A 72,089-nucleotide genomic window follows, 5' to 3' on the forward strand; every position below is an offset into this window, starting at 1 on the left:
TGTCCTGAAGATGATGTGATTTATTTGTGGGCAACTACAATTATGCAACACGATGACTTGCAAGATTGTGATTATTTCTGTCTTGAATGTAGGGGCGGTTGACACAAAAGCTTCCCTTTGCACCCCGCTCCTAGGTGCTAGAAAAGAGGAAATGCAATTTCATTGAAATTTGGGACCAAGGTTTGTGTTTCTGGGATTGATTGAACATCAGTTGAGTTGATCAAGCAGAAAGTTGAGCTGAGGGGAGGAAAAACCAGACACATACCTGTTTCTAAGAGGACCTGTCTTCTGTAACTACAGGTATTTGACATTTTGAGATTATTTTCTTTTCTTTTGAAATTTCTATGCAAATAACATTGTCCAGCAATTTAAGTTCTAAAATCTGCCCATGCTGATATTCACAATTTACCTCTCCTTTCCACAGCAAACATCCTGTTTTAACAGGAAGTTTCTTAGTGTCAGAGTCTGATGATTTTGGACAAAAATATATTTTTGGCTCAAAATTATGTACTGGTTTCATGGATTTGTTTTGTAGATTTAAAAAAAATATTTATGCAGTTAAGAGCATCACACATTAGATTTTTAAGATCCTAATATTACGGAATATTACTGTAATAATCTGCCCAAGTCTGTTGGTTCAAATTATGTTTAGATTTAAAAAAGGACACTGCCATTCTTTGAGTGTCTACTTTTAGACATAATAGGCTTGATGTTTTAAATTATTGTTTACATTTGTTTCATACAATTTCTCAAAATTTCCCTCAATGTCTATTGAATTCACTTACATGCAAAAATGGTCAGACGTTTTGCTCCTCTCCATGTTGGTTTGATTAGTTGAATCTGCCTTTGTAAAACATTAACATGCCACATTAGCTGTTACGGTTCCCTCATGTCACTCTTCTTGTCTTAGGTTGTGTGTTTGAGCACAGCTTTGAGACATCAGAATGACACAGCAGTAAAATCTTTAAAGTTCCTCGTGGGCTACTTCTGCATTTTTTGTCGCCTGATATTATTTACGATTTGTGAAGAAAAACCCTGTGAACTTCTCCAATCTTACATCACGGGAATGTTGTTTTCAGAGCTGTGCGTGTGCAAATTTGGGGCTGTGCATGGGGAAAACCATGTGGAGAATAAGCTATAGGGCAAAGAAGGTGGGAGTCTGCAATGATCTCATGGGACAATGAGTCACAACCAAGACGAGTAGTTTTTTTTTTTTTTTTTAATTCACAGTCTTTTAAATTGAGTATTTGTCAAATAAAAAGGCGTTGAGATGAGGGTCTAGCATCTCTGAAGGTGGTGTGCAGTGCTGACGTATGTATAGTCATTTAGTTTACAAACTCAGTGTGACGTAGAGCATGGTGGAAGTGTGCAACATAATTTTGCCCTTTTAGGTTTTTAAGAAATCATTCTTGTCTGAGTCATGGCTTGATGGGAATGTCATCTACAAATAGCTGATGACACTTACTTTCCTCAATCATTTCAGGGCTTTTTTTCTATTGTTTTGTGGAGGTTAAGTTACAGTTTCAAGAGGGAAATAAGGAAAGTCTTTTTTAAGATGCAGAATGGTGCACACAATGCCACCTTGTGGTTAATCTGGGAATGGCAATCTGTGTTTGATTCATTTCCAAAGAGGTGAATTAATGCATTTATTAAAATCCATAAATATAAATTAACTGAGCCTGTGATATTACAGATATTACTGCTACTACTACTAATAAAACATATTTTTTTAAGAGCTTGCCCTTTCTGATAGAGATAGAGAGATAGAGAGGTGTGTGTGTGTCTGTGTGGACAAGAGGTCATTGGCAGGATGGTGTAATGTGCTGGATGAATGTAAACATTGTCTGCTCGGAGGACTGACATCAAAGTCAGACTGCAGTAACCTCCACTCAGCGGCAGTGCACACACCCTTGACCAATGAAAAGTGAAAGTGAATGCTCATCCACGGTCTACAGCCTCTTCCTGAAGCCAGTCTTTGAAGTCACAGAACAGATCTGATTGACTTATGAAGTAGAAACAAAGAAGAATCTGTCAGTAGAATTCCTGTTTTCCTCCCTGTCAGTGTGCGAGGACAACACCTGGGTTTTCCTCCACATCTCAATCATGACAAAAGTCCCATGCGACTGTTTTCCAACAATGTGATTTGTGCAAGTGCTTGACAGTTTGTAACGCAAGGCTATCCATCAATCTTCTACCACTTTTCCGTTTCCAGGTCACAGACATAAATATATGTGTGGGTAAATTTGTTTTGTACAGTCCAGGCGGGGACACTCGCATTCCAACGTGAAAGTATTATTGCAAGCAAGTACTTTACTTCCTGCAACCTATATTAGATATTTCTAATACACATCCTGCATGGCTAAAGTTGAATTTTAGAGAGCGGAATCAGAAAAGTTGAATTGAGCAGGTTTTAAAACGCAGTTCTAAACGGTGACCTCAGCGTCTCACACAATGTTAATAGTCCGGAATAATGACCTTGTCTGAGGGGTGTATGTTAAGAAGACTTTACCGGTATGATCATTGATAGAGACTGGATCTCCTGCTTGCCTGAGCTCTTCATCATTATCTTGGCTCACTGACTCATGTCTTCAGCATAAGGAGCAGAATTCTTGCGGCGGCCTTGCTCTCAACACGATGGGACACTGGGAGGAACAAAAAGAGAGAATTAGCGGTGAAAAAAGCAAATAAATAGGTGCTTCAATACATGACAGCCCAGCAACAAAGTCCACAGTGGATGAGAGGGAGAGCGAGGGACATGGTGAGAGGGGAGAGAGAGAGAAAGGCCTTGATGAAAATAAATAGTGGAGCTCAAAGGAAGGAAAGGTTGAGCGGATTGGAGGTGATGATGAGTGGAGAGCTGTACAAAGTAGCACATCTATGGGAAAGGTTTTAATGAGGCAAATGTCTCTCTCTCTGTGTGTGTGTGTGTGTGTGTGTGTGTGTGTTCTCATCTGTGACAAAGACATTCAGAAAATCCTCAGCAATGATACCAAACTTCCTGTCTCCACATGGGTGGGTGAGGATTTGCTCAAGTCTATAAGGGGTTGGTAACATTGCTGCATGACCCGGCTGTGAAAAAAGGGGCAGGAGACTGAAGTCGGGCCTGAAGCATCAGCAGTGCTGCTCTGTTGCCTGTTGTCTTTCAACAACAACAACAAGGCTTTGTATACCTGTGGATCCTATCTGTGGAGCAGCAGGAGTCCTTTAGATTACTGTCAGCCCCAGTTGGAATAAAAGGACGTCAAACAGGGGGAACACTTGTTCAACAACCAGGTGATCATAAGGTGCTGGTCTCATGAGTTCAGGACATCACAGTCACACAGTTGATAGCATTACACGGCAATTCAGCATAAAATCAACGGTCAGCCACGTTGGTTAAGATAAGGTAATTAGGCAGGAGAAGAAAACACCAGAGACTCCCTGAACCAGCAGCCTAGTGAGACCCACAATAAATTATGTGGAGATTATCTGGATTATGTTTTAAAAGGTGTCTTCTGATATTTTTGGTTATTGGCTTCTTGACTTTGGAGTATAAGTATCTCAAATGAGATTAACCACATCAACCAATGTTAGTTTATGTTAGTTAGTATGTTAATGTTAGTTCGTCAGAGACTCTGCTAACGTAGCCTGAGGGCGCTCATGAGAGAAACGCATTCTGTAGGTCAGCGGAAATGGAAAAGTAAAGATAAAGACAGATAAAACTAAGGCAAGAGAAACAGATACAAGCATGAATTTCACATTCTAGTTGGCAGTTGGCAGCTGCCAACAGCAGATTAACATTCCTCTCTTATTACACTTTCACACACAAACCCTGTGAAGTACCTGAGATAATGAATTCAGGTTCTCTTTGCATTCTGCATGAACTATTCAGACCACACTAATGTTTTTGGGTAGAAGTAATTCAAATAAAACTGGTAAAAACTAATGATAAATGAAGCTGTGTGGTTGAACCTCGAATTATTATTTTTTTAAAAACTGCGTTCATTGCTCAGGTTGAGAAATATTTTACAGTTTCCAGTGAGTTTAGCTTCAATCAATCTATTAAAGGTACCTTATGATTTCCAAAAATGGGAAAATGTTATTTTCAAATAATTCAATAACAGTTACAGCTAACATTTTACATCTAACTAGTACAATTGGAAAATCAATTTCTGAATTGATGCACTTAATAAAAAAGTTATTTTAATATCAATGGTTATGTATGGGCAGTAAAATTTAAATGTAGGATATTTAAATTTAGTGCCTGAAGGTGTGCCTTTTTTCTAATATGTCATTTGACTTAACTACCCACATTAAGTGTTAGTAATGGTGGCTGACAAAGCCCTGGTTGAGTGACATTCCCAGAACCATAAAACACTCTCCATGAGTTAAGCTAATTGTTTAAGGAAGATGCCTTGCCCATGGGTGAACAGAGAAGCTCACATGTCATAGAGACTCACACAAACAAAGCAGTTGTTCCAAATGTAGGAATGCAGCTAGATGGACAAAAGACAAAACAAAACATAAACTCAACATTTACAAAAACCTGTTCTCATTCCCAATCCGGGTCATCTACTTATTTTTCCTCAGTGGCCAGAGCTGCCTGGTAAATTCTACTGCACACTTATGCTACTATGTTGGCGACAGAATAAAAGCAATTAAACACTGTTTGCACCATGCTTGGACAGCCAGACAGCCATATGCCTTGCCAATTAACCTCCCACTTGAGGAGATAGAAGAAATTGAGGCAGAAACTGCACACAAAAATTCTAATCACCCATATTCTTCTTCTTAACATAACTTCTCTTTGTGTTCAATCAGTTCTGCATTGTAGCAAATGTATGAATCTCCCTTTTTTGCATGTATTCTCCATTAATACTCCAGTGGCACTGACAGCTAATTTGCACTCAAATATTGTAATTTAAATATGAACTACTTACTTACTTTCATACTTGTGCCCTTGGCTCCCCTTGGGACCATTGGCTGTTGATGACCTCTCCCCATCTATTGCAGTTCTGGCCAAGTTTCCTTTGTAAAGTGGATAATTTTCTCCAATCTGACAACAGTCAGTGAGGCACTGAGGAAGACAGCTAAAAAAGGGGTGATGTAAAAGTCAACATTCAGTAGATGCTGCACTGCTTCAAGAGATTTCGACAGTAAAAATAGGCCTGCGTCAGTTAGAGGCAGAAGAAAAAGGATTCTGCTGAGAACATTCATGCAATGTGGACATGACAAATCTACACCCATCACCCTGTCACTAATATGTGCTGATGTGTGATGCAAATTGTTCCTTTAATGTCTTATTAGGAAACTGGACTACTTCCAAGATTAGTAAGCAGCAAACTATGGTATCCACTGGAGCACACCGTGGAACAGTTTCTACTTAAGACCATAACTATGACATAGCTTTGCACATGCACAAATGCAGACGCAGCCGCAACCACCAATGCATCTCCCTTCTGTCCTCTCACAACCTTATCTCTAACCCTTCCTAAACAAGTTATCCACAGAGAAATGTAAGAATAAATCATGATGTAATAAGGATAATATAACAATTTCATTAAATAATTGGTTATCGTACTGACTAATTGTTATTTCCTTTTGTTGTTGTTGTTGTTGCTTAGATACAGTTTCGGGATGTCAGAAATGTTCCAGTTGAGCTCCTGTCCAACCAATCAGTGGGGGATTAGTCAGAGGGATGGTCTGGATTTATATAATTCTGAACGGCATCCACACAGCTGGCCTGAATTCTACCCCCCTCGTCCTAGCAGCACCATTCATTACTCTCACTCACAGTATCCCTCTGTTGGAGCCAACACCAGAGCTCAGCTGCCTGATTGGTACCAGTACCAAAACCCATTGAAGGTAAGTCGACACAGCACAACATCACAGTCCTAATCAACCTTAAATGTCAATAAAGTAAATCAGACACTAAGCCATTAAATAGGCATCAAGGTATTCTGCTAAAAATTCAAAAATGGTCTTAGAAACATAAGAAAGCTCACTAAAATCAAGAAAGAAAAAAAAAAAACATCTGTAAAATAACAAGAAAATCCACCAAACGTATGTTGAGATATTTTGTCATCGAAGTGCTGAACTGACTAGCACCGTTCCCCAGATCCTTTCCCGACAGCTTAAATGAACAAATGGCTGATTTTCCCCTAGATTCAATTTTAGTCAGTCACTAATATTATTGACATAAAATTATTATTGAATAAAAGAGGCATTTCAGACACTTCTGTCAATATAGTTACACACAGACTTTTCCAGGGTTTTCGACTGATGGGTTACCAAGGCAATAATAATAACCAAGAGCTCTGCGTTTTTGGCACTTTAAATTCCTTGTTTTCCTCTCAATCTTTTCACATCACATTTATATGGCTAAAAGACAAAGAACTGCGATCACAATGTAAACAATTAACACCTTCAGTTAAATAGATCCACTATCAGTGTGGCTATTCTCTTGGCCCCCCTCTAACTCTTCCCCAAACTTTATATTACCACAAGTTATTAGCTGAACTGTCAGGATGAGGGGGAAAAAAAAAAAGTCACATGTTTAATTACAGAGCTCCGTCAAACACATTAGCTGTCATAAATATGAAACCCAGCCGGGTCGTAAAAAACAGCAGGCCGCCTGTGAACCCCCTCCTGCCTGAAAACAACACATCAATGCCCGTGTAGTCTATTCACCCACAGCTGTTCAGAGGCCTTTGACAAAAAAAGAAGAAGGTTAACAAAATGGGTACGAGATTACTGCAGTAGGCAATTACTTATTTTGGTGATATTAGTCTTTTCAAATGGTGCTTAGAGTGGCAACATGTGTCTTGTTTCTGTTTGTCTTAAACTACAACATGCTCGACTGATTGTGGCTATCGTGCTGCTGTTCACACCGTTCATGAACCGTTTGAATGAACTCTGCGGTTTAGGGGTCATTTCTCTGGCATTCTGTATCTGGGGATTGCAGCAGCGTTGTCCAGGCAAATAAAACACCCCACACAAAATGAATGTGCTGACAGATCACTCAGCCATAACTGAACACTGCAATTACTGTATACCACCCAATGTATGCCCGGTGTTGTGCGCTTGTGTGTATGTGATCTTTGTTTTTATTCTTCAGTTTCAAAAAGATTGCAGGCCTCATCTGGGATTTATGAAAATTTTGATCTATTTTCCTGCATTGCTTTGATGCAAAAGTGAGACTGAATTTTGTATGTTTGGGATACATCTGGCCTATCGTGAAAAGAGTCAAGTTACTCAGAGATTGGATGTCTCTTAGGCTTTAGGGAGGGGATTTCTGGAAGGGAGATATGAATCAGACTTTTAGAGGAGGAGGAACACAAAACATCCCCACATTAGTTGGATGACTGATACACTTCAAAGCATTGTTGCAGTATGTTTTTCACTTCTGTAGGAGGCCTTTCATGTGCTAAAGCTGGCCTTCTGTGTGATGTGTCTGTTTGTGTGCATGTGCTAATGCACGAATGTTTGTGAGTTGATATATGCCCCAAGGTACACGCTGCCCCTGTCAACACGAGAGGAAGAGTGGTTAGGTAGATCCAGGTGGAGGTGTGGCAAACTCCACATTTCACTGACTGATTTCCTCTCTTCTCAAACTAAGAATGGTGTATATTTCTATCGTTATAAGAAAACATATTTATTTCATAAATGACCTAATGTAATGTAATGTAATATAAAAATCATGGTGTTTCAAAACTGCGATAAAGTCACTGAAATGCAGTTCTATGCTCAAAAGTTTCCTTCCAACAGAGCTCGTTTGAAATGAATAATATCCTCAGTCCACTGTCCTAAATCGCACAGACACAGTGCCATGTTAGGCCTTTAGCACGTTCCAAATCCAATTCTCTGTGTGTTCTGAAACTGCTGACAAATACACCATTACAACTAAATGGCTCTTTACACACTACAACGCAACGTTTGTTTGTCTAATATCCATGGTAGAGCCTCTGAGTCATGCTGGAAGCGGACACACAGACACATAATTTGACTGTGTTGTGAAAATTTCCACATGCTCAGCTGGCCAGCTTGTACACACTGTGGCAATCACTGGCTTGACAAACGCACTTTGCCTGTTCTTTTCTCAATCTCGTTCCAGCAAAACATGATTTAAAAGCATGAACTGCAAAGACCCCACAGTTCTGTATTTCTGATTGTAGATTTCAGTGTGGGTTCTAATGACTAATTCACATTGGGAAAGTCTTTCTCTGGCCATCCCCATCGTCTACAACTCAGGGACAAATAGGGAGAGAAGTGTGTTGGTATGGAACCAGGAAAATGGTCAAAAGCCATTTAGGAAGAGGAGGTATTGCTATTGGTGGCAAAGGAAGAAGAGAACCTAGGATTTAAGGGGAATATTTTAGAGACAGAAGGAGTAAACTAGCATTTGAAAATAAATTGCAGTAGAAAATATGGCAGAGAAAATAGTAAGAAAGTAAAATGGAAAGAATCACAATTTGGCCAAGACTGATTGTGAAGAAAAAGAGGGACCTAAGATGAATGCATGAAACTGGGAGATGACAATAAAACAAGAGGAGGGTGTCAGGGCAGTGAGGGCCCTGGCAGGCCTAAACATGGGAGAGCAGTGGTGAATGGTTTGGACCACCCATCTGGACTGGCTGAACGCCCAGGCTGGCTGGACGGCTCTTTGCATGCTGGACTGGATACATGCATGAATGAAAGAATAGAGAGAGACAGAAGTCCTATGTAATAATTCAGATAGAGAGAACAATGTGCTGGAAAAATTCAATCCAAAAAGTGAACTGTACATATGGAATGTACTGCTGTTAGGAAGTAAATGATTATTTTATTTTAGTGTGCTTAAAATGTGATATTCCAATTATCTTTATTTAAGAACCAGAAATTCGTTTAAAGAGGTTAGGTGTAAATTAGGTTAACAATAAAATTATCTTCACAAATCACTAAGAAAAATGAACAATTAGGCAAATATTCAAGAACCTTAACAAATCATATACAAGAAAAAAAAAACAACAACAACAAAAGAATATATCAGGAGTCAAATTTGGATTTAGGGAAAAGTGGAAATGACATTGTCATTGTTATTATCCAGTTTATGGGTTTTTATGGAGCAAGTCCTTATCTTACTTAGATCCCATTTTTACATCTTTGTTGCTACCTTTTGATTTTAGAAAGATAAAAGTGTTATTTCATTTGACTGTGTGATGGATTTGCTCATTTCAGGGAGATTTTTCACATAGGTCTTTCCCCTGACCTCTTCTAAAATTAACAGGTTATCTAGTAGACTAATAGGATTAGACAGCATAGTCCTCTTAAAGCTTCGTGTTCAATTCTTGAGTGTCTCACACTGGACAAAACTCCATCCTCACAACACACACACATATACATACATCACCACCCCACCAAGTCACTCTTAACCTCCCCCTATGCTGATTTGCCTCACAACATCAGAGATCAAGCCATTAGACTGTCCCCATAATTGACAGAACAAAAACACAGACTACTTCTGGATAAAACATATCATAATCCCTCGAGGTGGGGGTGCTGGGTGTTTCAAGGCCACCAAGATAGCTATTCACAGCATCCAGAGACATGGAGCGACCTCCGGGAAAGAAGTGAAGTGTTGGTATGAGACTTGGTATGACACCCCTGGGAAGAATGGTAATTAGCAACGAAGAGGACCGGCTACACTCTACATTGACTAATGCAGTCTTGATGCTGCTCGTGGTAGAGTTGATCCATATTTGTACCTGGAGGTGGGTTTGAAACTGACATGTTCAGGCCATACCCCAGATCTGCACAATTACAGAGGAAAAGAGCCATGTGAACATCTGAACATGGCACCTGTGCAGACGTGACATCACAGGGGCATCGTGTGCATGGGCCTTCCTTTGGTATGGTGTAAAGCCTAGTTAACCTAAAAAAACAAAGTGATTGGTTTGCGATACACCAACATCCCTTAGCCTATTAAATAATCAGCCATATCTATGTTTGGAAAATAGTTTGGCCATCTGTTCTTTGCTTCTAGAAAGTTAATAGTTGGAAATGGTGTATATTGATCACACAAAATATCACCAGTGGATTGCTTAGCATCAAGTGCTGAAGGAAATATGATCCTGATCCTATATTTTCTATTTACATAATGAGCAAATGAGCCAGTCTGGTCGTATTTTTATATTACAAACTAAATCACCAGGAATGCATGCTGGCACGTATTGGATTAAGACGCCACTTTTCTGGCTGCTAGATAAACATTCAGTGGAAACCACTGAGTGCGACCTGAATCAGCTGATGGGAAATAAAGTCTCCCAAACTATTTTTGACTGATCAGCCTGTCTGAACCTCATATTTGTCCCTAATTGAATTCATACTGAAAATCTGATTGCTTTTATGGCTTTTAGATTTTGTAATTACTTCTGGATTCTAGCAACTCAGTTCTTTCATCGTACATCAACTTGTTATGCAGTCTATATAAATGATCACATTCAGTTACGTACCTGCTTTGCAAAAAGAGAAAACCCAAAAATCACATTCAAAAATGTTTCCATAAGTGGAAAGGATAAGCCTTCAAGTGATTAGGTCAAGCTCAAGCAGTAAAGCAATCAGTGGTATGGTAAAAGACCATTTGTCTCTGTGTATTAAGAGACAATGACTGCTGGTAATTATCTTAACAACATAGGCCTCATCAAACTCTTCACTCTCTACCCCCCTCTTATCTGTTCCCATCTCTTTACATTTATGCCTTTCCTCCCTTTGACCACCATCCCAAACATCTTCAGAAAGGGTTCGTGTCCTGTTGCAGTATTTTAGACTGCAGTCCTTCAGGCATTTCCGACAGTTTTCATAGAGGTTTATTGGATTTGGGCTGTAAGATTCTGGATGTGGTTGTGTAGAAACACTGATTAAGCTACAAATCACTGACAGGAATTAAAGCCAATGTTGCAGTCATGACATTTCATTGGAAGAATTGCAAAATCACCAGTATTTCCACCTTGGGACTGTTCCCTCTCTGTCCTGAAATGTTTATTACCGTGACAGGTTTTGTAGCTTGCCACGGCAGATCAGTGGAGAGGAGATTCAGAATGAAAAATAATCTGCCGCTGCACACTGCAGAACTTTGTGGATTTGGCTTTACACTCTGTACTGCGTACTTTAAGAAAAAATGAAGTTTTTGAGCTATCTCAAACAAGAGCAAAAGCTGGGCTGGTTATTTGAAGGAAATCACAATAAAGACAATAATGTTATGAAAATCATATGTACAATTATCAAATCCTTATCGCGCTCATCACTTGGCCGCACTTCCTATTGTACTAATACCAAACCAATGCATCAAGTACAGATATTCCCCCAATAATTCAACTCGGGGCATCACCGGGGCCCTTGCATACACCATCGCCTTTACACAATTAATGCAATGGATGGAGCAGGTGTCTGCTAAAAATTCCATTCCTATTTAAACCTTCAGGCCCATACCAGCAACCTAATCCTATTAAGCCTAATTGAGTGAAGTCGACAGTCTTTTTCAGTTAAACTAAGTTCACGCACTAATAGGATTGAAAAGGAGGCAAAAAAAAAAAAGGTACAATGTGTAAAGTGTAGTAGTGTGTGTCTGGGGGAGTGCACACGGTGCATCTGGCAGCAGGTAAACAGCGGCTGTGTGCTGGGACCAGGAGAGGCTTCCCACTGAGTTTGGGGATCTGCATTTAAAGTAAGAAGGAGGGAGTGGGTTGGAGGTCTCCCTGGAGGCTAGATAAGCTAAGGTGGTTGGAGGGTGGGGGGGGGGGGGGGACACAACATAATTGGTATTCAGGAACCCCTAGTGTGTGTTCATGATCCATGCGGACTAAACCAGAGTTTCCCTTGTGTATATACATCAAATTATTATTGCTACATTTTAGCAGCAAAATGTTGCTGCTACACAACTCTGCAGCAGAAATGGAGAAACGTGGTCACACCCAATTTAACTTGTGATATGAAATCAGAGTTTTATGACATGTTGCCATATTCACATACTAAATTATAAAAACATGCTGTGATTTAAATGGATTAGTTAAACAGATCTCTCCGTCAATGCAGCACATGCAGTGGATTTGGTACTGTCTAATAGGAGGGACATATTATATTCATTATGCATAAAGGGGCAATGTGTTTTTAATAATGACAGTCATTGTAAAATAAGGAACTGGGGAAAGGGCTTGAACAATTTTTAACTGGCTTGAATATGAAAGTTTATACAGCTGATATAAAACACAGACAACAGCACTTTCAATCGCAATTACTTCCCTGATACAGTATCTACATTTCCATCAAAAACTTCCTGGTAATGAAGCAAGCACAAGATATCATCAACAGAGAAATGTTCTCGAGCCAAAAGACAGAAGGGAAATGCAAGGCGAGGCTCTTAAAAGAAATCCAAAAGCTTGTCATGTCATTGAATCCTTCTTGTTTTTTGGCTCATAGCTAATGCATGATCTTATCAAGGCCCTTTGTTAATGTCTCCCCCCTCCTTTGGTTCCCTGCTGAAAGACAAGATGAGCAGTTGTGATAGGCAAAGCTTCACACAGTCTCACACACACTCGCACATCAATTTGAGGAGGTCAGAGTGGGACCCAGTTTTTAGCCAGTGGCGTCAGTGACACAGACATGGCCTGAGGATCTAACCTTTCATGGCTGCCCACAGCCAGAGGTGCTACATAGGACTCCCTTTGAAGAAAACACATCCAAAGGGTTTGGGAAACAAAAGGTTAGCATAGGCTTTCAGTGATCTTACATGCCCCTATTTCTTGAAAGACAAATAGGCGACAAGGGACTGAAAGGACAAGTGAAGCCTAACTGGAAGTGACAACGCATTTCCAATCTAGGTTTTTAACGTAGGAGCACAGAGTTAACAGATTAATAATAATTTTATAATCATGTGTAAAAGTAGTTATAGTGCATTATTTATGTTTGTTCATTAAATTTGCTTTAGCTTATAGTCTAGTTCACTGAATTACAGAGCGTGTTTTATTTATTTTAATTATTTTAAAATCTCATCTCTGTCAGTGGATAGAAGGCTAGCACCAATAAACAAATCTACAGATCAGACAATAGATAAAGAAATTACTTTTTTTTTTTTTTTTTAACCAATTCCTCTGCTCGCAATTAAGACTGATACTTTACTTTCAATCAGGAAAGTAACCCCAGAAACACAGAAAGATGCTTTTTTTTTTTTTTTTTTAACTTTCATACCTTTTACAGTGTGTCATATTATGGAATCTGCTTCAGGAGGTTCTTTTTTTTTTTTTTTTTTTTTTAAACAACATCTGGGATATGACCCACTACACTATGTGGTTCAGATAAAAGTATATATACACTGCCCGACAGAAAACTAAAGCATTATAAGCTGTCAGTTCTCCTAATCATGTTAAAGAAGGGTTTTATTTTAAGGCTTTCCTAATCTAATTACATAACCACCCCCTTTCTTCTGATATTGCTTGCAGAAGGCCATTGTTTCCTGCATTTTCTCATGTAGATGTCAAACTTTTCCTTTTCTGGCAGACTGTACAACACAAAGTAAAGGAGACAAAAGGCCAATATATAGATTGCATTCCTGAATTAAAAAAAAATAAAAATGTAAAATTTACTAGACCAATTCACTCCAATTGGAGACAAGAGTTAGGCATTGTGCACAAATGGAGCTAAGACCAGTTATGTGACTCATCTAAACATCCTAAACTCACTAATGCGTTTCCAATGGCCCGTTTAAAGTGGCTCAGACTGTGAAAAATCCAGAGGCACAATCTCTCTTCAGAAGCTGTGGGAAACGAGAGCTTGCTCAGTTTAAAGGCACAAGTTTTAAAATTTGTCTAAAGGGGAAAAAAAATAAAATATATATTTGTGCAACAAGATACTGTATGTATGACAAACTTTATTAGAGTTAGATGATAGGATGAATGTCATGTCCCTAAATATGATGTCACAGCTGACAGCCATCAGCTTAGCAACTAAAAGACCTATACATGTTCCGTCAAAGTGTAAAAAAAGAAGAAAAACTTCCTGGGCTCACCAATTAACATGCAAAAGTTGTAAAAATGATCATTTCCGATTTATTTTAACCATACATACATGAGAGTGTGAATTTTTTTCATCTAACTCAAGAAGGTGGCAAACAAAACTTTAACATACCTTAATATAAATGCAAAAAAGTTGAACTACAGATAAGAGCAAGTGAACGGAGCGTGCAAAGATAGTTGTTGGTGTGAAGAAGTGGACGGGGGTTTGCAAAAAGCTGACAGTGATCCGCTTAACCTGAGAAGACCTCACCTGTCCCAAGTCCACCTCAAATACCCAAGATCCTTGCTGAAATACTGTGTGTTTGTTTCTCTCTCTGCATGTGTACGATGAACGCTCAGCTGTGAAACATCAGAGGGGAAAGGAGGAAGAGCTGTGGCTTTGTACAATGATAGAACAGAGAGTGGGGGGGGAATCAAAGAATTGGAATAATTGGCATAATTCAAGGTGGCTGGGCACAGTCAGGGGGAGTGTCAGTGTTGGGCGAATCTTTTGCCATCCTCAAAGAGAGATGGGCTGCACAATTAGCCACACGAACTCTGACCCCGCTCAGAATAATTAATGAATAACAGAGGGGATAAAGACAAAAGGCACAGAGCGGTCTGGTTGAGTGGCGAGCGAGGGTAATACATCAAAGTATGCCGTTAATTGGCCCTGTGGCTTTCATTCTTTGCCCTATTTCTTTCAATTCATTGACTCAAAATAATGGGTTCAGGTTCATTATCAACAGGTCGTAAGCCCTGGGAGTGCCAAAATTCAACAGGAGACTCGGGAGTGTGTGTGTGAGCGAGTGTGTGTGTGCCAATGCGCGTATACAAAAATGTGTGTAATGGCTTAGCTTTTGCCTGGCCCCCCAAAGTCCTGACGACATCAATTCCACTCAGGGGAAAGTAAGAGTTGTATAGTTGGGTGAGAGAAGAGAGAAGCAGACCACACTTATTTATTTATTTATTTATTATTATTTTTTTTTAAGTTTACAAGAATTTACAGGTTCAGATTTTTACCGTACCTGTTTGTGAATGCTGCAAGTTTCGTCGCAATGCTGGAATATAACTGGTACGGACAGGTAAGTCTAACTGACACACCTGCTGATGTGCTGATGGGCTCAGAAGCAAACTGAAACTCTAAACCTTAATCGGAATTATACTGGATGTCTGGTCTACTCTTGCAGTTCATTAGGGCAAGTAATAATACTATAAGAGAACACATGTAATGATGGCGGACACCAACCGTGATGATGCATAAATTCATTTAATCAACTCATTTTCAAATATCACAGGCATAAAACTATATTCTCATAAATTTTCCAATCAATGTATTCATGTCACACATCTGAGTGCTATCAATAAAGAGAGGCCTTTTTTTCAGACAGCTGTAGTGGAAACGTGACCACCATCTCATTACAATGAAATAAAAGTAAGCACCCTGGTTGAAGTTGAAACTGAATGATGCAGATTTAAATAGCAGGAGATGTAATCACATTTCGAGCAGCATAAAATCAATTCAACACCACTAAAAGCATAAAAGAAACAGCTGTATCAAAAATATGAGGGGAGCGGGATTAAAAATTAGCAGAAAAACTGAGCCTAATGACGTAAAAGAGGACGAGACTTCAGTAAACTAATTGAATTCCAAAAATGAAACAAAAAAAACCTTTAAACTAGAAGAGAGAATTCTTGAGTTTGAAAACTTTTGTGATTATGGGCTATGAAATTGCTCTAAAGCACATATTTACTATTTAAAAAATTATTGAGAAGTGCTTTTAAAACATTGCAGGTTGACCTTTACTGTGCTTCAAATGTGTTTATTTCCTTGAGGGATAACTTCCTAAAATAGAGCTTTATAACATTTTGCTGGGAAAAAAGTTTTAGGAAACTAACTTCAATTCAGAAATACTTTTATGGAAAAATGGGGAGAAATTTAAACATAAACTTTAACAAACTGAAAAATAGGGGCTATTGGTCACTGGAATGAAAAGCAACAGTAGCTCATATGCCAACGCACATTAAACTTGAGATAGTCTTCTCCCCTGCAGTGGGAGAGTTCACAGCTTCACAGCCAGCGATGGAATGTGTGAAAGGTGGATTCATGTGTTCATGGTCTGATACACCACTGCCTCAGACTCAGGAAGACATTTCTTGTGAATATCTTTCATAACGACGGTTTACTTCAGAGCATCTGTTCCGTTCTGTCTTTGTTTGTGGCTCATTCGCTTCTTTTGTCTCTTCTTGCAAACTTCGATTGCTGATAACCATCAGAGCCAGAGTTCAGTTTTGGAGTGAAAACGTCAGGTCATGTGAAATGACTCCCCCCCATGTACTGTACTAGACGCACCATGAAAGGACGAGGGGTAAGGAGGGGTGGTTAACTCAATTACCGTAACTTTGTCTGCTCGCGACACGTGATTTTGTCAGAAATACCTCACTGCTTGCTACACACTCTGAAATAATTTAGCCACCCTCTTGGCTGACTACAGCATCTTTTTTTTTTTTTTTTTTAAATTGCCATACAAAAGGTTTCCCATACCTGGGTGAGTCATGTCAAGCAATTAATACCCCAAAATACGCCTTTTAAGTAAGTCTTTTGGTCTCTGGAGCTCCCCATTGTGATGAAAAGATTGGTGTCATCTCACGTTAGCCTCGCACAGGTGCCTTCTCTGCCTGCACATCTGATCATTAACATAACGAAAGAGACTGAAATAGATAAACAGACAGAGAGGGAATGTAGAGGAAGATGGACGGTGGAAGAATAATTCTAGATCATTTATTTTTGTGGAATTTGCTGGAAGTCTTTCCGAAGCACAGAGAACTCTCTCTTGACCTCTGCATATTTCATCAGGCTTTACATTCAGACACACACAGAGAGGCACGCTAATGTATGCTAACTCAACTCACACAGTTTGCAACAGCTCAAATGCATTTAAGCTTAAAGGGTTATTGCATTTTAGAACAGTAACAACAAAGTCACAGATACATCTACTGAGTTATTGGATTAATGTTATGATCATGTGGTACGGCACAAGTTCTATTGTATAAGCAAGAGCCACTGTAAAAAATGTCCTACTAGATAAATGGACGGATGCAGGTTTAATAAATGGATTACCAAACTGAGACCAATGGCTGTTTAAATCAGTATAAAAACGTATGCTTCAGAAAGGGTCAGCTGTGCTGTTTGCATTCATAGTATGTAAACATGCACAACTGTGTCCCTAATGCATTTGCACTGTTGTCAACTGTGGACACTTTGGATTGTGTCACTTACATTTAGTACCCTATATTACAACAGACAACATTTACAACGACATTTTTTCTTTATGGACGAGCTCTATCGTCATGAAATGCTTCACACAGTGAAGAGAAAAAGAGCCCTAAAGCAACATTTCTTTTGGTCACGCAATTTTTGATCAGCCCTAAAGCAGAATGAATGCAATGCATGCTTTAGTGTGGCAGTGGAGGGAGCAGAGTCCACCGAGTCTGCTGCTGTGTTTCAAAGAGTTCCCTCCACCCAAAATGACTGTATCCTCATTTGTGCAGAACGATGTCTGTGCAGAACCTGATACCGAGCATTTATCTGCTGAGCTCACCTAAATTCCCCCGTGGAACACATGCCTAATATGATTTTGCCACATCACAACTTGACTCTGATTTCAATAAATCTAAAGCGTACTTGTCAATTCTATGGGGAAAGCCCCAAGCAAAGTAAAGCTGAATATTTGCCATCCCTCATGTACTTGCCTTATTAATGCTTGGGGAGGAAATGATACATGATTTCAACTATTTAAATTGATTTAAACCAATTAACACGAACAATGAAATCAAACTGAAATTGAATTAAAACATGCCTGCAGGAGATACTGAAAACAAAACTGTAATAGACAAGTTGTGTTGCCGCATTTGTGTTTTAAAATCAGAATAATTAACTTTTTTAAAATTAAATAACAAACATGTATTGACGTTTACATGGATAGTTGTGCATAGAAAAGGTCCACTGTCTTACGAATGTGTAGGTGGCTTGTGGTTCTGTCATCTTGGCTTGTGGTTAAATGCCAACAGGCAATTTGTGGATCTGTTCAGCTTTTTCTGAGATGTGTAGTGCCTGACATGTCCACTGGAGGTAGCACAGGGTAGTCTGTATTGGAGGAGGGCGCAGAAGGTCTGTCGCACACTTGGAACTGACACTGACTAAATGATGGAGGAGATAAATTGAACTCAGGCTCAGCTAATTACTCAATCTACCCCAGACTGGCAACTGGAGTGATGAGAGAATCCAATAATGTGACCGGAAAATAAATAAAGAAATTCTAAAAGTTGATATTGATTATATATCAAAAAAACGAAAAAGAAAAAGAAAAAGGAAGACAAGCGAGGCGATCAATGCCAAGTTTGAAGAAGTTTCCTAATACATTCCTGAATTATTGTGTTCACAGTAATAGATGGCAGATGGATGGACAGAGGAACAGAACCAACATATATTCTCTCAAACTGCACGCCAGAAAATATGCAATGTTCCGACAATGCTGGCCATGAAATTCAAGTGTATAGAAAGAAGCACAGTTTACAGAGGAAACATTTAGCAAAGTGAAATTTCAGAGGAACGTGGCCCCAAGACAGAAGCTGTAATGCTGTAATGGTTGCTAAACAAAGAGGGTGAGAGTAGAGAAGTTAGGAGGAGAGTAAAAGGAGTTGTCTGAAGTGAAAAAGAGCAACAGGATGGAAAACATGCTCTTGATGGAGGTTTTGCTGGGGAAAAAAAATTGCACATTACATATCCTCATTACTGACCTAATTTATTTTGATTTACATAAATCTTATTTCAGAGTGGTCACATATGCCACTGTCACTGAAAGGAATATCAGTTTGTGTCAGCACGAGCACGAGGAAAATTAAAATGTTATTTTTCAACATCACATGTAACCTCATGATCACCGTTTTTTTCGGGTTTACATTGGGAAGATGTGTCGTGCTAACTAAAAGTGAATTAAAAATTAAAAACATTTAAATGTATATCGTGTGTAAATACTAAGTAGCAGCAATATGAAAGATAAAAAAAACAAAAAAAAACAAAACAAAACAAAAGGCTTTACTCTACTGAATGCAGTAAGTGTTGAAACTGGAGCAAGTGGAAACAAAAATAGGGGATTGATTTTCTCAATGTTCCTTATCTGTATTGATGGCATTAGTGTATTGGTGTTATAGAAGTCAAAGGTAATGTGCGAAGAGTGATATCTGTGGGTGTGAGGAGGTGAAAAAGCAAAGATGCTGCGTGGTAAATTCATCGTAGGCGGTTCTAATTACTTCAAATAGTTTACACTTCCTGTCTTGCAAGAAATTTGTCATACAGTATGTAATATCGGTACCTAATTTATAATTCCAATGTCTGCACTCTTAAAAGAATGGACTTACACATTGGTCCTGTTATCACAGCTGTATAGTACAAGTATGGGAAAGTAGTAGTCACAATAACAGTAATAATAGCAAGAATTGGAAATTTTTACAAAGAGCAGATGGTTCAATTTAATCTTCTGACATGTCATCTGCAGCAGTGAAACCAGACCATGACCAACAGAGAGATGAGATATGTGTTCGGTCAGTTCGGTGTCAAGAAAGACACACACTAACACATTTTGAGATGATTTATCGGACTGCCATGTTTTGTATGTTTTAAAATATGTTGATCATTCGTTGCTCGGTATTTGCTTAGGTGGCTATGGGATGAGACAATTGGCCATAACCTGTTCTCCTAAAAGGATGGGACGGCAGCGGGACCAAAAGAAACACAGCAGTGATTGAGTTTATCCTTTGTGAACTTTCTGGTTACAAAGAATTATTTAGGGGTCAAAAAAATTTTTGGGGGCGTTTAGAGGAACGTACCACCGTCCATAAACAACATGATCAACAGCATGATCTTAATGCAGCGCAATATGAAAACTAAAGCGAAATGCCAGTAAAAAAGACTTTCCAGCTCAACTTTCCTGCTCTTCCTCTCTTGCATCTCTGGATCGAAGAGCACCAGCACTCCCACTCCTTCAGATGGCAGGGACACAAAGATAGCTGAACAGCGCAAACAAACAGCTCTTTGTCCACAGCACAAATCATTAGTTCGGCTGAGGTCAAAATTGATTTGATTTTCTCCTTAGTTCTCATTAAACAGCTATTGCATTATTTAATTTCCCAAAATCAAGTTAAAGGAGGAGGAGGATGGGGGATGGGGGTGAGGGTGGTAATCAATATATCTCCAGCAGAACCTTTTGAACAGTGGATTGCAAATTTAGCACACAAATGAATTTTATCCTCTTTTTGATGCCATGTTGAGCTTCAAAGGTCAGAGAAGCTGCATTGAAATAGTTCTGATTTTGATCTTCACTGGGCAGAGTTGCCAGAGACCTGAGCTATGTTTCATCAAATCAAAGCTATTTTTTTAAGATCTGCAGAAAAATACAAAATATAGTTTGATTAATGGTTTCATTTTTGATTGGCTCAGCCGTTCTGGTTGCATGTGGTGAGTTCGGCTTTTTAAATGCGTCACCTTAAAATTAGCTCTAACCTCATCAAATGTCATTCAGTGGTGTAATATATATATATATATATATTTATTTATTTTTATTCCCCCCCCCCCCCCATTGTGTTAGCTGACCACAGCCCTTCTTGCCTCTTTGTGCAGGCGAATACTGGCAACTTTGGAAAGCAGCTAAGTAGCTGAGATTTGTCCAGAGAGTCAGTGGAATATTTGTAAAGGAAGTTAATGAAAATTAAAACTGCTGTAGAGCATATGGCCAACACTTGGCAAATCAACAGTGAAGTGCACTTACTCCCTCATAGACATCCAGGAATGTACCACTGAACTATGGCCAGTCCATCCAATAATTAATCTAAATCTCGATGAGACATCAAACACATTTAAAAGATTAGGGACCATAACAATTCCTTTTGAAAAAGAGAGAATCATAGATTTTTTTCTCGATATCCTGAGCATTTTGTCTTTAGGCCTTTACCCAGGCTTGAAAGCCCCTTACTTTGGTGAGCTGGGACTGTCTTGCAATCAATCATGTGCATAATTTTAATAAGACTTCATCTTCACAGTTACAGCTGAAGCCCACCGGGGCGTCTTTTCACTGTCTGCCAAAGTGAGAGATTAAAGTTGTCTGCAGTACAGCTCTCTGACATCATTCAGAGAAGCTACGTTAAGCACCGCTCTAACCTGTTCGAGCTCACTGGACAGTGAGGGTCAAGGATGAAATGCCCCTTTCAGGAACACAACCACTTCACAGCAGTTTAGCCTCAATCCTCTGCCCCTGTTGCTCAGCAGCTTTGTGGCCACAGCTTTAACACGGCAAAAATCAGATCCCTTTTTCCCCGTTTTGTTTATCTTTGTGGTTTCAGAACTGGGTAAACCAACAACCACTTTGTCCTCCACCGTTTAGTTTACCTAACCACGACTAAGACAAGGTCATAGTTAGTTACTTTTTCCAGACAAACAAAGTCCAATAAAGACAGTTTATAGGAAGCATACCTCAGAAACTGAAGCACTTGTACCCTGAACAAGTTCCAGTGAGTGCTCTGAGTGACTACTAAAGATACTTTTGCATTCATGTGCATACATTTCATATGATGCTCCTTTATTTTGTGTCTCGCGCACACACACACACATACATATTATGTGTTATTTAAAAGTAATTCCTGCGAGACAATAGCTGAGACATTTGACTGCTCAGAAAGCTACAGTCGATTTCTCACATTTTTTCCATGATTTGTCACAGACATCTTTATAGAGTCATCTTCCCCAAACACAGCTCGTCTGTGGCTGGAAGCTAATGTAGGCTACAGCCATGCAAGTTTGGATCTTTTGGACCAGAATGAGCAGTTTTCATTGTCCCAGGAGTAAGCACCGCAGTGTTAAATGGTCTCCCTTGAGGTTCCTTGAACGCCACATCAACACAAGGTGTGATGGCGTGTGTTTTGTTACCTACTGAATTACAGTGGGGCTCATACCACAGCTACAATGCACAAAAATAGCGAAAATATTGTCATTATGTGAATCGTATGATATTGACATCTTGGTTCTACAATACTGTATTAACTATATTCACTTTCTGTTACCTAACAGTCAACTTTTCTTGTCAGTGGATACTGTAAAACTGTAGGAAATGGACAACCTGTGTGTCCGTACTCTCATGCATGTAGAGATCTACAATTTCTCAGGTGTTCCTGTGAACAGGCTCCTTTTGACTGTCCACAAAGAATAACGAACTCTATCTGATTTAGCAGCAAAAATTGTATTATTCCATTTTGACTAATTGCATCTCCTCCACACTGGTGGAAAGGGCACACTGTACTGCATCCTCCTCTTGTTTCTCCCCCCTCTTCTCCACGGCTTCCTGAAGTCTTTCAGTTGACTGAAACTGCTTATGTAATGTTTATTAGTTTGAAGGTATGGTTTGTTAGTGGACTCATGTACACCACAGACAATATTTAGCTTTTGGATATTACATTAATTAATGACTTGACTGATGGAATTACATCACAGGTTGGCTGGACGAGTCAATTTTGAAATGATTTGGCAGTATCGCTAACGCAGTGCTCACTATATTTTTAACTTTCTCGCGTCCTTTCGGACAATCCTTCAACTTCCCATTGAAGAGATTGATCTTTCCCACCACAGACACACTGTTCTGTGCTGACCTGGGAGATAACGTGCATAAACTTTAAGATTTCTCTCTTAGTGATGTTTTTACCAGCCTGTATAGCTGAAACTGCAGCATCAACTTGTGTGTTTGATGATTTTGTCAGATAAGGGTTGTGGTTATAAATTTAAGAGGTGGTGCAGAGCTACAGCTTGGAAGTGGATTGGAAAGGGCTGCTGGTTAAAGTATATTCTTAACAATCAGGTTTTCCTCACTATTTGTTCTTTGTCTGAGGACAGGAACAGAAAAAAACATTCAAGGCTTCATTTGAATTTTGGCTGTATTAGCATACTGTATAAGATAAGATAACACTTTATCGTCTGTTTGCACAGGAATTTGTCTTGATTTTCCAACTCAGGAATCTATCATCCATCCATAAATAAAAATACAAGGCAGACAAATGATTAAAAGACACACCTATCACAACATAAAAACAGCAAGCAACATAAAATGGGATTAAGTGAGAAGTAAACAACTGAACTGTTAAAATTATGTAGCAAAACAAACTTTTCCAATCATTAACACACTGACTTACTTATTCTTAATTGAGTTAATTATTCTTTTTTTGTATCTTACCTAATATCACTTAAACACATTCTGCATTCCACTGGCTCAATCACAGCACGATTACAATGTTGGCCATGCATTGAAAAGCTCTCGTGGGGCCTCACACCAAAATAATGTTTAACGTAAATGCAGTTAAATCATCTTTGTTTACAACCAAACTACGATGAGTACCTTTAAGTCCTTTTCCACCAAAGTATCTTTACTTTAAGTTTGAATTTTAATTACTTTTACACAACTTTCGAGGCAGAGCATTTTCATAAATTCAATATTTCATCAAGGTAACAAGCACACAAGCGCGCGCGCACACACACACACACACACACATACGGTTTCACATGTAATCCAGTTAAAATGGCTGTAATATTTAATTCATATGAGAATCATTAAAAGTGCAGTGGTGCCGTGTCCATTATGCATTCCTTTTCTAGCAGGATAAAACAGTCCTCAGATGTGGGAGCTGCACTTTGAAGTGTTGTCTCAGAAGCAGGCCAGCTCTTACAGGAAGTCCCTGATGTTTAAAACATGCCATGCATAGGGACTAACAAAGGTGAGAACTTGTGGCTTATCCCAAGATCAGGCAAAAATGGCCAGCCTGGAATTTTGGCTGTGATGGACTGTGCACACAACAGCGGACATCAAATAAAAAAGAAGCAGACAAATATACACATGGGTAATGGTAGAGGTGTAACAGTACAAAATACTGTAATGTGTATGTACAGTTGAACAGTGACGTGTACATACACACAAAAAAAGACAACAGATGTGACGTACAGCTGGGCGTGATGAGGATAGTGGAGCGTAAACATCGTCCACCCACTCAGCTGACTGAAATACTGCAGACTATTTTGTTTGGTTATAATAAGAAGAGAGATTGCTGTGGCCATAAAATACGACTGCTATTGCCTATATAATGAAATCATCCAGCATGGACATGTGTTGGACCAACAGCAAATTAGCAATGGAGACATGAGGTTATTGTGCATCACAGGGCCAAACTGATTCTTCAGGATCGTAATCTGCATTGGCCTAATTTATCCGAGTCATTTTGATTTGATTTCACCTATTACATTCAATTTCCTCAAATTAAATTGTAATGTGCTATCAAAGTGATTCAAAAGATATTAAACCTTTAGTTAGTGTTTGTAATCACTGAAATAGAAATGGCCTTAAAAGTTGCCTCAAATTTCAGGAAACGGCACAACCCTGGATCCCGCTCTCAAATCAGAGATTCATTTACATACAGCAGGCGAATGCAGTAATGTATGAAAATCGTATGGGTGAGCATAATTGGCGCTAATGCTAACATCTCTGCTTCATCTCTGTGCAACTGAAGTGAAACACATGCTAGTTAGAGCATTTGTTTCAGCAGACATTTCTCAGGTATAGTGAGATGTTTCACTAATCCAAAAAGCATTTGATTGTTTGTTTTTATTATCTGGCTGGGACGAAAAGGAGGACTTGCGATGACCCTGATCAATTTTGCTGTGTCCAGGAATTTTTCTGAGAGCCCTTCTGGGAAGTCCTGCTTGGCCTTTGTTGTGGCCTGGCAGCGGCTGCGACATGACAGTGTGCACATCAGTGTGTTTTAGCATATTTGCACACATCTACAAATTACATTTTTGTGCGTTTCCCTAGTACAAGCCTTTGCTGTGGACTGAGGGCTGAAAAGTCCTTCCAAGGGAAGTGGGTGTCATGAAGGTAACCTGGGAGAATGTGCTGAGCTGGACTGGATGTTCTGCTTGCAGGGAAGTGATACACAGGCAGGAACACGCATTCTGTCAAGTTTTTACAGCCCCCCCCAACACACACACACACACACAGTTCAACCCCCCTAACTGCTGTCTGTGTTTCTGCCTTGGTCAGGTCTTTCCTTGACCAAAAAACACAAGCATGCACTGACACACTCACAGGAAATGGCCTGTGCGGCTCCCCAATAAGCTGATGTGTCATGCCTTCCTTTCCGATATTTCTGCAAACGCTCAGGAAGGAGGCTGCAGTACCTCTGTTCTTCTTCCTCCTTTTCTCCCCACGTCTCGGTGAGACATACAGCTGTAGCGTGACACTTCTTGCTCTTCTCTAAGAATTTGCAGCTCCTGAGCTGGGAGACGCTGCCACTCCAGGGAGCCATGAGTCGTTGCTATGTGGTCAAAGTGATCACCCTAACAGAGATCCAACTTTTACAGGTAGGGGGAGTAACTTAGCTACAGGCTGGGAAAATTGGTGCAAGATCAGATCAAATTTCAGTTTAACTGGGCGCATTTGATTGTGTTTGCATGCAAAAGTGATTGTCTGCACTTACAGCCAGAATAACTACATAGCCACTGTGGAATGCAAATTTTGTGATCGGTTTTGCTATCCCAGTCTTATCTTCCCATACATTTCACAATCTAGGGTGTGTGGCTACAGCTATCTACTAGTTCGCAGGCTCAGCAAAAATACAGTAAGCATGTCTGAGAAGGCTTTTTGCTCCACTTTCATCTTATCTCCATAGATTCAAGATGGGAACACGATACTTGGGCTTTGCTACTGCATTCTGTAATTGTGTCAGTGTGCTGTAAAACACAGCATTTTGGAGAAATGACTGCAGATCTCCTACGAGGTTTTGTCCATAATTTGTACAGCAACTTAATGTCATGATCATCCCCTGTTTCATAACTTGTTGGATTTTTCTGAAGTGAAAGGAGAACTTGGGCAACATTGAAACTGAATTATGCAAGAGCTTTCCACTCAGAAGAAACACCTGTCAGTTTGTCTGTTATAATGTTGTCTTGCCCAGAGCAATTCAGTGGATCTAAAGACACGCACCTTTCAATTCTGAGGTAAACCATGACATTAAATCTATCTTACAGTGGGAGGCTGGAGAGATGACAATGGGGAAAATGCATACAACGGGACATGAAGATTACGTTTTCTGTAAATATATATTTATATGTGTACATACATACATATGTACGCTATACTGGTGGGATATATATGCTATTTTCCATACAAACAGAAAAGAGTGCTTATCAGAGAATTAATGTGCTTTGCTTCATAACTGCAACAGTTGTGCTCAATTCTGTCAGACACATATTCAATGCAACTGCTTAAAAAAGTATGAATATGAACATTGGTTAGCTTTCATGTCTGTGTAAAATCACTTTAAGTACTGAATGGAAATGAATGAATTAGGAGAAGTTTGAGAGAGAAAAGGAGAAACAGGACATACACGTGTGTGTGTGTGTGTGTGTGTGTGTGTGTGTGTGTGTGATTTTTACTGGTTCCGACGTTTTAATTGTGGTGTTTTAAACCTCAAGATAATGAAGTTAGGAAGATGTAGCTGATCTAATCTCATCTCCTAATGACAGTAAAGTTTATATGCTATAAGTGGATGCATGAAGTACAAAATCAACATATATGACTGTAATCCAGATATTAGGATGTAACTGGGTTAATTTGGGGGATATACTTTTTGTGCATGACAGGAGCTGAAAAAAATTATGACAAATGCACTGACTAATGCTGTTGCTTTATAATCAGTGAATTTGGAGTTTTACCTATTGTGGTGTAGGTCTAGTTTTGCATGTCAAAAATATCTATGCAAATATGTGTGAATGGAAAGTGAACCTGTGACCTCTTCTCTCCTAGTAACCTCAAACACTGGCTCAATTGTTGTAGCAGGTGCTTGCAACCAAGTTGAGAAAGAGAAAAAGTGCCCCAAAACATCAGAAACGTTGGCTCTCAAACTTCTACTTTGATTTATTGGCTTTGTATTATCTTCCTCTCTGATTTGCAAAAGGTTGTCTAGACCTGCTTCGTTCAAAACGTGGCCTGAGATAACTTCTGTTATGATAAAATTGGCTTGACTTGATTTGTGTATGGCTGGCATTGATAATTTTCAGCATGTACTCTTCACACATGCACAGGCCTGCCATTGTCCAGGTTGGCCTTGGTGAGTGAAGCAACATTACCTCTCAAATCTAATCAGATTCCCATAAGTGGATAACAAGCATGTCTCCGGCATTTACAGTAGTGAGAAAGCTGAAGTGAAACCAGGACAATCTGCTCTCACACAAAGCAGATGTGGTGTGCAGAAGTCCTGGCATCCCTCCTGCAATCCGTAGTGGGAAAAAATGTTGATTGGCTAACAACTGGCATCTTGTTTGGTCTGGGGAAGGCAGATAAGAGCTCTCAGTCTCTACTGACAAGTTCAGTATTGTGATGACCCTGGTCTTACTTAGATGGATAAGTGGTGAATAAAGGCAGCTCGTCTAGCTGACGGATGGATTTTAATGCTGAGTTTTCGTATAAAGTCTGAAGTGGCCACAACTGAAAGTCCCTATGGTTTAAGAGTTGTGCTGCTTTACATTTGACCCCCCACAAAAAAAAAAAAAAAAAAAAAAAAATGTTTGCACGAAGAAGTATGAATACTTATATGAAATTACTTATACTTCCCTTTCAAAATAAAAAACTGAGAGCACAAGCAATAAAATGTGCCGCTGATGAACTCAATTCATTACAGCCCCACTTGATCTGGCATGACTATCAGCTAATAGTGGCTCATATTAGCACAGTTTTGGCCTCCTTTTATGTAGGACGATGGTGTGAGAGCAAGCTGACTTTAGCAATATCTGTAGTGGCCAACGTTCCGGAAAAGTTGAATCATCACATATGATTTTGCTTCATAAATGATAATTTATAGCTGGGTAATGTCCTCTAAACAAGACACAATGATTAAATCAAAAATCTTCTTGAATGTAGCATCTCTTCCAATATTATGCTCTAAAGGGTAAAGTCATACAGTAGTGTCTAGTGAACCTGCTACTATGCCCGCATTGATGCTTATTTGACTTTCTTCTACTTCCAACTGATTAACTGAGGGCAGCCAGTATCCATTCAGTGGTAAAAATAAAAAAGCTCTGGCTGACTATTTTGTCCAGTGAATGGCATGCTTGTAAGACAAAATGAAAAACAAACATCGGGATAATAGACACAGAGCAAACCAACAACTGACAGGACTGACATTATAAATTTTACTGCCAACAATATTCATTCGTTCATCTTCTACCTCTTATCAGTTTCCGGGTCAGAGGGGGGGTGCTGGTGCTGATCCCAGCTCACATTGGGCAAGCGCGGGGTAAACCCTGGACGGGTTGCCAGTCCATCACAGGGCCAACACACAGAGACAGACAGAGACCAACAAGCACTCACACTCAGACCCACAAACAATTTACAGTCACCAGTTGACCCAAACATGATGTCTTTGGACGGTGGGAGGAAACTGGAGTGCCCGGAGGAAACCCACATAAGAGAACATGCAAACTCCGCACCAAAAGGCCCTCGGGCCCAGGAATCAACCTTCTTGTTGTGGGGCAACAGTGCTAAACACTATGCTGCTGTGCTGCCCTGCAAACAATATGTCCATTATTATTATTATTATTAAGTACTCCCAAAAATACTTTACAGGCCATAAACCAATAGAGTACGTGGTAACAGTGGGCTTCTTTGTGAGCTCCAGACCAATGAGTAAATTAGACATGCTAGGTGAGACATTCTTTCTGAAAATAGCCCTCCATTTACAGCAATAACTGTCTTGGATCTCAAAATAGTTTTGCATTTATTGTTTTGGAAGCTGGTAATACTGAATTGTTTGCATTGAAACAAGTGATTGAATGAAAAGGCTTGGTTAAAAATGGCATTAGAGGAGTTATTTAAAACCCCCAGTGGGGAACAAGGGTCAATTGTGCAGTCGAAACCCTGGAGCAGGCAGCAGTGGACTTTTGAGAACTGACCACTGATTGGTCAGTGACACAGAAGAGGGCGGTCCCGATGAATTAGTGATAGACGTTAAGGCAGATATCCTGCAGTGATCAAACCCTGGGTGATCTGACAGCCCAGTGTTTGAAGTGATTATACTACAACGCAACATAAAGGCTTACCCCCAGTGCTGGGCCTAATTAGTTCACTTAGGGGCCTTATAAGACCGGAAGGGACAGACACTCAGTGAGAAGTCAGCAGATCAACAGGACAGCAGCAGAAGACCTGGGTGCACTAAGTTGACCTGCTGCTACACCAGAACAAACCAAACCGAAGACTATTTGCTTTTCTGAGAATGCCACACTTAACAGACTGCAGTTACTACACGATGCGGGACGCGGCCAGAGCTTCAAATGTAAGAAGACTGAAATTGAATTAGTTAAGATCGTGTCAATGTGTTTTCTAACCTAATGTTTGTTATGCTTGTCAGGCTTTCATTACTGTTTTGGTGAGCTCACTTGTTGGCTGTTTGTAGTTAGTTGTTGTTAAGTATATGCTATTGCATTGAGTTGACTGCCGTTTTAAATAAGACACTGACACTGAAGTGCTCTTATAGTTCAATAACTTACTTAAAGGACCTTAAAGATGAGTCAAGAAACTTGCTACATATGAGGAACATGACTCACTTTAATGTGAGTATTAATATGTATTTAAAAAAAATATTGGGTGTGACTAATAATGGGAAGCTGCGACTCAACTATTTGTGTATCAAATGAGATCATATTTTCATGAAACAAACAGCCACAGCACACAACCGTGTTTATGCTCCCTCTTAGTCAGTGCAGTTGTTGGAAAAACCAAGGCACAACCTCCCACCTACTGAACTGATCTCTGAGTCGGTAGACTAACTGGAAATATGTATGATGTTAATGTGCTGCAGGTACAGAGCCACCTGGAGAACTCCAAGTTCCACCTTCATCAGAGCCAGAATCAGCAGGTCAAACAGTACCTGACACTGGGCTCCAAGCTGGCCTCATCGGCTGGGCAGGGCCACTCCGTGCCGCATCCACACGCCGCCGGCCAGCCACTGGCCACCGTGCCCATCATGAGGAACGGACACATGCCCTCGGTCAGTGACAGCAGCAACCCCAACAGCCCCGTTACCCTGCTCAGTATGGCAAATCACGAGAGCGAGGTGAGTGAATTTACGGAAAAATTGGGTGTTCAAATGTGAATTAAGTTGCTGCTGAATTTATGGAACTGAAATTGAGATCCCTGTAAAGGATCGAAATTGCAACAAAAAATTTGAACCACAGACGAGGTCAAACACAGACTAACTGTGGGTCAGAATTTTTGTGGATTTCACAATGGCTTTGACATTCATTCCTGGCAGCACACTTTTGTTTTACGATAAAATTATCGTGTTACTCTTCTTAGTGACTTGTGTGAGTTTTGCTGCACTTTCCCTGCGTGCTTTCAAAATAAGAGAGATAAATCATGGCTGACACTTGACATACACTATAATTCACATACACCGCTCACTATGAATTCCTACCTGGACTGGGTTCGCTACAATGCAGGGAGTAGGTCCAACCAAACATCTAAACAAAGTGACGCCATTATTGATCTCCCTTTCTCTCAGACGCGCTCATCAATAACTTCAGACATGCAGTCTCTGATGAGAGAACCCCTTTAAAGAAGGGGACTAGTTTGATAAGAGATGCATCTTTTTCCCCACAACCACAAACTCATTTCTAAACTCAGTGGAGAACTTGCCTGTTGGATTAGCCCCCCCCCCCCCCACCTTCCTCATGTCTATTTTGGTTTAACTGTTTAGATTTCAAAAGATCAGACTTGGGCAGTATTGAAATTCTGATACCGACATAATCAGTCTGTCCATGAGTACACTGAAATTACTGTTTTCTTTTAGTTTCCAATGGATGAAGTTATTGATGACCTAATTAGTCTTGAATCCGGTTTCAATGATGGTGGCTTGGATTGCATGGAGCCTAACATCTTAATGCAAAACAATGTAAGTATGAATCACACTAACTATTGCTATAACAGCTGCACACTAACTGTTTAAACATGCTTGACTATCAATGGTATGAAGGTCTTTTGTATTGATTATTGCAACAGCTTGCTTGGTAATCTGTTACACTGATTATTGCGCAGTTAGATACGTGTCAAGTTAAATTTCTTAATCATAATCTCTCCTTCTAAATTGAATCGGGTCTTGAAAGTGACGTTCCCTCACCCAGACGTTCAGATGCAAGCTTGACCAGCTTGGGAAAAGGGGGACATGTCTTAGTTTGAGGGCAGCGTAATGCTACAGATGAGGTTTAAAATAAGGATAGAAGTGCTGAAGAAGAGTGAGGGGTGGAAGGATTTAGTTTGAGAGAGTTTCTGAGCCATTGGATTGGGCTAACGCATACACTCCCTTTGGGCTTGTTCAGAAATGATACCATGCTTAAATGGATCAATTCATCCTAATTAGTCATACAGTGCGATGCATCACGTCCTTTCGCCGTGTCAACACATCTAGGAACACAGACAGGAGAGGGATTGAAGTGATTACAATAGGAGTAGTAGGGGAATTGTTGCAATCTTTCATTCTGATAAGCATTTCTGCCCCCCCTCCTCCTTCTCTTTCCTCACATCTTGGTTAGATAATGAGAATAAAACGCGCATGCAAACTGAACCAACGGCAGAAATGTGAAATGTCTGCAGTTTTTTTCTGCTTTGTTTCTTCATTTCTCCTCTCTTTCTTTTGCTTTGCATTCCTTTCCATCTCTTGACTTGACATGGCACCTTATCACATTCACCAGTCTAGCAGTAAAATTTGACACACATGTTGGGGATAAAATTGGCTGTGCGCATCGCTGAATCCATGGTGGCGTCTGTAGCATGTTCCCATAAATACACAAATGTGAATTAGACACACATGTGTGTCAGCACGCCATATCTTGACATCTCCCCCGTCCGTGAAAAGGCGCCATTATCGCAGAACTCATGCATGCTTTCTCAAACGAGAAGAGAGCCGTAGGAAAACAGTTTTGCCTCTGTTCAAGCAGTTGACCTAGCTAGCCTTTTCATCTCTAATGTAATGCTATTTTCAGCACACAGCACATCTCTGTGTTAGGGGCACGTTCAAGTTGGGGGGTTAAGGGGGTGGCGTTTGAAAATAGTAGCACTACCAGATCCAGACATTATGTTTGGTCAAAGCAAATCCAAGTGAGCAAAAAAGCCAGTCATGCTGGAGGATGGCAACCCTTTACTGACCTAGTTCCAGGAAGGTTAAGACCTTGTTCAGTTGTTTTACTGTTGCGAGATGAATCTGAAAGGATTTCAAGGCCACTGCAAACCAATGGGTTTGTCTTGTCCTGCTGTGACAGACATGTGGGTACTGCAGCTTCCTGCTGGGAAGTCCACAGGTAAAGGCCTGGGGGCTGACAACAGTCTCTGCAAGGCTCTGATCACTCTACTTGCCTATTGTCATTTTTTTGTAAATGCTAAACAATGACGCACAGCAGTTAAAAACAACTGTGTATTAAGGCTTTTGTTAAAGTATGAAATGCTTCCATGTATGTGCGCGTGTGAATTGTAAATGTGCTTACCCTCTGACTGAGCCTGTCTCTTTCTTTTCTCTCCCCTCTCTCCGCCCTCTAGGTGTCCCTCAGTAGCAGCATGCTGGACGTCTATGGGGGTGAACAAGGTATGAACGCCCCTAATGGTGGAATGAGTCCCACATCTAACCCCACAAAGCTCACTGTAAAAAGGGAATACACAGGTATGAACTCATACCATAGTCTTAATCATAAGTTAAGGACTTATGACAAGCTCATATAACGTTACAAGTTAAAAATCACACACAGCTGCAGTTGCTATGAAAAATAGATTTGAGGGAATTATAACAAAATATGGTTCCAAACATTAAAGCGTTGGATATAAGAACAGCATACCTGTGTAAGCTATAAATGGCAACATGAGTCTATCGCTTCTTGCCAAAATAAATTCACATTGCCTCTGTCAGGCAAGCAGAAAACTATGTAAGCTGATTTGTGTGTGGCAAGCAAACACTGTCCTGCTTGTCATTGGTTCAGTTAATAGGAGGTAGAAACGTGATTTTTTTTTTTTTTGTCACTGTGTGAAAACAGTGGGCCCTTTAAGACATTTCTTATTAATGTCATGCATCAAGAAAAGAAGCCTAATTGATTTAGGAAATCGAACGGATGCCTGAAGAACCCTTCACTCTCAATGGGCAAATTAGTAAATTGCCATTTGGTTCATTTGAGTGTGGGCGGAGAAGACAATGGTCTGTTACACAGAGTTTAAATTGTCTTGATTGAATCAACAGAGACAAATTGGGAAATCCAATCTCAGGTACCCAATTATGTAATTTGGAAGAATGTGAATGCAAATATGGATGCAGAGGCATTTTTGTTCCTCACCAGAATAGATTGGTGAATTTGTTAAATTGTCTTAATTGGAGAGCAAGTAGTTTAAAAATGGTTACCATTCCCCCCCCCCAACAATGAGCTTCGGACATGCTGGAGGGGATAAATTGGGCTCTTTCAGTGTTCTAAGTGTGTGTGTGTGTGTGTGTGTGTGTGTGTGTGTGTGTAAGGAGATCAAACTTGTGTCTGTGGTGTTGGCTAATGCGTGGAAACTCCACATTCTAGCTGACCCCAGCACTAAATTCCCTCAAAACAACTGATTGTGCGTCTCTCTGACTAGACCTTTTGTGGTGTTCTGTGTTGGTTGTCTTTCAGTTTCTAAATTAGTGCGCTCTGCTAATCAATTCGTTCCCCACTTCTATGTATTTTTTTGACAGAACATGACACAAGGGTGATGGCCAAAGAGAGACAGAAGAAAGACAACCATAATTTGAGTAAGTGTCCCCCGCTGCCTTTCAACTCCCCCACAGTTTATGATGTGAAGATAAATTATGGCTAGCCTGCAGCACAGCAGCTGGTAACACTAATAATTTCTTACTCTTCCTTTGTTCCACTTGTTTAGTTGAAAGAAGACGAAGATACAACATCAACTACAGGATTAAGGAGCTGGGGACACTCATACCAAAGTCAAATGACCCGTAAGTTGCAGATAATGTATTTATTCAAACCATATGCTGCTTCTTTTCAATTTATATCACTGAAACAACTGTAAGAACCCGTCTGGTGGGGAAGTGCATTAAATTCTGAGCACAAAGACCCTCTAAATGTTGTTCATTGAATTCAAATGAGAACTCAAGCACATTTCAGTCATATTTCAAGGGTGCACTTGAACTTCCATTGTAGTCTGTGCTCCAAGAGCTGTACATGCTCTTGCTGGGTCCCAGCAGTTCAGCTCAAAAGCATGAATGATGAGGAAAGGGTCAAATGCAAAGAAGCGGGCCACACCATTTGAATCAAAGTTTGAAGCACAATTGGAACATAGAGATGGAGGATGGAGTTGAATTGAAATCCACCGGCCATCTTTCGCAATTGAACTTTGCTTCAAATTTAAATAGAAGGTTAGTGTTGTCATTGTTCCATTAACGGGGGATAAAAGAGATTATTAGCCGCTGATCAGACCAATGTCTCACTTGCGTGGAAAAGGACAATTTTACTACAGTTCCCCTTTCCTCTTTTAAAAAAAGCAATAATATCTGAAAAAGAATGACTTGCACTCTAGGACCTTAAGTCCATTGCTCCATTTTTTCCCCTGTCTTTCTACTTAGCTCATTTTCCCTCACCTATTTTTACCCGAGGATTAATTTAACCGATCAAGAAGGTACGAGAATGGACTTTCCACATAGCTACTTAACTATTCTATTAAAATTCCTATTCAGTGTCCCCATGTAATGTCCAAGGATGAGTAATTGCCCAATGTAAATCACCATTTCCTATTCATATCATAAAAGGGGTAAAAACCTCTGTGTTAAAACTTTTCCCCATTTTTTTTTTTTTTTTTATTATGGAGGATATTCTGCAGACATCAGGGGTTATGTGTAAAAGGTTATCTTTTACATTTCTCCTTTCTGCAGAGACATGCGCTGGAACAAAGGCACCATCCTGAAGGCCTCGGTGGAGTACATAAGGTGGCTGCAGAAGGAGCAGCAGCACGCTCGGGAGTTGGAGAGCCGACAGAAGAAGCTAGAGCAGGCCAACAGGAGGCTGCTGCTGAGGATCCAGGTAATACAATTAAACTGTCTGTGCTCAGTGTTTCTTCATGAAAACACATGGTTGAATTGGTGAATCATAACAATAACAATACTGAGAGGAAATTAAGTAACAAGAGTACAGCTGATAAGTATTTTCAGTCACCGGAGGAATAAAAATTGAATTCTAAATAAGCAATTCAAACTTGCCATAATTATTAAAAAAATATATTGTCAATTCATTTGGAAAAAAAAAAAAAAAGGTGCAAAGTTTAAAATCAATTTCTCACTGCCTGCATGAGGTGCAAATAGGCATGTCAAGACTATTTCACTTGGTTTAAAGAAAATGTCTTCACATGTTCCCCGAACACAATAGAAGTGTGCTTGAGTTCCATTGTAGCATCCATTTAGACTTCACTATTTACATCTCCACTTTGAATACAGCCAAGATGAGACAGAAGGCCGACTGACCCCACTGTGCCAATGCACTTCACTAATCTCCATGTCCATAGCTTTATTACCCTAAAAGCTGAATTCAACCCTGAAATAAGCAGTTAGATGGATGATGAGCACTCGCTGAGGATACGATTCATGAAACATACATGTACAGGAGGCAGCAGGTGCACTCGCAGATTGTGGTTTGTCTGTGTTTACCAGAGTGATGCAGAAATCTGTAATGATTTTCAAAGATGACAAACGTGTCCAGGAAATGTCCTCCACCGCTGACGATAAATGAACAGTTAATAGAGGTCAGAGTGAGCTCTGTGATGAGGATGACGGCAATAAGTAATAAGTGTTTATTGCTTAGTGTGTGTCAACCTAACCACAATATGTGGAGGAGGTGTAAAAAGGGAGGGGCATAGATTGCCCGACTGTTATTTCACAGCAAATCTACTCATAGCTGAGGACACTTTGGTATTCAGTTACATCCTACCGAGCCAGAAGTTGATCATGTCCGACTTATGACTAAAGGTTTCTCCTTTCTTCTTTTCCAGGAACTCGAGATCCAGGCAAGAGCACATGGCCTCCCAAACATGGCTGCAGCTTTGGGAACAGTTGAACTATCCTCCCACCTCCTCAAACAACAACAACAACAGCAGCAGCAGCAGCAGCAGCAGCAGCAGTCACCTCCCCAGGCCCAGCAGCCCCAACAGCCGCCCCTGTACCAGGAAGACCCCAGCAGTGACTACCTCCAGAGGCTGGCTGCTGTAGCTGGGGTGCCGTCTATCCCCACCGCCAGCGGCCCACAGGATCACATCACAGGCACTGACGGCTGCACCACCTTTTCAGACCCGCTGTCACACTTCACAGACTTCTTCAGCACTACACTCAAAGAGGAGCACCGGCTGGATGAGATCCTGATGGACGACCCGCTCTCGCCATTTGGCACCGACCCGCTCCTGTCAGCTGGCTCTCCGGGAGCTGCATCCAAGGACAGCAGCCGCAGGAGCAGCTTCAGCTCTGCCGGGGGTGACGACCTATAATGGGGCCCAATTTTCTTAACACACTTGTTATCTCCTCACGACACCACGGTTGTAATCCCCAGTGTTAAAGGGCATACATAGAGTCTTTAAAAGACTGACTGACAGTTTCAGGAATACAATGATGGCCACTCACAAGGCTGCAAGTAATTTAAATGACAGTTGACGTACCTGACACAGCTGCTCAAAGTGTCACCTGTACATAAAGCAAGTAGTTCTTGTCAAACGGTTCGGGCTTGGTCGGCCCAAAAGTTTGCATTTTCTAAAGCTCAGTGGGATCAAAAACAGCCAAAGGACGTTCTGCTGCACCACCAGCTCTTTTTAAATTTACCATGGACAGTGAATATGTTACTCTGCCTCCCACACAGAGCAGAAACAGACTCGTATGAAAAAGGGAGACACTTATCAGCCTCGATGTAAATAGTGTAAATGACCGTCTGTTGTCTTGTCTTCTTTTTTAGCTGCACACTGCACTGTAACAGGAAGAATACTTACTGAAAATCTTCCACAACTGCCTGTCTTTGATGAAAATACTACTGAGCTGTCAAAGGCATTTTTACTCAGTTGCTGTTAGGATTATGGTCATGTGATGTGCCTTATCTGAACTCCCAGTTTTGCCTTAAAAACAAAAACACATAACTGATCTATGTCTTTTAAGTGTTGTGTGCTGTGTCTTTAAAATGAAGTTATGTATGTTTTAATCCATGTATTCATAAAATATATATATGTTATCTAACATGTTATCTTTTGTAATAAGAAAAATACAATAAACCCCTTTTTTGATATACTTGATATTGGCTTCTTGCTGTCATATTATAAAGGGCATCAGTTATTTGATTTCTGCACCCATAAAGTGTTACACAACACACTAAAAATATCTTTAACGGCAGCTTTTATCCTAAATGCTACATATACTCCATTTAAATAGAGAGAATAACAAGTGGCTTAACACTATATGTACTAGTGGTAAGAAGATCTGGACTACAAAGAGGGAACAAAGCCTGAAAAGTTGGAAGGTGAAAAGCTGGCTTACAAGGTGGCTGATTGGCAATGAATGGCAGAAAGGAGAAGAGAGGACGGAAATTGGATAATAAAGACAAGTAGAGGAGGAGTAATAATTCTGATGAGCCTACTGTGAGCTGATGAGCCCTTGAGGATGAATAATGGTGAGGGATAAAGAGTTTCCATGAGAGCTGAGACCAAATAAAGTTTCCTCTGAGATAATCTGGATGAGATGTGTCCTTTCGCACTGCAGGAAAATCACCATAAACTGTTTGTACCATTAATAAAGTTCATGATAGATCATGATGTTTGTGATAAAGAAAAAGGACTAAACTTTGAACTCATTATGACCAGCAACCTTACAAATGCAGCATTTAGTCAGAAATCATTTATCAACATGTAGTTTTCTGATCTTGAAGTCATGCATTATTAATATAACAAATATAGTGTAAGTATAAAAAAAAACAGACCAATATTTCCCAAATGGATTTCTCAAAGCTTCTCTGGATTAATGTTTTAGTGTTATGAGTGCATGTTTCTCTGTAATGAAATCGAAACATTCCTCGCCTGCATCTCCTATTTAGCTGCAAATAAGACTGAAGCAATCAATCATTTTGCGCATATAGCCACTCCAACTACAAAGTGGTGAGTGATGTTTATGGATAATTGGCCAAAGCAGTTATGGAAGGTAAATATAGATTTTCATTATGTTAAAAAAACATGAGGCATATCTAAGAAAGAGTCAGCATCAGTAAAGTTTCAAGAGACTCACATTTTGGCATCCAATATTTTTTTTCCTCTTCCTCTGTCTCATTTAAGTAAACTTGAGAAAAAATACACAAATCCAATTAGTGTCATGCAGAAACAAATGAAAGTCAAAGTCAGGGGTAGAATAATATGAACGAATATCGTTTACATCAATTAAAGTATTGACACATTTAAAAAAAACACAAAAAATAACACTAGGAAATTTACATAAAACTCTGTTCAGGCTTCCCAAGGGACACCGCACACTTTCCTAAGAGGGAGAGTAAGATCAAACTTCCCGACAAATTCATTTCTTTCCATATCAAAGGATATCATGGGCAAGGTTCAAGGCCAGCTGGCACAGGCATCAAAAGGAAATGTGGTCAGATGAGGCAACGGTGACATCAAAATATATCATAATATCACAGTTCATCAGCCCATGGTTTGGAAACACACAGGAACTGTGAAAGTGACGTGGGATGTGTTCACAGTGAATTGAGAAAACAGCGTGGAAATCTGATATGGCTATTATGTTAGAAGCATTAGCTGCAGATGTTAAGAGACAAACATAAATTTGAACTTGTAAAACAAATCAGACAAATTTGTCCTCGCTCACATCCTCTGCTTTAATACACATCTCTTTTATAAGAAACAAATTCCTGGGGTTGGAAGAACATCTGCCAAAAACTCTATACCTTGTAAGATAATCTTTCCATTACACTCTGTTTTACTATTGCATGCCCAGCAAAATGGTCTCCCTGAATGAATTACCTCACCCTGTGAATGAAAGGTCTGTGGCTGTGCTGTAATTTCAACAGCAGGTGGCAGCAGTGGGCCATATTTTGTTCTAAGTTTGCTGCATGTTAATAAAAACAAACCCAACACAGACCAATAGTACAACAGAGGACATGTTTGATGGATTATTTCTCTGGGCCATAAAATAAAATTCCTTTAACTGCATTACAATAGGTGGCAAATAGTACTTTCTCATATGTAATAGTGCTTTACCAGTATATGCTTAAGTCCATAGTACTTCCTATACTTCCCAGTATAAACTGACAAATCTAAAGAAGGCAAGTGATGTCGTGAACCTCACAGCAGAGTCGTTCTGTCACCAAAACAACGTTGTCAGACCTCCTGCCACCCACCAACACTGACAGCACCACTGAGCAGGAGGAGCTGTCACCTGTACAGATGCCACAGCTGCCAGCGTGCCACAATGCATTCACCTGTCGAGCCTGCCATTGGCAACTCTTAATCACCTCCTGCTGAGGTGACTCACTTTGGAGCGCAGCAAACACACATTGGCACGGGGCCGCACACACTTGTGCGCACAAACAAGCCCAATCAAATGTGCTTGTGCGGAAACCCAAATGTGCACATGCAAGCACAAACGCACATAATGCATACCCCACACACACACACTCAGCCTTGCGCGCGCACTCGCACAGACACAGGTGTGTATTTCATTGCAACTCATTGGCACACATACGAGCAAGAGACGGGGGAAAAAAATAACCATCTAAAAGCCCTCATCAGGATCTGGACTGTGACAAGACTTGTGCACAAATTAGGTGAAATTTGAGTGGAATAACAATATGACAGCCAGTAGTGAGGCACCAAACATCAAGTGTCATATCTATTTTCAGCCATGACTCAGAGCTGTGTGACAAACAACATCATGCTGCTTCTCAATCAGTCAGCCCGTTGACTGGAAATGTGGCAAACTAGGCCCTGGATGAGTTTTCCCTTCAGGAAAAATAAGAAATGATCTGACATTAAGGTCAAAGTTAAAGGTGAAATGATACAATCTGAGCAAATCTTTTAATCATCAGCAACTCAACCAATGTGTCTCACTAGTGCCTCACAGTAATTCTTCCCTTGATACTTTAGGGCATTGGCCTCCATGCTGTTTTTTATTAAAGGACCACACCCTGACCAGTGCTTGACAAACTCCCACGTCACTAGACTAGCAAGCTCTCATGTGCATTAACGATGGAACACAAGAAAGATGAAAAAAAAATGGCTGGGCCTTCTCGAGATGCCATAAAATTAATGCGATTTCCAGACTTTTTATGAATCGAGCCAGATGCCAAATACATAACTTCAAACAAATTGACTTCCAATTATTGGTGCAGTACACCACTTCCAGATGTGCAACAGATGGGGCCAGGGCGACCAAAGGTGTCTCAACCCGCACTTTGTGTTATTCTGCAGTAAAATGGCAGTAGAGTTGTATGTGTTTTAAATCACCGTGGGCTGTGGGCTGGAGGTGAAGGGAAGGACAGGGGGATAGTGGAGGGAAAATGAAAGCACATCATTAGGAAAATGTAAATCTACACAGCACAGACAGTGGAGCTCCATATGTAGCATTAATACAGCCTGATATTATGTAAAGGCAGATGAGATGCTGGGGCTGAAAGCTGGAGCTCTATCAAGGAGGTGGGGGATTCAGAAATGTAAATGTTAATGTGATCTCGGCTGTATCTTCCAGTGCTGGGATTAAACGGTAAAAAGGAACAATTATGGGGCTCGCTTTTTTGTGCATATGTTAATAGCTTACAATATCTTTGCATACATAAAGAACATTAGATATGATTAGAAGATATCCACAGTATATAGCTTTATATTAGAAGGTTTTACAATAGTCATAAGTAGCACTGCACTCTGTTCAACTATTAATGAAGTCTCTTCTGAGAAACTTTAAATAACTTGATTAGTCACCGTTAAAGCTATATAAATAGTAAAACAAATGTGAGAAAAGCAGCTGAGCACAGTCTTCTTTTCTCTGCAGAGCAAACTAATAGAATATCCAATATTGGTATGCTGTCCTGGGAGGGTCATGGCTCTGATCCCATTATAACCACAGACTTGGGTCCTGAGGGAGCCAAAATGGTTGTGTATCTTTCCCAGAGCCCATACTGAAGCGTTCTACTGAGGCCCTATCTACTTTACTGGCAGTCAACTTGAGCACCACAGCCATCCCCCCACCTCCCCTCTGATCCTGGGGGCCAAAAAGCTTTTCCTCGCTGCCTCTCTGTTTTCACGTATTTTAGGCCGTCTATTCAAATGCGGTAGAGAGCAGGAACCGTTTTGCTTGGCCATCGTACCCCTGTGCTGCCTTTAATTCCCTCGCTCTGTCAGAGTTGTATGCTAATCCAGCTGGTGACAGTCCCCCTCACCACCCACCCACTCCCAAGTCTGTCTGCATGCACACACACTTTAACCTTGTGTAATCTGGGTGACCTTGGACTGAATGGCAAGCCGCTGAAGAGAAGTCCCTGATTGATTTGTAATTCAAAAAAAAAAAAAAAAAAAAAAAAAAAAAAGCATGATAGCCACTGTGGAATCACCACTGCCACAAGGAAACACTTCTTATTATCCCCACAAAAGAAAAGAAAAGAAGAAGAAAGCCAAATAAAATTAAGAGCAACATGCAAAAACAGTCACTAGGTCAGCCCTTTCCTCTGTATTTGGTGAGTCAGGGAGCAGGAAGCATGGTGAGGTACAGGGGCATCTGGGTAAATGTCAGATTTAGGCACAGGGGTGTGGGGTGGTGGGATGGTGGTGCTGAGGAGGATGTTGGGGAAAAACATCAAGATGATCATCATTAGCAGGGGAAGATAATTGGCGCAGTGAGGGCCCCTGCGTTTGTGTGCTCTGATGGGTATCTTGTCTGCATTATTCATTCATCTTTGCTCTCTGTCTCTGTCTCCTGTTCTCTCTCTCTCTCCTGTTTCCCCTCTCGACCCAGGCCAGGTGCTGGGCCATAGGAACCAGGCTCATCTATTATAAATGGGTAATTGTTTATTAAATGCAGGTCTGACCCTATTATGCCTATTACCCGTGTGCAGCGCACCAGTGTAGCTGGCAAGCATCTGTGTTTTTCCATATTCTAAAAAGATCTGAAAATCCCCTGCTGAGGACGTGAGGCCACTCTGGCAAGAGTGAGTGTCAGCATCTACAACTAAGGACAGAGAAAAGGAAGAATGGCCATAGGAAAAGAGGAGGAAACCGGCTGTGCATAGAGGAGAGGAGGATGATGAAAAATAAAGCCAATGCCCATGTGGCTGCCACTGGCCAGAGAAGTATCTCTCTCCCTCTCCTTCAAGGCTTTTGGTGGATGGAGGAAAAGACAAAGGGTAGGCTAAAGAGATGCTTTGCCTCTCATTACACTGACTCCTAATCTACCTCTGCCCGATCCTGGGCAATCCCTGCCCCGGGTGTTTGGAGGCTAAAGCTTCAAACTAGGCAGTTTGTCCAAAGCGGATTCATTACCTTAGATAGGACTGCCAATGAGCCTGCTAAAATGTAACACCTAAAACTCTCAGAGCAGCCAGAGCTGGGCCATGCTGACACTAGAGGTCAGTATTGTAACAGAGTTCAGATGCCCCTGTCTTTCACTACCAGACAAGAGTGAGCTTAAAGCAGATGCAGACATTACAAAAGATAGAAGACTGGAAAAATAATTCAGGTAATGGAAATGAATTGAAATGAAATGATTAAGTTGAGTTAATTACTTGGTAGCTTAAGCAAATCAGCTTAACTTATATCAAAATCGTTATTTCAGCCAGAACGGCAGATTCACCGGAAAGATATTTAGCCAACGTGTATTTAAAACACAATATGTAAAGAAGGATTGGACCAATGGATTAGATCTAATACATGTGGCTCTCGTTATGGTGACAAAAAATTATTCTGCTACTAGAAATGATAGCACTGGGGGGGAAAACACAAACATTCAAAGCCACAGATGGTTCGGAGGAGCAGAAGGGACTGGTGACATATTTATATCACCTCAGTATTACTTTTTGAATGACAGTTGTGCTAAATACCAACTTCTTGTACAGGAAAACACTTTAAACTGTTCACTGTCACACTGGGAAATAAGTCAAAATACTCACTGAGATGTCTCCACGCACAAGGCTAAGGAAAAAGGGAAAATATTGCCTGGCTTGGGTGTACTGCTGTGCCGTGGCATGATGTAGTGATCTGCATGATGGCATGTCACTGGTTATTGGCTGGGTTGAGAGTGATTAACATGGGGTGTTAATTAGTGGGTCATGAGGAGTGGGTGTGTGGCTAACGACATGGCTCCGAACAGCTCCGTCACACATAAACACACAGCACAGCTCGGGCCTTCTTTTACAATTAAAATTAATTTGACAATTAGCGCTGAAGAAAATAATTTAAATGACATCTCTTAATATATCAGCTTTAATCAAAAGCTGAAAGTTCTGCAGAAACACAGAGAATATGTTCAATTAATTTCCAAATGATAATATATAAATTAGGACTTTTAATAATATACATTGGCAACTGGTTTAGAAAGCATGATCTCAATTCAAAATGATCTCGAATTATGGCTAACCCAAACCAGGTTGAGAAGAACAAAGACAAAGCTCATTTCTTTTTTTTGTCCTCCATTTAATATTATTTACTGATTTACTTATTACGATTAAAAATTACTGTCAAAAATAGTAACAATGAACATATTCCAATTTATATAACAACTAATAATGATGATAATAATGATAGCGAGATGGTCTTAGAAATCAAGTACAAATTCATGATGTATTATTTACCTATCCTAACTTAATAGCACCCACAGAGAAACAGCAGGATTTCCAGTAGCAGATTTATTGTAATGCTGCTGAGTTGATTAGAAAAGTGAGAGGCGAGTGACCGAGAGAGTGAGTAAGAAGTGAGGAGGGAGGGAGTGAGCAAGTCAAGCCGCCGCTCTTCCCAAGGCTTATTTATTCCTCCAGCATCCAACCCACTGATTAGGCAGCTACAGACACTCCTAATGCCTCCCTACAATGAGTGAGCCGCTGCAATTTCAATGGGCTTATCTGTTGTGCTGTGTTCAGTAAATAATGCCGCGGCTGACAGTGGCCTCGAACGCATCATCCAATGTGGCTAATGCTATGTTGGGATTAGCCGCGTTGAATGAAGTCTTGTCACTGAGCATGGAAAGCTGTGCCGAGCTCCAAACAGTTTACAGGACCCTCCGCCCCAAGTGGAACAAATAGAATGTAATTAAGGCGAGATGAGAGCGTGGAGGAAGTGTCGTTAAGCAGCTACACACAGACACAACATATGCACGCACAAACACATGCTCTCACATTTACTCTGGCAAATGCTTCTTTGTTATTTGCCATGCGTTTTAATACCCAGAGAGAGTAAAATACCTTTTTTTCCACATTATGGAATTTGTCATGTTCAGTTGGAGCTGTCATAGCTAGAACAGTGCGCGCTAATGTGTGTAATCTGCTTTGCAACACATCAATTATGATGGATATTGCTCCACTGCCATGCTTCCAGGATTTTTATACAAGCCTGCAGGGGAATCAGTCTTTTCTTGTTAGGCAACCTGTTTAGTAAATAATGATCCACTTTGAGCCTCGCTGATGCTGTATAATGTGATGTGTGCGCTTGTGTGTGTGTATACATGCGTGCTTTCTGTATAGCACGTGTGTGGTGGTGCTTTGGTGCAGAAGGATCAAGCCAACTAGATCAAAAAACACTTATGTGCAGGCTGGAATTCAATCATGTCTGCGCTGTGTGAAAACACATGTCACAGAGAAACCTAAACCACTTCTGAATGTGCAACGAGCCCTTATGTTAAAACTATAAATATTATTAGTGACTTGTAAAAGTATTTCAGAGGTGTTGGAGCTAACACAGAGACAGAAAGATAAACATTTAGATCTTGCTTTGAATAAAAAAATATATATATTTTTTTGCAATTCAGTTTTCCAGTCTTTTTTTCTTGCACGGATGCTCCAGAGTGCATGTTCTCCACCTCTTCCCGTCGCTGTCACCTTTTCTATCCCCTCCAACAGGACCACCTCTGTCCTTAACTTTCTACTTCATTCTGAACTGTCTCTTTTTTTGTGGAAAAGTCCTAGCTCTCTCTCCTTTGGCCAAATACAGTTTTTTTCCAGAAGGTTCATATTGTCTTTTAGATATTATAAATAATATTCTTCGTTCCCACCCTGCCATCACCTTGTCTCCAGGACAGGGTGGCTCAGATATAATCTTGTATTTGGTCTGAAACCAGCGGGTGCTCTTTATTTCGGGCTAACTATTACTTTGTTTTTAATCATTCACCTTTTGGTTTTCTCCCCTTCAAAGATGTGGAGGAAAGAACTAGTTAACTTATTCAGACCAAGCAGGAGGGATAAAAGTGTTTCTTTTGCTGCAGTACATTTTGACGAAACCCACTTGTTCTTTGGACTTTTTTGTTAAGGAACAAGGCTCTTTTGAAAATCAGGGCCCACCTCGCGAGCCGGCTCCATGCAGTTGCAGTAATGCTTCGCCAACATACTCAGAAAGGGCTTTAGCTCTGGGCCCTTGGGAGCTACAGCCGATTGTATGGAGATCCTTGTCAGATCCCAACTACACTACATTCAGTCAGTCAGTCAGTCAGTCAGTCAGTCTGTCGGAAAGACAGAGAGGCAGGTAACAGACAGTGAGAGAGAGGCCCTTCACTTCTAGATGAACACATTCTTTAGTGTCAGCATAAAACCCCTTAGCTGCACTGGGACTCGCACACACATGTATATGTGAGGTTTTTTTTTTTGCCCACTGAAAGTGTGTCTTCACACACCTCTCTCAGAGTGAAAAACTGCCGAGATTTTGGTGGCTTAATCTCAGATTGGGACAGACACCACTGGATATTCTATTTACTCCACATAGATACTCCCCAATGTCCCATAAAGCCCCTTGCCTCTGAACTAAGCTGGTCAGGGTTAAAGCTCCCCAGCGACAGGAGACTGAGTACCTGCCCAGAGTGAGTGGATGTGGCTGTGTGTTTATGTGTGTATGTCTATGTGAACACACAGTGCTGTCCCTTCACCTCTCTCCAGCTGTAATGGCTTTATTTATGAAGTGGCAGCAGCAGTAACAGGCAGGCGATAAAGGAGGAGATAGCCCAGCAAAGCTGCATGCCACACCATGGCCTGCAGCCATGTTATCCGGATGGCTTTTAAAGATTGATACTATTTGACGCTGTGCGCGCATCCTCTGAGTGAGGAGATGAGGTAAAGACTGCTGCGAGAGAAGCAGGAAAATGTTTCGAAGGTAATAATTCAGTCACTCCAGGAATTTGTTTGCCTGAACTACTGAGAACTGCCATGCCATCGAAAGACGACGTGAAACAATTCTAACACAACATCCACATTTTTTTAACGCCGTAAACTTTATCCTTCAATAACAGGAAAGAGGTGAGTGTTGCAGATAACTTCAGCTATGCTCAAGTATTTCACAGGAAAAGACCCGTTTTACGTTATATTGCTGTCCAGATTTATGCTTATCCCATGAAGCCTTGAACTTTCATACAAGAAGAAAAAATTATTCTTTTAATATAATTGCTGACAACAAGGAAAATACAAATGAATTCTTTGTAATTATGTTTACCAGAAAACAACTATCTAAATGTCAGATGACATGAAAACCGCTAATGACGTCACATGATCATTTAGAGCTTGTTACTCTTATTTACTCAAAACAGTGTAGACACAGTCAGGCTCGAGTGAAGAAAACTTTCTTTTTCCTGTGAATGACTGATTCTCTAAAAACTCCACCTGCACCTGGAGTGCACACACACACACACACACACGCACGCACGCACGCTCGCACGCACAGAGGAGTCTGCCTCCGAAAACAGAAAATGAGGACATTTCCTCAGTATTCCCTGAGGCAGTGGCCTCCTGGGCCAACGAGAGCACAAGTTTTCCTGAAGATGCAGAAACCTGATGGAACACACAGAACTCATTCAAACTCTTCTGCTTGTCCTCGTCCCCTCTTACCTTTTCCCCCCTTTCTAAACTCTCCCCTCTTTCCTGACCACTGTACTTAAACTTTGTGCAGCCGAAGACAGCATTAACCTCTTTCCTGCAACCTTTGTTTCAACGCACCTGTGTGCCGGCTTAACCCATCATTAAAATTAACATACGACTTGCCATTAAATGAGCACATTGGCCGTGTTTTTCTTTCTTGTTGAGCCCTTGCAAGAAAACTGCTGAGTGAACTCAACTGTTCTCTGGGGTGCCGTTTTTTGGGATGTTTACCCAAATAACTAATGTGATTTACTGTTTCTTTCAGACCCAATGACAGTGAATTGATGGCGTCTGACCATGACCAACAGCCCATGACGGCAAAAACAGCAACGCATTCACGTACAGACAGAAAGCAAAGCCTAATGCAAACCAAATGCCAAAATGAGAGCTGAAGAAAATGCCTCCCTGCAAAGCAGTGAAGGAAGGCTTCTGTCATCATAATCACCTGATGTTTGTATCAGAATAGACAGACGGAGAATAAGGAGAAGAGGAGGTGAAGACTCTCTCTCTGCTCGACTTCTTAAGACTAAATATAGCGTTTGGCGTTCATCCCTCTGTTAGAGCCCATATTTCAGTCTGACCTGGATCTGAAGACAAAGCAGGAGTTCGCTGATTCTCCTTTTGTCTTGTTTTTTTTAAACCCATGTCTGAATTCTACTGAAATTTACTGCTAAGACAACAGCGGGCCTTTCAGATGTGTCATCTCAGCAAACTGCTCGTTTGTTAGCAGAGATGTTATACTCGCTGTCACACTGAGGTCCCATCTTGTTTTGCCAGGTGGATGGGGGCCCTTCGCAGTTGCTCCCACCGACTGTTTTGATCCAAAGCAGCTGGTAGGATGTGACGCCCGTTTAGTCTGAGAAATCAGCCTGTGCAAACAAACACCTTGCTGACACATATCTGTGTCATATCAGCCTTCTCACAAAATAAGCCAGATTCTGTTTCCAGGCCAGCAAATAAAATAAACAGACCTTAGGCCTGATTATTCATTATTAAAGATGATATGAGAGGCAGGGTGCAGTTTACAAAGTACACCTGCACTGCCCACAGAATGCCAAAGTGCTCCAGTCTGCATACCTCATCTCTCATAGGAAATGCCAAGTGCAGTCACAGGTGTGGTGGGTTACGCATGGTGTAGCTGACGAGGCGGATAGGTGACATGGCTTTAAGATGTGCCTTTGCTTCATATGGAAATAGTTCATTTTTATTCCTTTATTCATCTTGTCATCTAACACAAAAGCCAATTTCAAGTTGATGCGAGACGAGCACAACCTTGTGAAAACTCCAACTTCTGGAAAACTCTTGTAGTCTTCCTGACACATACAAGGTACAAACATGCAGCTGATGGGTGTATGTTGTCAGTCATTCCAATGCAAGACTGCCAGGGTGATGAAAAAAAAAAAAAAAGTGCTGCGTTAAGCAACTCTTGAGTGTCACAGTGGTTGAAGTTAACTTATAGGCCGACTGAGCACTTCTCCCCAGGGTACAAGATTGTTGCAAAGTAAGGAAGCGCTTTTGTGTTGTTGGAGGGAAACTGAAAGCGACTGTGGTTGGTTACAAGGACTTGAAGCTTGAAGACACCTCACCAATCTGCCAGGGAGAGAAGAGAAGGAAGGGAGAGCAGGAAAGTGAGAGTGAGGGCAGAAAGAATGAGGAAAAAAAAAAAAAAAAATGGAAGAAAGTTGTGTAATGTCATAGATAGAACGAAAGAAGAATATGTGTGTGCAAATTACTATGTAACGCGTTTTTAATGGTGAGAGGAAGGGCGTGTAGTTTTGGCTTGTTTTTCTTAGTGTACTTGCCCGGAAAAGCAGCCACGAACAGGAAGGTCTAAAAGTTAATTACATCAGCTGTCCGCGCCAAAATAAATGTCAGCCCCTGATGGACATCGCAACACGTCCTCGCCTCTCATTTGCCTCTCAGCAGGCACTTCACCTGCTTTACGTTAGGTTATTTGAGCACCAGTGACCTGGACAGAAGCCAGTACTACCCATGTTATCGTGGAAAATCTGTGGAATACAGTGGCTGCATGTGTTTGTATTCTTTTTAAGGTAGCAATCTCACGTGAAGTCCTTTCTGTCTTGTTTTTGTCTGTTTTTTTTTTTTGTTTTGTTTTTTTTTGCCCATCTCCTTGCTAATTTGTCTACATCAGTTTCTCTGAGTGTTCCTTTGCATGCATATGAGTGTGCTTCACAGGCTCCACCTCACTCTTTTTCCGGTAGCTATGTTCATTAAGTAAGCCTGGCCCAGCTCCGAAACACTGCTCCTGGTCTTTTTTGGCCTGTTAATCATTCTTAATTTCACATAGCACCTAAGGGTGCCATTCCTTGCCCACTGCTTTCACCAACTCAGCCCCTCTGGCCTCCCCCTGCTACATCAACAAGCCTCTACTCCTCCAACCATCTTTACCAATTCAACCCCGAGCCTCCACACCATCCACCCTCCAAGCAATGTGGACTTTAAACCATGTAATCTCCCAGGACACTCTGATGATCCCTGCAACATTAACATAGCTTAACCCAGCACCTCTGGTCAGCCTTTATAAGTCAGCACAGAGAGGCTGAATGCTTTGACACTTAGGAGACCATAAAGTACAAATATGGAAAATCATCTTAATACGAATGTTTGAAATGTGTTTACTATGTGCATACTAATTATGTTCCACATAGACGGTTAAACTACTCACACATGCTGATAAGTTACATCAAAAATACACTAACCCAAACCTCATACTTCAACACTAATCAGTACCAGACATATGCTGGTAAAAGAAATGAACTTTGTCTCCTTGGTTCTTATGTTAAAAAAAAAGAAGAAAAAAAACCCTAATCAATAATCACCATGTAAACAGCAGAGAATCGACATGCCTCTGTGTTAATGTGTCCCATTGCTGGATGATGCTACATCATGTTTTTAACCCTAACCCTTAATCACAAGGCGGAAACACACACACATACTAGGTGTGTCCAGTAGAAAAGTTAAAACTGGCCAAACTTCTGCCACAATGCAGTGCAACATCATTTGACAACAGAGCGTGTTGGCCAATAAAATGAAAAAATGCACAGGTCAAATAACAGTGTTTTTCTACTCTTCACCTCACAAGCATTGTGATTGTCACCATTTTTCCCAGGCTGCGAAATAGAGTTTGACAGTGTAATAAAAACTTTGGGCATTTTTTTGGATTCCTGGACCTTATTTCTTCTACTTGTATGAGTCTGTAGCAACAAAGAAAGCTCAGTCCTGCCTTGTGTCCTAGTTTTGATTTGAATCCCAGCGGCAACTGACACTGGCAATACCAGCAGTGCCTATCTAAATCAACCGTATCTTTCAATATTTCAATGCTACATAAGCAGCTTTTTCTCTTTAATCTACCTTCAATGACAAAGTGTCTTTTGGGTTGTGCTTTTGATATTACTTCGGCTTAAATGTTAGCTTGTTTTCTAATCGGAAATGCTTAAAACAAGATGGAGAGTTAATTATTACACCTAAAAGCCCGTCAAATGCGAAGAGGAGACAGGTGATCTTTTTACTGTGATGAAATATAGTGTTGTGACAAGAGTGGGTGGGCAGAAGGCAGGAGGCGGCACAGCTCAAATCTTCCTTATCCTGTCACTACAGGCGTCTCTTCCTGTCTTCTTCTCACCTTGTCTCTCCTGTCTTCTCCTCCCCTCTCTTCTCCTCTCTTGCCCCTCTCCTCTTCTGCTCTTTCCACTCATGGCGGGAGCAGTGCGTGGGAGTTGCTCAGGAGACATCATCATGAGCTACTTCACTCAAGTGCTGCCTTCAATCAGCCCTCAAATTAATATTAATCACCCCCCCCCAACACACACACACACACACACACACACACACACACACACACACACACACACACACACACAACAAGCCGTTCGTCCCAATGCTGCGGCTGATAAATACTGAAGTGAAAAGAAGCAGCAAATAAAGCATTTACAGATGTAATCTATGGAAGAATGTCAATGACCACACCTTGGCAAATTCTTCCCAGTGGCTTTACAGTTCAATCTGCCATTCAAGATTTAATTGTCCCTAATCACTGCTGAAGGTCATGGCTACTCAGTAATACATCTCCCTCCCCTTCCTGTGCCCCTGTCCTTCTCAAGTCTCCCCTCTTCCAACCCCATCCCTCCCTACTGTATTCCACCTTCACAGGAGAAAACGCCAGAGCCCACTGTCCATTAGAAATCTTTAAAAGAAATGGGGGAAAAAAAGCAAATGAAAGTGTAATTACAACCTTCATTTCTTGACTTTTTCCCCCACAAGAGTGTAAAAGAGAGCAAGAGTTATCAGCCATCTCTACAGCCGGCATGCTGCCTCCTGGATAGAAAATAAAAGGACAGAGAAAGAATGAGAGATAGGACAAAAAATATGAGCACTAAAATCAGATGTGATCATCCAGAGGAATGTGTGTGTGTGTGTGTGTGTGTGTGTGCGCACGCGTGAGAGAGAGAGAGCGCGAGAGCGCTGAAGATGGCTGAAGGTCAGGGAGACATAGAGGCAATCACACTAATGAAAACAAACGAGGGATACAGTTGGTGTGAAGGAATGAAAGAGAGGAAGGGACCTATAGAGACAAGAAGAAGAGGAGAAAGTGTGTGCGTGTCTGTGTGTGTGTGGGTGAGTGCGAGCGAGAGGAGGGATAGTCCACCTTGCCTCCGACTAATCAAACACAACACAGTGCTATGAAATACTGGTGAGCATGTAAAGATACATAAGCGGACTCTCACAGCCTGCACTGTTCTTTTATTTACATGCCCTCCTAACCTTTAGTGAGCTTTGAGGCAACACACACACACACAGATTCTGTACTGTACATACAGAACACAAAACACACAAAAACACACACGGCAGTTGCAATATGTGAAGGTTATTCCTGCAGAGGAATGACAGTGTTTATTCAGGGCTAGCAGGCAAGTCTGTGACATTCAGCTTGAAGAAAATGATTAATGCTATAATATACATAGGTGCGAGGAAAAAAGAAGAAGAAAAAAGGTTGTACTGTTCCTTCACAGAGAGCAGAGGCCTTTATAACCACATATACACACAGCTGTCTTTCTCTAGCTCAATGGGCTACTTTTGCGTGTCTGCAAGAACGGGTTTGAAATTGCACTGATTATTAACCTGAAATCTGATGCTCTGTCAGTTTTCAAATCAAAACATCTTATTTGTTCAAATGTGTGTTAATGCAGCAGGGGAGAGATATAAGGAGAGAAACAATAGTTTGATTTGAAAGTGAAGAAAGGGTGGGTGAGAAGAAGGGGTGTACATGAGATGTAAGTGAATAAAACCTCTATTACCAGATTGAATTTAAGGGAAGTGGGTTTTTAATTAACATTGCTGCTAATTAATGAGTAACTCTAGATCAGAAAGAGCGAGATAGAAAAGCATATGGAGATGTACCCTAACCCTACACACACACACACACACACACACACACACACACACACACACACACTTTCTGACTGATCAGTAAGCATGCCGACCCAACAGCTTTCAACCAATAACACTGCCTGGAGATTACTGAGAGGTTAGTAGTGATCAATAAGAGGAGGGCCTGTCGCTGCACATGGAGGCACTGCCTTGGGCTAAGTGCTAAAATTATCACATTCATACAAGATGTGGGAACTTACTATATAATTCCAGTGCAGATAGAAGTGGCTTTCAAGAATTTTTAACCTAATTCATCTCATTATGAGAGCATCGTTTATAGATAATTCTCAGATCAAATGGCTGATTAAAAATGGAAAGTAATCTGTCATTAACCACCCACTGCTCTGCCTGCTGGATGTTAATATTATGTACAACATTCAAAGCCCGCCAGTACCATGAAAGCCTGCATGAATGATAATATATGATTTATGTATCAATAGATTCTACCCTTGTCAACTGGGCTATTGTAAATATTTCTTGCAATGGCTTCCTTGGAAAAAAATCTATATACAACACACGAGTGTGAAACCGAAACATAAAAATGTAGTATGTACAAGTCAGGGCCAAAGTTGTTTCAGTAAAAGACAAGTGTGATTTGGTATGAATGGGGACAAGAATGGTGAAAAAAATTAAAAATAAATAGGAAAAGCTGTGGACAGTGTATATTTCACAGCTTATCAGTTCAGGGGTTGTTTTTTCCTTTTAAATATTCTGCATATTACAAAGCAAGTGGCACCATCTTTATTAGAGTGAAGCACACAGCTTCATCAGCTCGCTGTTGTTAGATGAAATGCAAGAAGAGTGTTTATGGCAGGAACTTCACTTTAGCTGTGAGGGAACAGTATTTCAACAGTCAGAAGTCTTGGAATGATCTGCTTTTAATTGAAATCAAGTGAAATAAAACTATATACGTGATCAGCCCTTCCAGAAAAAGTAAAAATCTGAGCTCCTACATTCATCATGTGTGATGATAAATGCAAGTCTGACTTGGCTGATTGGTCCAGTCAACTAAACAACAAGTCTGTCAGCCAGTCAGTGAATCCAGCAGTCAGCAAACGGCTAAATCATCTGACTTGCCAGACACACCAAGACCAAAACAAACTGACGCAGCAGCTCTCTGAGTTACTCCATGCGGGCTTATTCTACTTCAGAGGAAACCCTTTAGTTTATTTTTCATTGGAAGGGGATTTGGCTTCTATCAAGTGGGAGCAGCCCAGTATCAAACATATGTCTGGCTTGTAAACAGGCAGCTGGCAGCTCTCCAAGCTCCCCACAGTGTGCAGCACGGCCGAACTGAGTGGAGCGGAGTTGTGACATTGATCCCACCCCTATCACTCCCCAACAGCCTGCACTAATAGACCCTTCAAACAGTCTCACATCTATCTATATTTTATTTCAGACATGCCAAGTCTGGTGTGTGTACATGTGTTTATGCGTGTGTTTGTGCTGTATGATTCTGGATGAGCATGACGTTTTGTGTGTGTGTGTATGTGCGTCTTCTGCCTCCTGCTTGTGTCTCTGGATGAGGCATGTTTTTTATTGCTTGTTGTTGACATGGATCCCTTTAGCCCTTAACAGGAGACGGCGGGAGGGCTAAGCTGCTAACCAGCCACTCTGAGACACACAAATACACACACACACACTAACACACGCACACACGCAGGCACATAATCTCACACATTGCCCTGCTTCACCAGTTAAAAAGCATTATTCAGCAGGTCAACAGCCGCTCTCACTGCTTACAAGTGTGTATGTTTGTGTATGTGTTGAGCTGCTGTGTTTACAGCGTGTGTGTGTCTGCCTGGTGTGCATGTGCATGCTTGCACTCAGTGCTTCAGGGTAAGGCACTCAGAGTGAAATTATGTTCTCAGACTGGCTCCGTGTTGCCCTCTTTATCCTGACAGGCGAGGAAACAGCCACAAATAAATAAGCAGAGAGCTCTCTCCCCAGACGTGACCGCCATGGCATACTAGCACTCCCAAAGACGGCATGAAGAAAACTGAATTGTATTTTATGGTGGGGTGGCAGGAGACTGTGACTCAATAAGCATGGTGTATTTGTTGTATTTGTGCCACTTAAAGTAAAGCTCCTTCTGTGGGAATAGAAGTTAAAAGGGGGGGGGGCATGTGAGGACACAACAGGCATGGAGAAATTTGTTCCCGGGCAAGAACCATTTACAGCTGCAGGCAGTTTCACAAAATGCAACGAAACTGTAAAGATTGTTGCATGTGTTAGAAATATTTGAATTGTTTTTTAAAGACTGAGTATGAGGTTAAAATTATAATGTTTACTCCCTCATGTCTCCTTTTTACATCGCCTTTTTATCATCACAGGTTACGGGTCAATCATTCAAATTAATTACACCTCCACTTAGGTTGAAGTTGGCTGGAGTTATTAAGGCATTACATGAGGTCTCTGAACTCCCTGAACCAATCAGAATGATAAATGTGCAAGTCCTCTGCCCTTGGAAGGTTAAGAAAACAAAAAACAGAGTCAAGGAGCTGTCAATCACAAAAAAATCTTCAGAAGAGGTTAAAAATAATTGAAAATGCCTTTACAGGTGTGCCTTAGATTCCTACTCCTTTCTACAAATAAACCATCCTTTAAATCTATGAGCTCTTCCAAGACGAGAGGACAGAAGTTAAATCCTATGACCCAGAAAGGTTATTCCTTTTACAAATTTGAGGAACTGTATGAGTATCTTCGACTAATTATTTGTCCATCAATTATAATACATATTTACTGATTTCTGATCAAACAGGAGCTTTAGAGTTTCCTTGTCATGAGCCAGAACAGTCAGGTCAGACAGCCAGCTTCAATAAAGTCAAACTTTCATCCTTATTCAAAGGTTTCCAACAACTACTCATTAAACAGCAATGAGCTAAGGTGAGGGCTTATGGGCACTTAGTTCCTACAAACAAGGTCTTGTTGGAGATACTTAGTGGGCATACAAAGGCAGACAGCAGGTAATGTAATTTCATAATAAGCAGCCATTTTGTTTTTGCTTTTCTAGCCAGAGGAAATCTAATCGATTTTTTTGTGTGTGTTGACAGCCGTTTTATTTAAATGTCCACAGCCACAGAAAAAAAAAAAAAAGCGTGTGTTCAAATGGTGGCCGATGATAATGAAAAGAAAACCCCTCCCCAGCTGGCCTATAAAAGACGTGCAGAGAGACATCTTTGAAGGTTCTCCTTCAAAGTCCCGGCTTGCTTCCACAGCCGCATCAGGGGATTTCTGTTATTAATTGAAGTTAATTTTCTGGGATATCAGTTTGCTAGGCACGTGGGAAAGATTGATAGCCCCTACGCGTCTCCCGAGTGTTGGGATGTGGAGGGGGACGGGCGAGAGGACAGAGAAATGACACTGTTCCCTCACCATCCCAGAACCCAGCTTTCACTTTTATCATCCCCAAATCAAATTACAAACATCGGAGGCCAACCTTGGCTGGAGGAGATTTCCATAAGATTAATTAGGCCGGCTAGCCAAAGACAGAGTGGGCAGGGAAAATATAAAATAATAAATATAGGAGGGGGTGGTGGGGTTAGCTTGGGGATGGGGGTTGGTAGAGGGATAGCAAATGAAATGTGTGTATGTGTGTGTGCGTGTGTGTGTTGAATGTGTATGAGAATGAGCAAGTCAAATGGACAATGGGTAATTAGTGCAAGCAGCAGATTCTCAAAGGCACAGAGAGGACAGCCGAGCGGGGGCTCTCTATTGGCCCCCGTGATGTGGAGGGCCGTACGGCGGGGCCCACATTTAATTAGCGCCACTTTGATACCCACAGGAGTGCCAGGGGCCCCGGGGCAACCTAAACAGTGACTGACAACCCCACACCTCCGGACGCTCCCTGCTCTCCAATTATAGATGCACCAAGCTGAGAGGGCCCAGTGTAAACCCTCATACAGAGGAACACACTTGTGCAGGCACACACACACACATGCGCAGATACACACCTTTGTACTGAATGTGCACAAAATGCCCAAACAAGCCATTCAACCAGGCAGCCGGCTCCAGCCTCTTCCTATTTGTGGGCTACAAATTGGCATTTGGATTAAATGGAGCTTGAGATGCCCCGAAGGCGAGAAGAGAAGACAATCTCTCACCTGGCCTGATCTGCTACCAGAGCAGACGTTTAAAATGAGGATTAATTTTGGAGGGGGGTCGGTGGGGAAAGGATGGATGGAAGGAAAGAAAGGGCACAAAAATCCTCTGCCTCTGTTTTCTTAGACAAGGGGAATTAGCAAACAGGCAGTAATAGCTGACATACAAACACATACACAAAGCTTTGGCGTGCCAGTGTTCAATCTGCAATATTAATGTGCAGAAGCGAGTCTGAATAAGTGACTGGGAAGCAGGAGCTTTTGCTATGTTGCTGTAGTCTATTTTTAATGTGCAGGGATGTGTCTGACACCACAACATTTTACAATGCTTGAGCTATGTGAACAAACAACGTCTGGCTCTATGAATTATGCAGCTGCTATGTTTTCTTCCAACCCAAAACACATATTTAGTAAACAAACTGCTTACTCTTTAGCTAACAAGATGTTTGTGTAAATAATAGATATTCAAATCTGTTCTCCTGACACGGAGGAAGAAAGTTGCTTTCTAATTTGTTGTATTATTCAGCACATTGTCTTTTGTCTCTTGCCGATACGTGTTGCCTGGTTGACAAACACATGAATGAAAACATCAACAGCAACAGGGTATGTGCTCTTCCTGAATATGCCCTGTGAAAACAATTTTTTCCCGGTAACAACCCCGCAGCCTGTCATAAAAGAATTACCAGACTTTGAAATATTAATCCACATGACACACATCCCTCACAAAGGAGGAAAATGTGAAGATTTTCGCAGTGACAAGCCAATGCTGACTGCTTCGATTTTAATCAAAAGAAATCAATAGGATAAATACTGTACATAAAAACATAGCAGCACTAACAATATGGAATCTAATCATATGCCTTTGCTTGTGCTGTCAAAGGTAATTCCTCGACAAGTCTCTTAAGGGGAAGATACAGTGGTGCTTTCAGAGGTGATGAGATGTGAAGACTTTTCTACAACATACCGGTGGTGTTGCCCCTGACGATGGCAGCGCACACAACAAGGCCTGCTGTGTTTATCCGGAGACCAAGAGGTTGTGTTGTTTTATCAGTGAAGCTTGTTTGATTGGGGATTGCCCTTAATCAATCAAGAAAATCAAACAAACAGAGTCTGCTAATGGCTGGATAATCAGTGACAGTGAGATCTGAAATCCACTGAAAGCCCAGGGGTTTAAACCACCTCACACCCCGAGCCGTGAGCAGGGAAGAGATGAGTGTTTCTAATGCACGTCCATGCAACAGTCTGTTGACTCATTAAGCAAAATGTAAGTTAAGGAAGAACACGTACACAAAAAGATTCAAACTGCACTGGAACATATTGGAACATGTTCAGTGGAAGAGAATACCAGAAGTTGGAGGTTGTGCCTTGTGTCCTGCAGCCTGCATGTTGTATATGGAATAAAACACATGAGAGACTATGGTGTTTGTTGAATGTATAATTAGTATCCACATAACGCTGACATCTTAAAATACTCAAGCAAGCTTAGTGGCCTTGTCTGAATAAATATACTTACACAGAGATACAACAGAGATTTGCTAAATCCAACCTACAGGGCTAATGTCATGCCCACCCATCTTTACCACAACCACATTAGCTCATTTGTCACACTCTAGACCCTGAGGTGGTCCATGAAGTCGACCTTCTTGACCCAGACACACTCTCATCCAACTGCCTCCAGAGCCTGAGGTGTCCCTGCTATAACCACACACCCCCACCCACCCTACCCGCCGGCCTCACACACTACCAAGACTTCCCCCTTTGCCAACCACTTCACTGTCTACACATGGAGCCTGGGGAACCTAAAGCAGTGCCAGATGGGGCCTCTTGTTTCCACAACAAGCAGTCATGCATTTGTTGTAAAGCAGCCTCTCCTGCTCTCACTCTCATTTGCCCCCTCAGCCTCGATGTTCTCCTTATACATATTAATGTACAGAAACTTGGCTCGTAGAAGAAAACTCAATTCACGTCGACCCCCGACAGCTGTCGGACATTACATCCAATCAGTTTGGCTCTAAGCAGCTTTTGGGCAATGAGCCCAGACTGTTGAGCACCAATGGTCTTTATTGGAGACGACAAATTAGACCCTCTCAAAAACTGAGCCACTTGCCCTGTAATGCAATTTGTCACTGCTTTACCTAAATTTTTTGGTGGCCACCAAAAGAATATCACTATTTCCAAATAGCACATTTCCGTATACGGTATAAAAAGAACTGTCATGGTTTGCCATTTTATCTCATCTCCTTTCCTCTGTTTGCAGGGTTTCGTCCATCAAAGCATTTCTCATTTAGCCTGTCTCCTTCCAAGAACGATTCTGTTAGCGGTGACTGACAAAGGAAGTTGTCCAATTTATCCATCATGCCTCACCTTCTTCAATGTAACAATAGAGGAAAAGCAGCTGTCTTATCATAAGGAACATCTGTATCCTTCTATTTTGATTTGTTTTTAAACAGGACCTGCAGTATATGCGTATAAATCAGTGATCATCCGTTCACCAACTGCTGTTTGCTGTCATTTTAGACATGCCTCATTATTGTTTTGATGTGATTCAGTCACACACTGCTGGGTGTGTTCAAGGCTCTCGGCTATTCAAAAATCAATATACAAGATCAAGCCAATTGCAAGACTGTAAGAATCAAGCCAAGAAACTTCATTAGGAGGCATGTTCTTTTTCGATATGCCGCTCTAGGAGATTATTCAAAGTCACTACAATCAACAATTGTAAATCAGTAGTGGGTTGTTCGGACCTTACGGGTCTTGATTTGAACAGAACTCACTGCCAAACTTCTTCAGCGCTGTTTTCACCTTTTCACAGCAATCTTAAATCCACCATATCTAACTCAGAATGAAAAAGTCTTCGACTTCACATCAAGACAGGTATTGTTGGGCAGACGGTTACATTAGGACTGTGCAAGAAAACTCATACTGAAGCCATCAAGCCATCGTCTGACACCATGCCTCATCCATCCCACATCTGCAAACCATTATCATTTGTTACAGATTCTGTATATCAACAAGGAAAACATTACATAAAGGGTTCCATATGGTCAAGAAATGCCATTTTCTGTGTTGGACACTAAACGGTTTGGAGTAATTTCACATGATCCCTTCGGAGAAAGAATCTTGGCCCCTTCCAATTTCCAGCAAAGACACAGAGAACATGTGGTGTTGATGCATGAGAGTGCAATAACATTTACTCTGCAAATCACTACCATATTGGGCTGCCCTGTGTCAGGTAAGTTACCTATTTAACTGCTCGTACAGTAAATTGCACTTTATGTTTTTAATAATGAAGGAACAGCAAGAAAAGATCCATAGTTTTGAGCAATTTGCTTGAAAAGGTTGTAAACATTTCCTGTTAGATCATATTTAGTCAGTAATAAATCTATATCAATACCATTTTGGTATTTAGAAGTCAGAGTTGTCCATATGCTTGACAGAATTGGGAATTTGTTTGCATGTGTTTGTTGGCAGGCATGTGTGTCTCAGACCTGTTGTGTCTTGGCTGCTGGCATTTGTCGGGGCCCGGGGCTTCTAATTAAGGCAAAACGCCAACAACACGCACAGCCCTGGCTGTTGTATCGTCATGTGTGCCAGACAAAACAGGGGCAGTCAAGTCTTTGCTCTTTGGCGCTCTGCTGCATTGAGCTTTTAATGGCTGTTGGTTCGTCACTTAACCGTTGTGAACACCCCGCTGGTGAACTGTGAGCAGCCCACAGCAATCTGTTGATAAATTAATGAGGAGTGGGGGGGGCACTCCAGCCCAGTGCTGGCCCTATGCCAGGCTCAGGCTGCAGAAGCAACAGGCAGGTGGAGAAGTGGAAGGGTGGAAGCGGCAGGCAACACACAGCAAGTGGCAGAGTGTGGGAAGGCAGGGATGGAAGACACTGAACCAAAAGAAAGAAGGATTGAGAAAAATGACATGAATAAATATATTGTAACACTGTGGAGACAGAAGGATTCATGTGAGAGGATGGAAATGGAATCAAGACTTCCTCTACCTCAAATAGCTCTACAGTCGAGAGAAACCATAAGTTATTGGGCAACATTTGTTTTACTATCAATTAGCCCTAAAGAAAAATAGAAATAATGTTAAAATATAACAATCTAAAACTGGATACAACATCTATCCAACAGCCACTTTTACCAGGAACCAAATATTGCTGCTAGGCTGTGTTGTGAATCCAGACAGCTGCATGGAAGTGGTTTGAGTTTCGCACTATACTGGATTCCAGGCTTCAGCAGTGACGCTTGGGCTGAGCTAATTTACTAAATAATCTGTGTGAACAACCCCTGGCCCCACTCCACCTTTTTTCCTCACTTCAAAGTAACTTTATTAGGGGAGAGATTAGGCTGCACTTAACCTCTAATGATGCCATATGAGAGGCTGAAGAAAGAGGTTTCTGCTCGACGCTGTTTTATTTGATAGTTTCAATATGAAGAAAGGAAGGCGAGCAGCAGGGGAGAGGAGGGAGCGTGAGGCGTGACAGCTACGTATCAGAAAGCTGTGCTGTCGCAGGCAGCCCACCAACACTCCCACCCCATCATCTCTGATGATGCACAGGTGTTCCCCCTTCCTCCTTCCTTCCCCTCCACCTTTTTCCTTTTCTCTAACCTCCCACCATCCCTTTTTCTCCTTTCGTCAAGCTCCCTTCCCCTTCCCTGCCCTCCACCCCACAGACACACACAAAAAGTAGGCCAAGGTAACTTGCCAGCAGCACCACCCACCCCCCACCCCAGGGGTTTGTGTGATATTTAACTACGGCTACAGTGGCATTTACTAATTTTATATGTGCAGAATTTATGTCAGATTCTTATTCAGTGAGAACAGGGGAGAGGAGCAAAGGTGGCTGGCTCTGTGTCCACTGTGTATACACTGGTATTATGTGAACTATTCACAACACGTCCACTGACACGATCATCGCTATTTTGTCTATAACTCTGCTGCTTTCCAACCCAGGTGCCACAATTAAAGCCTAACCTTAGCATTTGGAGAGGGAGACATGAAAGAGCCAATTTGTTGTCCACATCACACCCAGACTTCGATACAGAGTGGCCAATAACGGTATTCCCCCCCCACACACACAGGCAGCTCAGAGCCCAGAGGCCACGTCTTGTTGACAGGGGCACAAGGTCAATCAGATATGACCGATGCAGCGATACAGCCACAAGGCAAAGACATGCAGGCATACAGTGCGCACAAACACATGCAATTGCGCACATACTGTAAATACATGCACAGACACAGAGGCACAATAAAAGTAGGTTCGCAAGATACATATCACTTCATTCCTTCTCCTAAATGCAAACAGTTCACTTATCTCAGTTAGTCTAGATTTGCAGTGGAATGCACACATAAAAACATTTTTATTATTTTTTTTTTAAATCCAGGCTGATGAAACTCTGTGGAAGGTTTTCATTTTTGTCTATGAGAGATGATTTTCCCTTGTTTAAAAATCTATTAAAATGAGTACAATCACACACTGACAGAGCAGTAGTGCTGCCAACAACACAAAACAACTGTCAGTTCCATTTCATGAAATGTTGACCAAGGTGAGATAAGCATACAATTAGGAGCCATCAAAGTAAATCCTGTCAAAACTAACCCTGCTGAAAATAGAGAGAAATTAACTTCAAGTTATGTGTATAGTAACTAAATACTGCTTACAGGAAAATAAATGAATTCATAATTATACAAATAAAACTGATCAGCCCAGAAAAAAGAAAAATGTCATAATGGCATTTCGTCTTGAACTTGTGACTGCTGCATATTTTGATTTAACCACAAACCTCCAAAGACAAGCTACTTTGAAAAGAATAAAACCAGAGTGAAAAAGAGTGATAAAGACAGTGAAAATGAAAGACAGGGAGAATGATAAAAAAAAAAAAAAAAAAAACTGAGAAAGAAAAAGCAAGAGAGAGCGAGTGGAAGGATGGGGGAAAAAGAATGACTAAAGGAAAGCCTGAAAAGGATGTTCAGGAGATTGACCTGTGGGGCTTAAAATCAAATTGCAACGGCATTGTATTCCCTCCCATTTCCAGTACGGCTAGTAAGCTTCTTATTGATAGATGAGAGATGAGACCACCCATACCTGGGGCTCATCCCGCTGTCACTGTGCAGGACAGGCACCAGGAGGAGGGAGAAATCACACATCACATGAGGGCCGCTTTTCTATTTTGCAGCCAAAGTCAAAGCCAAATCCCCAGGGTGGGATCCCACCTCGTCCCCCAACTCAATAAAATAATTAGCTTTTGGATGGCCCGGCTGTTAATCAAGCTGCTCTAACATATGCAAAGGCAAAAAGAGGAAGAGAAAAAAAGATATTCATTTTTTTTATCCGTCTTTTCACTTGGCGAGCCATAGCACTTTAATCTGAAAAAGTCGCTGATGTGAGTTCTTTTTTTTTTTTCAGATTTCTATAAAACATACAGCACAGCCAGATTGCTTTTTAATTTTATGTTTAGTCTACAGGAAGCCAGATTATTGCTTCCCCAAGTGAGGGGGCTGAGACACAAATGAGAGAATCAGCACAAACTGTTTCGTTTCATATAAATCTGTGAGGTGCTGGAGAGAGGGCACGTCATGTGAAGAATTTGTTTAAATAAACTTGTGCTTTTCTCCCTCTCCCCTACATTCTTCGCTGTGTAATTGTTAGTGGTAAAAGAAACATCTGTTTGGCTGTCGGGTTGCAGTCGAAGAATGCCCCAACAATTATAGCAGCCCTCAGACAAATAAGCAACTTCGAATGGGAAGCATTTAAAAGCTAACAACAGATTTTCCAGTAGCACATTTACAAAGGCTTTGTCAAGACTCCAATGGCCACACAAACACGAGCAACCCGTGGCTTGTTGAAGTTTACATCTTAATGCTATTTAGCTGCAACTCCGAAAACAGATGTGGTCTTCCTAAACAAAAGACATATCGGAAAAATTCTTATGTCAATGGCTGTCACAGAATCAAGAGTTTATGCAAATGAATGAAAAAGTGAAGCAGAGGTGATAGGGGGCTGTCTGACAACAAGTGAGATGCCTCTTGTCTATGGAGGCCCTTGCAATGTGCCACTGTTGAAAATGGCACTAAAATATGGAGTGCTAATTTAAGGCCCGACACATTTCAGTGTCTAATTTTCCGATTGCTACACATTACAATCAGGATGTTGCAGATATGTGTTTCACACTTACCCCTTTGGGGGATTAATCAGTGTTTTCACACCTACTGTGTATGGAGGGCAATTGGGCTTAACCTTAGATATGCAAATAGTCCCCTTTTTAGAAATCCTATACCTGAGATAGTATTTCAGTAAAAATCAAAAGGTCACAAAACTGAGTTTAATATTAGTAAGGAACAATAGAGTCCAGATACATTTTTCCGACGGTTATTCTTATGCTAGACTGGAACGTCATAACAAGATAAATCAACAGTTTGGAAAAGGAGAGGCTGAGAGAAAAGCCAACTGCCAGGCTCTCTCAATTCCTGGTGGTCAGATCCCACACACTGCAAAAGTAGACAGACTCAAGGAATTGCATGAAAAAACAATATTATAGACACACTTGCCGAGAGAGGAAAACTAGTCAATGACCAACAGTCAGATACGCTGTGGATAAGAGCACTCATGGAGCTCTTTATCCTTGAGAGAGAATTTGTGAAAGCACTCAGATTTCTCTTAGCAGCAAGCATGGGTTAATACTGAAATGCTCAATAACAGTGACTTCTATGCAGTCCATGAAAACACAGATACCCCCCCACCACCAAACACACACACACAACCTTTTATATTTTCTTTCCATCCTCCTCCGGCCCTTGTCCAAGGCTCACATCTCTAATGCATGAACCCATCGCCAGGCATTGTGGAGGAATCCAGCATCAACCAACAAAGTGTTCAATAAAATATGGAGGCATGGCGTTCAAAGCCATGCTAAACGCACCTGACATAGGGGAGAGAGAGCAGGACGTGCAGCTTTTTTCAGATAAAGGGGAAGGGAGCGAGGAGCACATGAGAGAGGAGAGGCTGAGAGGAACTGTTGGGAGGAATATTGTAACTTTCAGATCATAACACTTCCACTGTGGCTTGGGATCAACAATGGTAGACTGGTGACTTACACAGATCTTGTCTGTGAGTATGTGTTTGAGTGAGTGTGTGTTCACATTGTTGATTTTTGGGTGGCGCGTGGTGTGATTTAATGCTGCAGCCACATTCCACTCTGATTAGTTTCCCCATCAATAAGCTGTGCTATACCTCTGACTGCGGATCAGTTAAATGAAATCTGACACTTAAGGACTAAATGCAAGATGTACCATTTAAATTCTGTATAAGCACTGTTTAAAGGAAGAGTTTGATCATTTGCATGAACTCATTCCCTCTCTCGCCCAAAATTAGATGAGAGGATTAACATCTCGTACAGTGCACACGTAGCTGGAGGTCTGAATCAGTTAGCTTCACTAAGCATGGAGACTGTAGAACCTGGCTCTCCTTCGCTCTGTCCAAAGGCAACAAAATATTCTTGCCAGCACATCCAAAGCTTAACAAACATGTTATATCTCATTTGGCTGATTTGTGCAGGTTTTCGTTTTGTTTGCTACCTCAGAGCCGAGATCGAGGCTAACTGTCTGGAGTTTACTGTTCAGACAATGGCATTGATCTTCCCATCGAACATGAAAAAGTAAATAACTCCAGCTTTATAAAGTAGGTAATAATTACAAATGCATTCTATACTTTCATCGCATTATGATGCGGCACAGCTTTTTGATGCCACTAGTTTGTATCGAAGTGCGTGTCTGCCTTTGTGTGCATGTGTGTGTATGTGTGTGTGGGTGTGAGCAGGTTACTGAGGTGGAGAGAGAGAGAGAGCAAGAGAGACAGCGAGAACAGGAGAGATTGAGCACAGCAGGCTGTGTGGCCAGTGATGTCTGCAGATCATCATGTATCATAATTACCCGCAGCAGAAATTAGAGTGGGGATGTTGAAATTTCCATCATGTCTGTTTTCTTTGGGCCTCGTGCACCTAATCACCTCCAACGGAATGCGGCTGTCAATCACTGCATGACTCCTGTCCTCAATCCATAATTCCAGGGTCCCTCGAGTGGTGCTGCCTGCTGGACCGAGCTGCAGAGCATGTGCGCACACACACTTGCACAGACCACACACACATACACACACTGCGGTATACACAGGTAATCACAATTTCTCGAATTTACACACAAACGGCACACCCACTCAGCAAGATTAGTGAAGAAGAAGAGGCTGAAAGCAAGCAGCCAAATGAAATAAATAAATAAATAAATAGATAAATAAATGAAATACAAGCTGGTGTTCTCATAAATTTTAGATGACAGGCTTATATTGATTGGAGTGTGTTTGAAACTAAACAAGCTATATCCATGGCCCAGAGCACTGAACATGCACTCTGTAATAATTATTTATGATATATTTGGAGAAGGGCCCAGTGATGTTTTGGCATAATAAGCTACAGCAGACTACACAGTGTAATCACATGGGCTATGTTTCAGTATTGAACACCAAGGCCAGATAGAAAGCTTGCTTTATGAGAAATACAAACTTTTATTTTTCTTAGGAGCCAGGAGACATCATCAAAATTTTCTTCCCTCATGAGTAGTTTTGGGGTCAAGTCAAACTATGCTCACAAAAGATGAGATGAAAAGTGCACTTAAAAATCAGAATCAGAAAGGCATCCGAGCGTAATCACCTGATTGAAAGGACATGGCATGAATTTTAATCTAGAGACGAGATCTTGACTCATGTTCTCAGCGAGTTCAAAGAAAAACATCAACAGTAGATCAAGTGACATAACTGGACCAAAGCCATACATAACTGAAGGACATTAACATGAGAATGACATTTCTGCTACATCTATTAGAGGGCCGGAGGAAGAATGGCAGGTGGATGATCACCCTATTTAGTCTGTTCCATGTCGCCCACCAATCTTGGGTTCATGTCTGATATCACAGATGAGACTGATACAACCAGCTTTGTCAGAAGACGCTGTGGCACATGCAATATCTAAATCTGATTTGCAAAAACTGACAAATTTACTGTGTATGTGTGTGTGTGCGTATTTATGTGCTGATAAGCCCCAGGAAGATGAGATGGGGACCTCTGTGTGACAGGTGATGCACTTCACATTTAACAAGCTTACACTCCAGTGTGTCCGCACATACAAACAGGGCGTAAGTAGCTTGGAAATCAATGGCTTCTGAGGGGGAAGAGCGGTGTCTCTCCCCATCGTGCCTGGTCAACATGAGCTTAGACACTGCTAATCCATGTTTAATATCAAGGCGTACAAGGAAGGAGGGGCAAAACACAACATCCTCCGATTTCCAATTTGGGACAAATAAAAAATTGAACACTCATGTACGGCTAATCAGGAACTGTTGTTTACATAGTTGTGACCTCTGACTCAATGTGTGATGCTGTTTTCTCATGTGACCTCGGTTAGTGTGAATGTGTGTACATGTATGTGTGTGTGTGTGTGTGTGTGTGTGTGTCTAGATTCCACTGTTGACTATTTTCCTCCATCCAAACAGTGTCACACAACAGATTACTCGCACATTTATTAAAACACAGATGGTGCTCTTGTCTGGCAAAAACATGGCAAAAGATAACTAACCATCTGTTTCATTTCTGTGAGCAGCAATGCCATTTCCTGGGTCACCCACATTTATGTGACATATCCTAATTACTGGGAACAACTGTTGGATTATGCTGTCAAAGAAATCACACACAACAGGCAATGTCTTCCATATGTGGAGAGACCAAGTAGCCTGATCATCAACTTTAACATCTGAAAATATTATCCGTCATTAGGCCAAGCCTTAAAAGATGCCTGCCCCCATTTTCAAGTTTGAATAATCACAGTCAAACAGGCACTCTGCAAACCTTGTATATATAAAGGGCGAAAACTAAAATGTGGGAGTCTGTCGGAATACTTTCTATATTTTGGAGACTTTCTCCAAAGAGGCCGAAGAGGTCTATCTTTAAAAGTCTGTTGGTCTGGAGTAAACTAGCTCAATTTGGAGTCACCAGCACTCCAATACACACACACACACACAGATTCTACAAACCAGTTCTGTTCGACCACACACACAGTCAAGCCCACGAGGGGGCTGGGGGAGGAACCTGCAGAGGTCAGTATAGCAACACCAAAGATCAAAGACTTCTTTGACTTCACAAGTATGTGCATGTGTGGGTTAGACCTGATGACGATGTGCACGTTTGTGCGTGTGCTTGTCTGTATGTGATCTGTGTGTATTTGTGTGTGATGGGGAACAAGGCTTTTGTGCTGCCTGCCGCATTAAACCAATTTCTTGAACAGACGTGCTTGTCTACGAGAGTTAAATCAGTTGGGCAGCAGAAGAAAACGGACCCCTCCAGTTGGCACAACAAATCGCACTTTTTCCCTTGCTTTATTAGTGTCTTTGCCACATTTGACTCCTCCTGCTGTCAGAGGAGCAGAACACTAAAAAGCTGAAAGCCTTGGTGAGATTTCCTTTGTTAATTAATTCCATGCCTGCCATTCTTGAAACTCCGGATTTCTAACACATACCATGTACATGTGTATCACACATATGACTCCTTGAGGTTGTGTTGCTGATAGGAGAAGGTTGGCTGGTGAAAGAGAAGAAGCGTGTGTGTGTGTGTGTGTGGGGGGGGGGGGGGGGGGGGGGTATAAGAGTGTTCTTTTCCTCCGCCTCTCCTCTGGTTCTAATTGCAAGGTGCAAAAGTGAAATGGCTGTGCTACATGATAGTGTTAGAGGGAACGGGGGTGTCAGTGAGTAAAAGGAGGTGGCGGGGGCGGGGGTGAAGGGGTGGAGAGAGGATGATGGGCAGACGGCAGAGGGGTAGAGTGGTGTTGAGAGGTGGGGTGGGGAGGTGGACCTGGGGTGTGTGCGTCTAAGAGCGTGTGTGTGTGTGTGTGGAGGTGACAGACAGGAGAGCGAGTCCCTGAGGTGCTCTCTGAGCAGCAATAGATAAAGATTCTCTGGGGAAATTTCTCTCATTAGTCCTCAGACACAGTTCAGTAATTCAGCCATGTCAGGTTACCATTTGTCATGAGACAGAAAAAAAGAGAATAAAGTATAAAGTAAATAAATAAATCGATCCCAAAAGCATCATTCTGCTCCCTCTATTTGGACACGTCACCTAAAAGCAGAAAAGGAAAAAAAAAAATCTGCAGATTTGAAACTCCTGTCATCCATTGTATTCAGCACTTCCATTGAAAGCTATTATGAGCAATTGCAAACTCGGTGTGTGATACTTATCATCCCACTCCCCTGATAAGTCAACCTTTAATGATTAAATGAGGTTACTCTGTCACTGTGGAGTATTTTAAACCTGATGGCAGCAATATCATTTGGCACCAAAGGAGCCTATATCAAGATAAATGTGTTATCTGGCAGCACTGTACTGTTTACCGCTCAGCAGAATGAGTACAATCAAGGGCTGAATTCAAAGTGAGAACATACAAAGGAAGAGCTATGATGTTGACACCAGAGATATAGCTCGAGTAAGAAAACACCCTGGTCCAACTGGGCAACATATTAATCTTGTTACCAACACAGCCTGTAGTTATCTCCTCTGTACAAGAGCTTCTCCAGGAACAAAAGAAGCTCTTCCTCAAACGGTGTTGCAAGTTTTGGACATTTTTATTACACTGTTAGCGGCATCAATTTTGAGCAACAAAAGGAGCCCCTGCTTGTGTGTCACCTCCAAGACAAAGCCAAACCAAGACAAATGAATTCCTCGGCATGTGATTGTTTAAAATGTAGGGGAGAGGGAATCTATTCTTTCACACATCTTCTTGACACAACAGCACAGATACAACAAATGTGCCCTTTCTGAGACAGAGTCACCAGGCAAGACAGATGCGTAGTTGTGACAGTTTGATGGAGGGAGGGGTGGGGTGGGGTGGAGGGCGGGTGTGAGGGACACACACGAAATGTATGAGGAAAACTCAATCCTCATATCTAGTTCATTATATTTTCAGCCTTGCAATCAATAATCACCGACGCCTGCCTGCCTCTTCCTCCTTCACTTCCTCCACTTCTTTCTGGGAATTAATGAATAATAGAAATATCGTGAAATTCATTTTCAAGACCATATTTCCCAAACCTTTGAGGACCATTTGTCTCAGAATAGATGCCGGTTGCTGTTGGCCTTTGTCCCTCTTTTCAGCTTTCTGTAACTCTCTGGCTGTCTGCATGCCTAAGCAAGGAGGCCAAGGCCTTTTACTGAATTGTCAGATGGAAATGAGAGTCTGTTTCTCCCTGTAATTGCTCCTCTGTGTCTGCATCATCACCAATCAGCTCCAATAAGGAAAAGAGAGGAAGAAAGACCAGCGAGCGTATGAAAGGCCTACTTGCCCTCTGCTATGCTACCAAGCTCGGCAGTCTATTATACCTGACGCTCCTCATCACATTCATTATCATCGCAGGTTAAAGGTCAGATGATACCCATCCCAAGAGGTCATTTAACTCTTCTTAACACAACAAAGAATGCAGATGACATCGCTGTTGCATAAAAAGGTTAGGCACAGCACAACCCAGAGGGGTCTCCGATGGCCTCTTCATTGCCTATTTAAAAAGAGAGAGAAATAAGCGCTCCAGTCGTGGCCCTTACCTCCATATGTTAGAATGACCGGTGTTTCGCCTCTTACTGTGCGCAGGGAGAATAATAGTTCAGCCTTGTGGCGACCTTGGATATATCCTGGGCTGGTGCTGTTTTAATACAAGCACAGCTCACACTTTATGGATGCGTTTGTATTATTAATACTATGAGAAATGAGAGGCGAGAGGTGAGAGACTGCGGGCTGCGTTTATGGATACTGTAGCGCCCAGCAGTGTGGTCCGGCCGTGGGAGTAGAAGAAGGCTGAGTCGTGAAATAATTCTGAAATCACATAAACTTTACGCTGAACTCAGACTGGATAACAGAGGGACTTTTTCTATGCTCACAGCCACACACTAACAACATTAGAATTAACAAGCACTAATTTTTTTTATTTTTTTTTTAACACTTTATCACTCTTATGCGATTAACATTCTGTTAATATATCACATCCTGCCCCTACAAATTTTTGTGCCAACATCAAGCGTTATGAAACTGGAGCTGCCTGTAAATGTAATTCCTTGTGCAGGCTAAAAACCGTGATGTTCTTCAAGCATTGTGCCTAACCTCTGGACTCCAAAACCCCACAAAATAGAATTATGACACCCCAAGTAGTCGGGTTGGAGTCAGTCATGCACTGCCTCTGTCTGTGATGGCACATTGATCAACTGTATGGCCTCAGGCACATCCATGCCAGCCAAGCAGAAGCAGCAAGAGCTTATAAAACACTTTTAACCAAACTTCAGGGCAAATCAGGGCCGAGGATAAGTGCATTTCAGAGGAGGGGCTGTGTGTGATTTTGTCTGTGTTTGCTCGACGGTGGGTAGATGTGTGACTGCGTGTGTGTGTTTGAGCTGGAGGGAAGCTGTGTCACAGTGGCTCGAGGCCAATCTCAGAAACAAGCGAAGTGCTCAAAGTGGGACAATCTCCCGCCAATAGTTCCACACAACAACTTCATTTAGAACACCACAAAGTCAGCACAAAGTCGTCTGTGTTACAAGATAAATCTGGCAAGAGAACAACAAATGAGTCCCCCCGATTGGCTAATATGCACACAGCGTTTACCACAAAAAAACTTTGACATGCATAACAAACCCAATGGAAAATATACAAAGAGTGGATATTATGAGGTTTTGTATGTGTGGAAATACACACAAGAGATCTAGGAGGGAGAGACAAAGATACAACATTGTAAGAGATTATGACTTCTCCTTTCATTTGAATCTGTGCTCAAGTTGAATAAAGCTATTTATAGAAGATATAGAAGCCTCTGAGCTGCTCTGAAAATTATGTAAATTCAAATAACATATTCTTTATATCAGAATGAAAATAATGAAGGCCCTATAATGTGTTTCTTCTAACAATGAACGAGTTTGAGGAAATTTTTCTCCAGACCCTGATCTTGCAGAACAATGTCTTGTTCATGGACAATTAAAACAAAGAGCAATGGGGTTCTACTGAGACACAGCAATGAGCATAAATGTCCTTTATGGCGCGTGCAAATTGTCCCTTTTTTATGATGGTTGAGCAGGCCCGACCTTAAGAAGAAAAATCATACAAACGTCCCTCTTCATCTCTCTTATTTTCTATGTCTATTCACTTTTAGTGTCTTTCTCGCTTAGGTCTGATTTCTCGTTTTTCTTATTCCATGTCCACATATTTCCCTCCAATTTCTGACTCACATATTTTCACTTCTACCTTTCT

The 72,089-nt window shown here is 41.3% G+C and overlaps 1 protein-coding gene across 4 annotated transcripts; it reads left to right on the forward strand.

The window, feature by feature from the left end:
- Positions 1-210: 210 nt before the first annotated feature.
- Positions 211-37,394, forward strand: tfec (transcription factor EC). 4 transcript variants are annotated; one of them, XM_029495103.1, is made up of 9 exons: positions 211-300; positions 5,604-5,844; positions 29,946-30,200; positions 30,936-31,037; positions 32,675-32,795; positions 33,840-33,896; positions 34,025-34,100; positions 35,034-35,181; positions 36,143-37,394. In XM_029495103.1, the coding sequence occupies exons 2-9, from the start codon at positions 5,617-5,619 to the stop codon at positions 36,629-36,631; spliced, it is 1,476 nt and encodes a 491-aa protein (XP_029350963.1). In that variant the 5' UTR covers positions 211-300; positions 5,604-5,616; the 3' UTR covers positions 36,632-37,394. The 4 variants fall into 4 exon arrangements, with proteins under 4 accessions (XP_029350963.1, XP_029350964.1, XP_029350965.1 ...); XM_029495104.1 differs by having other exon boundaries at positions 32,675-32,720; XM_029495105.1 differs by lacking the exons at positions 211-300; positions 5,604-5,844 and adding an exon at positions 29,078-29,420.
- The last annotated feature ends 34,695 nt before the right edge of the window (positions 37,395-72,089 follow it).

The sequence above is a fragment of the Echeneis naucrates genome, chromosome 23 (genome assembly GCF_900963305.1).
Source record: "Echeneis naucrates chromosome 23, fEcheNa1.1, whole genome shotgun sequence".
In the NCBI taxonomy this organism is placed as follows: Eukaryota; Metazoa; Chordata; class Actinopteri; order Carangiformes; family Echeneidae; genus Echeneis; species Echeneis naucrates.

Excerpts from the sequence above, each read along its gene's own strand:
- tfec (XM_029495103.1), top strand. The coding sequence starts at position 5,617 with ATGTCAGAAATGTTCCAGTTGAGCTCCTGTCCAACCAATCAGTGGGGG. Across the intron at positions 32,796-33,839 it reads TGTAAAAAGGGAATACACAG|AACATGACACAAGGGTGATG; the intron begins GTATGAACTCAT and ends TTTTTTTGACAG. Across the intron at positions 34,101-35,033 it reads ATACCAAAGTCAAATGACCC|AGACATGCGCTGGAACAAAG; the intron begins GTAAGTTGCAGA and ends TCCTTTCTGCAG.